This window comes from Triticum dicoccoides, chromosome 1A (genome assembly GCF_002162155.2).
Source record: "Triticum dicoccoides isolate Atlit2015 ecotype Zavitan chromosome 1A, WEW_v2.0, whole genome shotgun sequence".
Classification (NCBI taxonomy): domain Eukaryota; kingdom Viridiplantae; phylum Streptophyta; class Magnoliopsida; order Poales; family Poaceae; genus Triticum; species Triticum dicoccoides.
The window spans coordinates 178397600-178469688 of record NC_041380.1 but is presented as its reverse complement, the minus strand read 5'-3'; positions in this window follow the sequence as shown (position 1 = coordinate 178469688).

The window sequence follows — 72089 nt, the reverse complement described above, 5'->3', positions numbered from 1 at the left end:
GCAAAGATGCTTTTATCTCTAAGTATTTTCCTCCCGCTAAGATCATCTCTCTTACAAACGATATTATGAATTTTAAGCAACTTGATCATGAACATGTTGCACAAGCTTGGGAGAGAATGAAATTAATGATACGTAATTGCCCTACTCATGGTTTGAATTTGTGGATGATTATACAAAAAATTTATGCCGGATTGAATTTTGCTTCTAAAAATCTTTTAGATTTGGCCGCGGGAGGCACTTTTATGGAAATCACTTTAGGAGAAGCTACTAAACTCCTAGATAATATTATGGTTAATTATTCTCAATGGCATACTGAAAGATCTACTAATAAAAGGTGCATGCGATAGAAGAAATTAATGTTTTGAGTGGAAAGATGGATGAACTTATGAAATTATTTGCTAGTAAGAGTGTTTCTTCTGATCCTAATGATAAGCCCCTGTCTACTTTGATTGAGAATAATAATGAATCTATGGAAGTGAATTTTGTTTGTAGGAATAATTTTGGTAATAACGCGTATAGAGGAAATTTTAATCCTAGGCCTTATTCTAGTAATCCCTCTAACAATTATGGTAATTCCTACAACAATTCTTATGGAAATTATAATAAGATGCCCTCTGATTTTGAATCTAATATTAAATAATTTATTACTTCACAAAATAATTTCAATGCCATGATTGAAGAAAAATTGCTTAAAATTGATGATTTTGCTTGGAACGTTGATAGAATTGCTCTTGATGTTGATTCTTTGAAACTTAGATCTATTCCACCTAAGCATGATATCAATGAGTCTCTCAAAGCCATGAGAATTTTCATTGATGAGTGCAAAGAAAGAACCGCTAGGATGCGTGCTAAGAAAGATGCCTTTATAAGAGCATGTTCTTCTAGTTCCTATGAAAATAAAGATGAAGATCTAAAAGTTATTGATGTGTCCCTATTAAATCTTTGTTTTGCAATATGAATCTTGATAATGATGGGACTGAATATGATTCACCTTTACCTAGAAGGTGTTCCAAGAATTCGGAGTTTTTAGATCTTGATGCTAAAATTGATAAAAGTGGGATTGAAGAAATTAAAACCCTAGATGTTGCTAAACCCACTATTTTGGATTTCAAGGAATTTAATTATGAGAATTTCACTTTGATTGATTGTATTTCCTTGTTGCAATCTGTGCTAAATTCTCCTCGTGCTTATAGTCAAAATAAAGTGTTTACTGAACATATCGTTGATGCCTTGATGCAATCTTATGAAGAAAAACTTGAATTAGAAGTTTCTATCCCAAGAAAACTTTATGATGCGTGGGAACCAACTATTAAAATGAAAATTAAAGATCATTAATGCTGTGCTTTATGTAATTTGGGTGCTAGTGTTTCCACGATTCCAAAGACTTTGTGTGATTTGTTAGGTTTCCATGATTTTGATGGTTGCTATCTAAACTTGCACCTTGCGGATTCCACTATTAAGAAACCTATGGGAAGAATTAATGATGTTCTTACTATTGCAAATAAGAATTATGTTCCCGTAGATTTTATTGTTCTTGACATAGATTGCAATCCTTCATGTCCTATTATTCTTGGTAGGCCTTTCCTTAGAACGATTGGTGCAATTATTGATATGAAGGAAGGAAATATTAGATTCCAATTTCCATTAAGGAAAGGCATGGAACACTTTCCTAGAAAGAAAATTAAATTACCTTATGAATTTATTATGAGAGCCACTTATGGATTGCCTACCAAAGATGGCAATACTTAGATCTATCCTTGCTTGTTATGCCTAGCTAGGGGCGTTAAACGATAGCGCTTGTTGGGAGGCAACCCAATTTTATTTTTATTCCTTGATTTTTTTTCTCCTTTTAGTAATAAATAATTTATCTAGCCTCTATTTTTGGTTGTGTTTTTTGTGTTTAATTAGTATTTGTGCCAAGTAGAACCGTTGGGAAGACTTGGGAAAGTCTTGTTAAACTTGCTGTAAAAAATAGAAACTTTAGCGCTCACGAGAACTGCTACCATTTTTATTTGGAAAGTGCTATTTAGTTAATTCATTTTTCAGATGATTAATAGATAAATTCCTCATGTCCCGAAATTTATTTTAGAATTTTTAGGGTTCCAGATCTTGCGCTAGCTACAGATTACTATAGAGAGAAGATGGAATACAGTAGGTTTAACAACAATATAAATAAAGAATGAGTTCATTACAGTACCTTGAAGTGGTCTTTTGTTTTCTTTCGCTAATGGAGCTCACGAGATTTTCTACTTTGAGTTTTGTGTTGTGAAGTTTTCAAGTTTTGGGTAAAGATTTGATGGATTATGGAACAAGGAGTGGCAAGAGCCTAAGCTTGAGGATGCCCATGGAACCCCCAAGATAATCTAAGGAGACCTAAAAGCCAAAGCTTGGGGATGCCCCGGAAGGCATCCCCTCTTTCGTCTACTTTTATCGGTAACTTTACTTGGAGCTATATTTTTATTCACCACATGATATGTGTTTTGCTTGGAGCGTCTTGTATGATTTGAGTCTTTGATTTTTAGTTTACCACAATCATCCTTGCTGTACACACCTTTTGAGAGAGCCATACATGATTTAGAATTTTTTAGAATATTCTATGTGCTTCGCTTATATCTTTTGAGTTATATAGTTTTGCTCTAGTACTTCACTTATATCTTTTAGAGCACAGTGGTGGCTTTGTTTTATAGAAACTATTGATCTCTCATGCTTCACTTAGATTATTTTGGGAGTCTTAAATAGCATGGTAATTTGCTTAAAATCCTAATATTCTAGGTATTCAAGATTAGTAAAAAAATTCTTATGAGTGTTTTGAATACTAAGAGAAGTTTGATGCTTGATGATTGTTTTGAGATATGGAGGTAATAATATCAAAGTCGTGCTAGTTGAGTAGTTGTGAAATTGAGAAATGCTTGTGTTTAAGTTTGCAAGTCCGGTAGCATGCACGTATGGTAAATGTTATGTAACAAATTTGAAACATGAGGTGTTATTTGATTGTCTTCCTTATGAGTGGCGGTCGGGGACGAGCGATGGTCTTTTCCTACCAATCAATCCCCCTAGGAGCATGCGCGTAGTGACGAGGTTTTTGATGACTTGTAGATTTTTGCAATAAGTATGTGAGTTCTTTATGACTAATGTTGAGTCCATGGATTATACACACTCTGACCCTTCCATCCTTGCTAGCCTATTCGGTACTGTGCATTGCCCTTTCTCACATTGAGAGTTGGTGCAAACTTCGCCGGTGCATCCAAACCCCGAGATATGATACGCTCTTTCACACATAAACCTCCTTATATCTTCCTCAAAACAGCCACCATACCTACCTATTATGGCATTTCCATAGCCATTTCGAGATATATTGCCATGCAAGTTTCCACCATTCCATTTATCATGACACATTCATCATTGTCATATTGCTTAGCATGATCATGTAGTTGAGTATTTGTGGTAAAGCCACCGTTCATAATTCTTTCATACATGTCACTCTTGGTCCATTGCATATCCTGGTACACCGCCAGAGGCATTCATATAGAGTCATATTTTGTTCTAGCATTGAGTTGTAATAATTGAGTTGTAAATAAATAGAAGTGTGATGATCATCATTTTGTAGAGCATTATCCCAAGTGAGGAATTATTAAAAAAAGAGAAAGGCCATATAAAAAAGGGAAAGGCCAAATAAAAAATATATGAGAGAAAAAGAGAGAAGGGACAATGTTACTATCCTTTGTGATAGAGGCAAAGGTGTCCCGTCTTTCGATGAGATGGTGGATTTCGCTTTGGTGGAAGTCGACTTTGACGATCCGACTACGAACGTGCGAGGACGTCGCGCCTTAGCAATCGCTAAACCAACTCCGAGAGGTTATTGACCACGCCGGAGCACGATCAACCTGACCACGAGGGTCTGTTTCCTGCGAGCAAACGAAGAACAAGCAAGAAACTGAGATTGCAATCTGGATATTGCGAATATAAGATGAAAGCTTTATTGATCAAGGTGGGGTTCTGTGACGCCTTTGTCTGGTCGTTGAACACAAACGAAGTACGCGAAGTTGCAGCTATGGCAAACTTTTAATCTAAACAAAACCCAAAGTCTAAACGATGCCCTAAGGGCTGTATATATGGAGGAAGAGGGGGGAATTTCGTGGCCCTTGGTGGAGGGGTCCGAAATCAACCCTATCTCTTGTTTCCCCACACATACGGACTCTAAAAATAGCCTATACTTATGTATTTCGAAATTACATGGGCCTGGCCCAATAATAAGGTGACGCAGCACCTAAAATAGCCTCGGGACGAAATTTATGAAGTGGCATCTTGTATATTTCGTCCAAGGCTTCATGCACCCATTATGGTGGCTTTCAAAGTCCTGAAATCATCACTTGTAACTCCGTTCTTGTTTCCCTTGCGCATGCCATCATCTCCATGCTTGTTCTTGCTCCAATGTTCATCCTTCTCCAAGCTAGGCCCTTCATTTGTAAGCAAAACAAATGTATCCAATTTAGGCAGCATCATATTCTCATGAACATTAGAATCATTACAAAGAAACGAAAGTACCTAGTAATTTAGTTGGCGTGCACGAGCTCTAGTAATTGGTCCAGTATGTATAGCAGCAGGGCCTGTGGGTGTAACAATTGTATTGATGTCCTCATCATCCTCCCCTTCTTGAAATGAAGTCGTCCTCGACGAAAGTTCATCTTCCTCACCCAAATAAGGCTTCAAATCTGCAATGTTAAAAGTGGGACTAACCCCAAAATCTGCAGGCAGCTCAAGTTTCTATGCATTATCATTTATTTTCTCTAACACCTTAAAGGGACCATCAGCACGTGGCATTAGCTTTGATTTGCGCAAATCAGGAAATCTATCCTTACGCAAATGTAACCAAACAAGATCTCCAGGTGCAAACACAACATGTTTTCTACCCTTATCTCCAGCAAGTTTATATTTAGCATTCATACGCTCAATGTTTTCCTTAGTTAACTCATGCATTTTTAAAATCAATTCAGCACGTTGTTTAGCATCAAAATTAACCTTCTCCGAAGATGGAAGAGGCAACAAATCAATAGGTGCACGAGGTAGGAAACCATACACAACTTCAAAAGGGCACATCTTAGTAGTAGAATGCAATGAACGATTATAAGCAAATTCAATATGAGGCAAGCATTCCTCCCACATTTCCTTATTATTCTTCAAAACAGCCCTAAGCATAGTAGACAACGTTCTATTGACTACTTCAGTTTGTCCATCAGTTTGGGGGTGACAAGTAGTACTAAAAAGCAGTTTAGTCCCCAACTTAGCCCATAAACATCTCCAAAAGTGGCTAAGAAATTTAGTATCACGATCTGAAACAATAGTATTTGGCACACCATGCAAGCGAATAATTTCACGAAAGAACAAATCAGCAACATTAACAGCATCATCGCTTTTATGACATGGTATAAAGTGTGCCATTTTCGAGAATCTATCCACGACAACAAATATGTTATCCCTCCCCTTCTTTGTTCGAGGTAAACCTAAAACAAAGTCCGTAGATATATCCTCCCAAGGAACACTAGGTACAGGCAAAGGCATATATAAACCATGAGGATTGAGTCGTGACTTAGCTTTTTGACATGTAGTGCAGCGAGCAATAAAACGCTCAACATCCCGTCTCATCTTTGGCCAAAAGAAATGTGTAGCAAGTACGTCCTCCGTCTTCTTCACGCCAAAGTGTCCCATTAATCCTCCTCCATGCGCCTCCTGCAACAACAAAAGACGAACGGAGCTAGCTGGAATGCATAGCTTGTTAGCACGAAACACAAATCCATCGTTAACAACAAACTTGTTCCACATTCTTCCTTCTTTACAATTCTGCATTACATCTTTAAAATCAGCATCATGCACATATTGATCTTTGATGTTCTCCAAACCAAATATTTTGAAGTCAAGTTGTGAAAGCATAGTATAGCGACGAGACAATGCATCAGCAATAACATTATCTTTTCCCTTCTTGTGTTTAATGACATAAGGGAAAGTCTCAATAAATTCAACCCATTTAGCATGTCTACGATTCAGTTTAGCTTGACAATATGTTTCAAAGATTCATGATCAGAATGTATAACAAATTCTTTGGGCCATAAATAATGTTGCCATGTTTCTAAAGTCCGAACAAGAGCATATAATTCTTTATCATAAGTAGAATAATTCAGACTAGGCCCACTCAATTTTTCAGAAAAGTATGCAACAGGTTTGCCATCTTGTAATAACACACCTCCTAATCCAATTCCACTAGCATCACATTCAAGCTCAAAAGTCTTATTAAAATCAGGAAGTTGGAGTAAAGGAGCATGTGTCAACTTATCTTTCAATACCGTGAAGGCTTCTTCCTGTGCGGTACCCCAAAGAAAAGGCACATCTTTCTTTGTAAGCTCATTGAGAGGTGCAGCAATGGTGCTAAAATCTCTCACAAAACGCCTATAGAATCCAGCGAGGCCAAGAAAACTCCTCACTTGTGTGACCGTTTTGGGCTGCGGCCAACTCTCAATAGCTTCAATCTTGGCTTTATCAACTTCAATTCCCTGTGGAGTAACAACATAGCCAAGAAAAGATACTCGGTCGGTGCAAAAGGTGCACTTCCCAAGGTTACCGAACAAACGTGCATCACGTAGAGCAATAAAAACAGCACGTAAATGTTACAAATGTTCTTCCAAAGATCTGCTATAAATCAATATGTCATCAAAGTAAACTACCACAAATCGTCCAATGAAAGCACGTAAAACTTCGTTCATTAATCTCATGAAAGTACTAGGTGCATTAGTTAACCCAAAAGGCATGACTAACCACTCATATAATCCAAACTTAGTTTTAAATGCTGTTTTCCATTCATCTCCCAATTTCATACGAATTTGATGGTAGCCACTACGCAAATCAACTTTGGAGAATATTGTAGAGCCACTCAATTCATCAAGCATATCATCTAGCCTAGGAATAGGATGACGATAACGAATAGTAATATTATTAATGCCTCTACAATCAACACACATACGTGATATACCATCCTTTTTCGGCACTAGAATAATAGGAACAGCACAAGGACTAAGGGATTCGCGTATATAACCTTTGTCGAGAAGCTCTTGTACTTGGCGCATAATCTCCTTCGTCTCCTCTGGATTGGTACGGTATGGTGCACGGTTTGGCAGTGAAGCACCGGGAATTAAGTCAATCTGATGCTCAATCCCTCGAATAGGCGGTAATCCCGGTGGCACGTCTTGTGGAAAGACGTCAGCGAACTCCTGCAAAATGTTAGTGACAGCAGGAGGCAAAGAGGAAGGCACGTCCTCGAATGAAAATAATGCCTCTTTGCACACAAAAGCATAGCAAACAGATTTGCTGAAATCTAGCTCATCAATATCAGATTTGGTGGCAAATAAACATGCACTTTTCAATTTAATTTCAGAAGCAACACTAGATGGTTTATTATTAGGCTTCATTTGTTGCTTAAATTCTTTTGCCACAATCTGATTTTCACTCTTATTCGTCTCCTGTTTTGCTTTATTAGCCCTATTAATATCATCTTTCAAAATGGAATCAGGAGTCATAGGAAGCAAAGTAATATTTTTATCCTTATGAACAAGAGTATAGTGATTGTTTCTACCATGGTGTACAGAATTTTTATCAAATTGCCATGGTCTACCAAGTAATAAGGAACATGCTTGCATAGGTACCACATCACAATCAACATAATCAGCATATGTAGAGATACTAAAATGCACACGAACAGTACGTGTTACCTTAACCTTGCCGCTGTTGTTGAACCATTGGATGTAGTAAGGATGTGGATGTGGTCTTGTGGTGAGAGAAAGCTTCTCCACCATCTCCATGCTAGCCAAGTTGTTGCAGCTCCCTCCGTCTATTATGACGCGCACAGAACGTTCCTTCACAACTTGATAGAGGCGAGGGTCCCGATCTTTCGATGAGATGATAACTATCGATTTGGTGGAGACGACTTTGACGATCCGACTACAAACGTGCACGACGTTGCGCCTTAGCAATCGCTAAACCAACTCCGAGAGGTTATTGACCACGCCGGAGCACAGTCAACCTGACCACGAAGGTCTATTCCTGCAAGCAATCGAAGAACAAGCAAGAATATGATAAAAGCAATCTGAATATTGCGAGTATATATGAAGTATTGATAAAGGTGGGGATCCGTAAGCGGTCTTGGTCTGGTCGTTGGACACAAACGAAGTACACGAAGTTGCAATGGCTAACTTTTAACTAAACAAATCCCAAGGAAAAGCTACTAGATGGATCTACTTATATAGGAGCAAGGGGTGGCGGCCAAGGAGGTGGGAGGACGTCCCAAGGCAGCCTAAAACTAAATCTAGGTCGTACAAGGCCAATGGGCCCAAGTGGAGGTGATGTAACACCTTTGGACTTGTAGTTTGACTCGGATTCTGCTGCAGCATCAGATTGTTTCGTCCACAACTCAACGCTCCGGACGAATTTGAAGGTGATTCCAATTGGGTTGGAAAGTGCATGAAATCTAGTTTCCAACAAAAAAAGAATCACCCAATTCGGAGTCCGTATGAAAAACTTGTGTGCGTTTTGAGTCAGGTATGTCTGTGCAGTCCGAATCTGAATCCAGAACGTGAGAGACTTTGACTCTATCTTCTCTTGGGCCAAAAGTGACGTGAGAGAACTTTTTGGACAGCAAATAAACATCTCTTTCTTCCTTATCTTCATATGTGGATTGTACAAATGTCCCATACACCTACAATTAGACAAAACACAAAAGTGTGTGAAGTATTTTTGTTCTGGATAACACAAATAGATTATTGAATAGTTTGCACTAGAAATCACCTGACAAATATGCATATATGCAATATTTTTGGTCATATCCAAGGTAGTCATGTCCTCATCATCCTCCCCTTCTTGAAAATAAAGCCGTTCTCGGCGTTGCTTAATCTGAAATGTGGCTAACAAAAGAGACAAGGTGTACATGTTGTATATGTATATGTCATCCATTTTTACTTCCCTTGATTTTTGCATATATGACACATGAATAGATGAGTAACTTGCACAAGAAGTAGAAGGCATGAAAATATTGCAACTCAGTTTGCACATATAAGTGAAGCTCTTATTCATTTAAAAAAATTGACAATGTTCATCATTAAACCATCCCAACATTGGTGAATAAACCTTACTTGCATCAAATTTACATGCTACAACATGCTTAAATAAGCAAACATGCAATAAGTCATTCAACACAGAATCATCACCAAGATTAAAGGTCATATCAAAATGATTAAACATTGGTTCTTTTGCATCAATAGTTAATTCAATGGGTGCACTCAAAATTGTTGGTATTTCAGTTGTTTGATCACATGGCAAAGTCAAATTATCAACGTAGTCCTCTAAAATAGGTGGTGTGATCAAAGTAGTGGGTAGCTCATCAGATGGTGCATTCAAATTGACAAGGCATTCATCATTCTCATGTAGAGATGGAAGATCAGTACATTTGTCATTACCTCTTATGATCAACTGAGATGATGTAGCCACTCTCGGGGGCGATGTGTCACATGGTGGAGGTGATGTAGTCCTGACAACAACGGATGTGGTTGTCATAGTATGCCTAGTAGTTGAAGGAAAAATCATATCAACTCTTGGAATGTGCACCGTGCGCTTGTTCTCCTCATGGCCAACACGTCGTTTTATTTCCTGTTCAGCTTTGCAAGCAAGATGAAACAAATGGTCCATAGGATAACACTCTTCATGAATTAGTATCTCTTGAATATCACGGTTTAATCCTCCCCAAAATCTATCCATAAAATCATCTTCACTTTCTTCTAAAGAGGAATGCAACAAGGTAGTTTGTAAATCATCATAATATTTTGTTACAGTTTCACTACCTTGTTTTAAGTGTTGCAACTTCTTAATCATGTCACGAGTATAATAAGCAGGGACGAAAGTATGTCGCATGGCAAGTTCCAAATCATCCCAAGTAGTAGGTATATAATCAGGGTGTAACCGACAATATTCACTCCACCAAACCAAAGCATAACCAGTGAAAGAACCAACCGCAACCTTAACCTTTTTATGTTCATTGAAATTATGGGAAGCAAATATATTTTTTATGTCGAACTCCCATTCAATATATAAAGCAGGTTTAAAACGGCCATTAAATGGTGGTATAGATACATTAACCTGATCATGTGCATTTGGATGTTTGTGCACCTCTCGTGACGGTTGTGGTATTTGCGAAGGTGGTGGCACGTCTCTTGCGATCGACAAAGCCCATGAATTGACTCTGGATCCTGTCATGATTAGTAGAACAAGAAACAAAACCCAAAAATAATGTTCCTATAACTACTAGGATGTGGTGGTAAAACGCTCACAGTAAAGCAAATATCAATGTCTTACAAGTTCTTACCATGCAGCAGGCGGTGATCGGCAACCAGCGGTGTCAAGTAACTCCGAATATTGAGTAAAGCGATTGCCAGGGGAGCGTATGTATACACGGTGTAGAAATATGTGGAGCTGGGTTGGCTATATATGGTAGCAAAAGATTAGCAATAATCAATTCAAAGATGCAATGTTGAATAAACGCTCAACGACGGTACTGTGCTGGTCCTAGGCTAGACCGGACTAGAGACGCGAGCCTAGAACACTAATGAGGTCATGGCGTAGCACAACTAGCATCAATGAAGGATACTAAGTAGCTCTTGACAGCAAGATATAAGTGAAGATCACAACGGCAGTGAAGATAATGATGAAAAACAACTGCCAAGCAGGATATACAACAACTCTCTCTCCAACTTTCCTCTTGAAAAGTTTGAGACAATTTTCTGATAAATTCTTTCAAAGAATGCTACTAACTCAAGCTTTCCAATGCAAAAAGAATCACTCAATTCCGAGTTGATATGAGGAGTCAAAGAATTCTAAAACTGGCCTGAAAAATTGGAACAAGTTGTGTTCACGAACTTCGGAGGGCAAAAAGACCTATTTAGAAGCCGATTTTGAGATGTCAAATATTGAACTAGCTTCTGCAACTATTTAGATGCGGCTCGTCGCTATCTTTAATTTGAGTACTCACGGAGCCAAAACTGACTTCGTATGTGATAGAGGCAAAGGTGTCCCGTCTTTCGATGAGATGGTGGATTTCGCTTTGGTGGAAGTCGACTTTGACGATACGACTACGAACGTGCGAGGACGTCGCGCCTTAGCAATCGCTAAACCAACTCCGAGAGGTTATTGACCACGCCGGAGCACGATCAACCTGACCACGAGGGTCTGTTTCCTGCGAGCAAACGAAGAACAAGCAAGAAACTAAGATTGCAATCTGGATATTGCGAATATAAGATGAAAGCTTTATTGATCAAGGTGGGGTTCTGTGACGCCTTTGTCTGGTCGTTGAACACAAACGAAGTACGCGAAGTTGCAGCTATGGCGAACTTTTAATCTAAACAAAACCCAAAGTCTAAACGATGCCCTAAGGGCTGTATATATGGAGGAAGAGGGGGGAATTTCGTGGCCCTTGGTGGAGGAGTCCGAAATCAACCCTATCTCTTGTTTCCCCACACATACGGACTCTAAAAATAGCCTATACTTACGTATTTCGAAATTACATGGGCCTGGCCCAATAATAAGGTGACGCAGCACCTAAAATAGCCTCGGGACGAAATTTATGAAGTGGCATCTTGTATATTTCATCCAAGGCTTCATGCACCCATTATGGTGGCTTCAAAGTCCTGAAATCATCACTTGTAACTCCGTTCTTGTTCCCCTTGCGCATGCCATCATCTCCATGCTTGTTCTTGCTCCAATGTTCATCCTTCTCCAAGCTAGGCCCTTCATTTGTAAGCAAAACAAATGTATCCAATTTAGGCAGCATCATATTCTCATGAACATTAGAATCATTACCAAGAAACGAAAGTACCTGGTAATTTAGTTGGCGTGCACGAGCTCTAGTAATTGGTCCAGTATGTATAGCAGCAGGGGCTGTGGGTGTAACAATTGTATTGGTGTCCTCATCAACTTTCTTCTAAAGAGGAATGCAACAAGGTAGTTTGTAAATCATCATAATATTTTGTTACAGTTTCACTACCTTGTTTTAAGTGTTGCAACTTCTTAATCATGTCACGAGTATAATAAGCAGGGACGAAAGTATGTCGCATGGTAAGTTTCAAATCATCCCAAGTAGTAGGTATATAATCAGGGTGTAACCGACAATATTCACTCCACCAAACCAAAGCATAACCAGTGAAAGAACCAACCGCAACCTTAACCTTTTTATGTTCATCGAAATTATGGGAAGCAAATATATTTTTTATGTCGAACTCCCATTCAATATATAAAGCAGGTTTAAAACGGCCATTAAATGGTGGTATAGATACATTAACCTGATCATGTGCATTTGGATGTTTGTGCACCTCTCGTGACGGTTGTGGTATTTGCAAAGGTGGTGGCACGTCTCCCGCGATCGACAAAGCCCATGAATTGACTCTGGATCCTGTCATGATTAGTAGAACAAGAAACAAAACCCAAAAATAATGTTCCTATAACTACTAGGATGTGGTGGTAAAACGCTCACAGTAAAGCAAATATCAATTTCTTACAAGTTCTTACCATGCAGCAGGCGGTGATCGGCAACCAGCGGTGTCAAGTAACTCCGAATATTGAGTAAAGCGATTGCCAGGGGAGCGTACGTATACACGGTGTAGAAATATGTGGAGCTGGGTTGGCTATATATGGTAGCAAAAGATTAGCAATAATCAATTCAAAGATGCAATGTTGAATAAACGCTCAACGACGGTACTGTGCTGGTCCTAGGCTAGACCGGACTAGAGACGCGAGCCTAGAACACTAATGAGGTCACGGCGTAGCACAACTAGCATCAATGAAGGATACTAACTAGCTCTTGACAGCAAGATATAAGTGAAGATCACAACAGCAGTGAAGATAATGAGGTGAAACAACAGCCAAGCAGGATATATCAACAACTTTGTCTCCAACTTTCCTCTGAAAAAGTTTGTGCCGATTTTTTTGTTTTTTTTTCTTCTCTCTTTTTTTTCCTCACACTTTTTTTTCTTTCTCTCCTTTTTTTTTCTCTGACTTTTTTTTCCTTTTTTTCTCTCTTTTTTTTCTCTCTTTTTTTCTCCCTCTTTCCAAAACAAACTAGATAAGATGCAGATTGGATCAAGTGAAGATGTGAACGATCTCAACTATTATTATGACAATGAATGGTGGGTAGCACGTGGTGGAAATTGATGGATGGGTGGTGGACAGCGGAAGAGATAATGATGCAGAAGTGGCAACAACAACAACAACAACAACAACAACAACAACAACAACAACAACGACTACCTCCACGTCGCGAAGCAGACCTCCGCCGAGCAAGCCGTGTTCCTCTTGCGTTTGGCCAAACTGTTGGTGCTGCTGTTGATACTTCTGTGGCTCCTGCTGCTGATGCGGAGGAGGATGATTATGTGGGAGACTATGAGGATGAGGTTGATCAAGATCAACACTACGTGCAGCCACCTGTACCACCACCAGCAGGTCGACCTCAGGTATATATTCGTAATGGTAGGCCTGCACCACCTCCTCAGGTACGAGATGATGTCCATATTCCTAAACTGAAATTGAATATTCCACCATTTGAGGGTAGATATGTTCCTGATATATATCTTACTTGGGAGTTAGAAACTGAACAACGATTTACATGTTTACAATATCCTGAGGAGAGACGAGTTGCTGCTGCTGTTTGTGCTTTCACTAGTTTTGCATGTGTATGGTGGTCTGAACATTGTAGATTGTATCCTATTCCAACTACTTGGGCTGCTTTGAAAACTGCTATGCGTACGCATTGGGTTCCACCATATTATCAACGTGAATTGCTTCAAAAATATCAGCGTTTAAGACAAGGAAAAAATTCTGTAGAAGAATATTATCAGGAATTACAAACTGGCATGATTAGATGTGGTATTGTTGAGGAGAATGAAGCTATGCTTGCACGTTTTCTGGGTGGATTAAATAGAGAGATTCAGACCATTCTAGACTATAAGGAGTATACTAATATCACTCGTTTATTCCATCTTGCTTGTAAAGCTGAACGTGAAGTGCAGGATCGACAAGCATTGGGGCGAACTAACTTTTCTGCAGGCCGATCTTCATCATGGACACTACGTGCATCTTCTACTTCAACTGCACCAGCACCTCCATCCGGTGCCACCTCCAGCCGTGATACAAGAAAACAGGCACAACCACCATTATCTGCCAAGAGCGCACCTGCGGGGCCTGCACAGCGTTCTTCTTCTTCCATGGCATCAACAGGGCACACAAGTGATATTATTTGTCGTCGTTGTAAGGGAGGAGGTCATTATGCGAGAGAATGCAAATCTCCGCGTGTGATGATTGCTACCGCGGATGGTGGATATGAGTCCGCTAGTGACTATGATGAGGAGACTTTGGCTCTTATTACACGTGAAGAACATGGTGGAGATGATTCTGATCATGAGACGCAATACATGGCTCCTGAAGACGCTGACAGGTATGAATGTTTAGTTGCTCAACGTGTTTTGAGTGTGCAGGTCACACAAGCTGAGCAAAATCAGAGGCACAATTTGTTCCATACCAAGGGAGTTGTGAAGGAACGTTCCGTGCGCGTCATAATAGACGGAGGGAGCTGCAACAACTTGGCTAGCATGGAGATGGTGGAGAAGCTTTCTCTCACCACAAGACCACATCCACATCCTTACTACATCCAATGGTTCAACAACAGCGGCAAGGTTAAGGTAACACGTACTGTTCGTGTGCATTTTAGTATCTCTACATATGCTGATTATGTTGATTGTGATGTGGTACCTATGCAAGCATGTTCCTTATTACTTGGTAGACCATGGCAATTTGATAAAAATTCTGTACACCATGGTAGAAACAATCACTATACTCTTGTTCATAAGGATAAAAACATTACTTTGCTTCCTATGACTCCTGATTCCATTTTGAAAGATGATATTAATAGAGCTAATAAAGCAAAACAGGAGACGAATAAGAGTGAAAATCAGATTGTGGCAAAAGAATTTGAGCAACAAATGAAGCCTAACAATAAACCATCTAGTGTTGCTTCTGAAATTAAATTGAAAAGTGCATGTTTATTTGCCACCAAATCTGATATTGATGAGCTAGATTTCGGCAAATCTGTTTGCTATGCTTTTGTGTGCAAAGAGGCATTATTTTCATTCGAGGACGTGCCTTCCTCTTTGCCTCCTGCTGTCACTAACATTTTGCAGGAGTTCGCTGACGTCTTTCCACAAGACGTGCCACCGGGATTACCGCCTATTCGAGGGATTGAGCATCAGATTGACTTAATTCCCGGTGCTTGACTGCCAAACCGTGCACCATACCGTACCAATCCAGAGGAGACGAAGGAGATTATGCGCCAAGTACAAGAGCTTCTCGACAAAGGTTATATACGCGAATCCCTTAGTCCTTGTGCTGTTCCTATTATTCTAGTGCCGAAAAAGGATGGTACATCACGTATGTGTGTTGATTGTAGAGGCATTAATAATATTACTATTCGTTATCGTCATCCTATTCCTAGGCTAGATGATATGCTTGATGAATTGAGTGGTTCTACAATATTCTCCAAAGTTGATTTGCGTAGTGGCTACCACCAAATTCGTATGAAATTGGGAGATGAATGGAAAACAACATTTAAAACTAAGTTTGGATTATATGAGTGGTTAGTCATGCCTTTTGGGTTAACTAATGCACCTAGTACTTTCATGAGATTAATGAATGAAGTTTTACGTGCTTTCATTGGACGATTTGTGGTAGTTTACTTTGATGACATACTGATTTATAGCACATCTTTGGAAGAACATTTGGAACATTTATGTGCTGTTTTTATTGCTCTACGTGATGCACGTTTGTTTGGTAACCTTGGGAAGTGCACCTTTTGCACCGACCGAGTATCTTTTCTTGGCTATGTTGTTACTCCACAGGGAATTGAAGTTGACAAAGCCAAGATTGAAGCTATTGAGAGTTGGCCGCAGCCCAAAACGGTCACACAAGTGAGGAGTTTTCTTTGCCTCGCTGGATTCTATAGGCGTTTTGTGAGAGATTTCAGCACCATTGCTGCACCTCTCAACGAGCTTACAAAGAAGGATGTGCCTTTTCTTTGGGGTACCGCACAGGAAGAAGCCTTCACGGTATTGAAAGATAAGTTGACACATGCTCCTTTACTCCAACTTCCTGATTTTAATAAGACTTTTGAGCTTGAATGTGATGCTAGTGGAATTGGATTAGGAGGTGTGTTATTACAAGATGGCAAACCTGTTGCATACTTTTCTGAAAAATTGAGTGGGCCTAGTCTGAATTATTCTACTTATGATAAAGAATTATATGCTCTTGTTCGGACTTTAGAAACATGGCAACATTATTTATGGCCCAAAGAGTTTGTTATACATTCTGATCATGAATCTTTGAAACATATTAAAAGTCAAGCTAAACTGAATCGTAGACATGCTAAATGGGTTGAATTCATTGAGACTTTCCCTTATGTCACTAAACACAAGAAGGGAAAAGAAAATGTTATTGCTGATGCATTGTCTCGTCGCTATACTATGCTTTCACAACTTGACTTCAAAATATTTGGTTTGGAGACCATCAAAGATCAATATGTGCATGATGCTGATTTTAAAGATGTAATGCAGAATTGTAAAGAAGGAAGAATGTGGAACAAGTTTGTCGTTAACGATGGATTTGTGTTTCGTGCTAACAAGCTATGCATTCCAGCTAGCTCCGTTCGTCTTTTGTTGTTGCAGGAGGCGCATGGAGGAGGATTAATGGGACACTTTGGCGTGAAGAAGACGGAGGATGTACTTGCTACACATTTCTTTTGGCCAAAGATGAGACGGGATGTTGAGCGTTTTATTGCTCGATGCACTACATGTCAAAAAGCTAAGTCACGACTCAATCCTCATGGTTTATATATGCCTTTGCCTGTACCTAGTGTTCCTTGGGAGGATATATCTATGGACTTTGTTTTAGGTTTACCTCGAACAAAGAAGGGGAGGGATAGCATATTTGTTGTCGTGGATAAATTCTCGAAAATGGCACACTTTACACCATGTCATAAAAGCGATGATGCTGTTAATGTTGCTGATTTGTTCTTTCGTGAAATTATTCGCTTGCATGGTGTGCCAAATACTATTGTTTCAGATCGTGATACTAAATTTCTTAGCCACTTTTGGAGATGTTTGTGGGCTAAGTTGGGGACTAAACTGCTTTTTAGTACTACTTGTCACCCCCAAACTGATGGACAAACTGAAGTAGTCAATAGAACGTTGTCTACTATGCTTAGGGCTGTTTTGAAGAATAATAAGAAAATGTGGGAGGAATGCTTGCCTCATATTGAATTTGCTTATAATCGTTCATTGCATTCTACTACTAAGATGTGCCCTTTTGAAGTTGTGTATGGTTTCCTACCTCGTGCACCTATTGATTTGTTGCCTCTTCCATCTTCGGAGAAGGTTAATTTTGATGCTAAACAACGTGCTGAATTGATTTTAAAAATGCATGAGTTAACTAAGGAAAACATTGAGCGTATGAATGCTAAATATAAACTTGCTGGAGATAAGGGTAGAAAACATGTTGTGTTTGCACCTGGAGATCTTGTTTGGTTACATTTGCGTAAGGATAGATTTCCTGATTTGCGCAAATCAAAGCTAATGCCACGTGCTGATGGTCCCTTTAAGGTGTTAGAGAAAATAAATGATAATGCATATAAACTTGAGCTGCCTGCAGATTTTGGGGTCAGTCCCACTTTTAACATTGCAGATTTGAAGCCTTATTTGGGTGAGGAAGATGGACTTCCGTCGAGGACGACTTCATTTCAAGAAGGGGAGGATGATGAGGACATCAATACAATTGTTACACCCACAGCCCCTGCTGCTATACATACTGGACCAATTACTAGAGCTCGTGCACGCCAACTAAATTACCAGGTACTTTCGTTTCTTGGTAATGATTCTAATGTTCATGAGAATATGATGCTGCCTAAATTGGATACATTTGTTTTGCTTACAAATGAAGGGCCTAGCTTGGAGAAGGATGAACATTGGAGCAAGAACAAGCATGGAGATGATGGCATGCGCAAGGGGAACAAGAACGGAGTTACAAGTGATGATTTCAGGACTTTGAAGCCACTATAATGGGTGCATGAAGCCTTGGACGAAATATACAAGATGCCACTTCATAAATTTCGTCCCGAGGCTATTTTAGGTGCTGCGTCACCTTATTATTGGGCCCGGCCCATGTAATTTCGAAATACATAAGTATAGGCTATTTTTAGAGTCCGTATGTGTGGGGAAACAAGAGATAGGGTTGATTTCGGACCCCTCCACCAAGGGCCACGAAATCCACCCCCTCTTCCTCCATATATACAGCCCTTAGGGCATCGTTTAGACCTTGGGTTTTGTTTAGATTAAAAGTTCGCCATAGCTGCAACTTCGCGTACTTCGTTTGTGTTCAACGACCAGACAAAGGCGTCACAGAACCCCACCTTGATCAATAAAGCTTTCATCTTATATTCGCAATATCCAGATTGCAATCTCAGTTTCTTGCTTGTTCTTCGTTTGCTCGCAGGAAACAGACCCTCGTGGTCAGGTTGATCGTGCTCCGGCGTGGTCAATAACCTCTCGGAGTTGGTTTAGCGATTGCTAAGGCGCGACGTCCTCGCACGTTCGTAGTCGGATCGCAAAGTCGACTTCCACCAAAGCGAAATCCACCATCTCATCGAAAGACGGGACACCTTTGCCTCTATCAAGTGGTATCAGATTTCCAGGTTGCTCGGTGAGATTTTACAGTTTTTCGTAGTTTAGATCGAGTCTGTTCTTCATACCTATAGTCCACGAAAAAGCCAAACCAACTACGAACATGGAGGTGGTGGAAGTCGACTTTGACGATCCGACTACGAACGTGCGAGGACGTCGCGCCTTAGCAATCGCCAAACCAACTCCGAGAGGTTATTGACCACGCCGGAGCATGATCAACCTGACCACGAGGGTTTGTTTCCTGCGAGCAAACGAAGAACAAGCAAGAAACTGAGATTGCAATCTGGATATTTGCGAATATAAGATGAAAGCTTTATGGATCAAGGTGGGGTTCTGTGACGCCTTTGTCTGGTCGTTGAACACAAACGTAGTACGCGAAGTTGCAGCTATGGCGAACTTTTAATCTAAACAAAACCCAAAGTCTAAACGGTGCCCTAAGGGCTGTATATATGGAGGAAGAGAGGGGGAATTTCGTGGCCCTTGGTGGAGGGGTCCGAAATCAACCCTATCTCTTGTTTCCCCACACATACGGACTCTAAAAATAGCCTATACTTATGTATTTCGAACTTACATGGGCCTGGCCCAATAAAAAGTTGACGCAGCACCTATAATAGCCTCGGGACGAAATTTATGAAGTGGCATCTTGTATATTTCGTCCAAGGCTTCATGCACCCATTATGGTGGCTTCAAAGTCCTGAAATCATCACTTGTAACTCCGTTCTTGTTCCCCTTGCGCATGGCATGATCTCCATGCTTGTTCTTGCTCCAATGTTCATCCTTCTCCAAGCTAGGCCCTTCATTTGTAAGCAAAACAAATGTATCCAATTTAGGCAGCATCATATTCTCATGAACATTAGAATCATTACCAAGAAACGAAAGTACCTGATAATTTAATTGGCGTGCGCGAGCTCTAGTAATTGGTCCCGTATATGTAGCAGTAGGGGCTGTGGGTGTAACAATTGTATTGATGTCCTCATCATCCTCCCCTTCTTGAAATGAAGTCGTCCTCGACGGAAACTCATCTTCCTCACCCAAATAAGGCTTCAAATCTGCAATGTTGAAAGTGAGACTAACCCCAAAATCTGCAGGCAACTCAAGTTTATATGCATTATCATTTATTTTCTCTAACACCTTAAAGGGACCATCAACACGTGGCATTAGCTTTGATTTGCGCAAATCAGGAAATCTATCCTTACGCAAATGTAACCAAACAAGATCTCCAGGTGCAAACACAACATGTTTTCTACCCTTATCTCCAGCAAGTTTATATTTAGCATTCATACGCTCAATGTTTTCCTTAGTTAACTCATGCATTTTTAAAATCAATTCAGCACGTTGTTTAGCATCAAAATTAACCTTCTCCGAAGATGGAAGAGGCAACAAATCAATAGGTGCACGAGGTAGGAAACCATACACAACTTCAAAAGGGCACATCTTAGTAGTAGAATGCAATGAACGATTATAAGCAAATTCAATATGAGGCAAGCATTCCTCCCACATTTTCTTATTATTCTTCAAAACAGCCCTAAGCATAGTAGACTATTGACTACTTCAGTTTGTCCATCAGTTTGGGTCTATTTCACTTCAGTGGCGCACCCACGGAGCAACGGCCAGGCGGAGAGGGCAAATGCTGAAGTACTGCGAGGCCTGAGAACAAATACTTTTGATAGGCTGCACAAGTGTGGAAGGTGTTGGATTGATGAGTTGCCGGCGGTTCTTTGGTCGATCAGAACGACGCCAAATCGAGCCACCGACCATACACCCTTTGCCCAGGTATACGGGCAGAAGCAGTTCTCCCCATGGAACTCACATACGGGTCACCTCAAGTTCTCTCTTATGATGAGCTCGAGCAAGAGCAGTTGTGGCAAGATGACGCGATGCTCCTTGAGGAAGATCGTCTTCGGGCGGCTATGTGAGATGCACGCTACCAGCAAGCCTTGCGCTGCTACCATAGCTGCAAGGTTCATGCCCGAAGTTTTGAGGAAGGCGACCTTGTTCTTCGGCACGTTCAGTCGGCCAAGAATTCCAACAAGTTGATGCCGAAGTGGGAAGGCCCTTATCGGGTAATAGGAGTCACCAGGCCTGGCGCAGTCTGCTTGGAGGCCGAAGATGGCATTCCAGTGAGTAACTCCTGGAACCTCGAACATCTTCATAAGTTTTACCCATGAGGCACGGTTGCCGGGCCTCCCAACAAAGCACCTTTTGTACAAGCCTTGCCGGCAAGGCATGTAACCCTTTGTACAAAGCCAGGCGCAGACCCTGAGCATAAATAAATGAAGCGCTGGCGCCCTAAGTTTTAGCACGCATGCTAGGTTGAGTCTCTCTCTTTATTAGGGTTGATAGTGCTCAGCGGCAACTAACCCCTAGCATAGAGGTCGAGTGTGTGTCTTTCTGTTCTTTCTAGTCCTTTCACAGGCGTTTCTGCCAAACCATTTAAGAGCAGGGAGATGGACTGACATCCTCGACCCCGGCAAGCCATTCCCTAGGGCTGCAGATTCAAGTATCCGACCATGGAAAGCCAAGGTTGCTAGGGGCTGCAGATCCTGATGAGGATATCAATACCATTGTTACACCCACAGCCCCTACTGTTACATATACGGGACCAATTACTAGAGCTCGCGCACGCCAATTAAATTATCATGTACTTTCGTTTCTTGGTAATGATTCTAATGTTCATGAGAATATGATGCTGCCTAAATTGGATACATTTGTTTTGCTTACAAATGAAGGGCCTAGCTTGGAGAAGGATGAACAGTGGAGCAAGAACAAGCATGGAGATGATGGCATGCGCAAGGGGAACAAGAACGGAGTTACAAGTGATGATTTCAGGACTTTGAAGCCACCATAGTGGGTGCATGAAGCCTTGGATGAAATATACAAGATGCCACTTCATAAATTTTGTCCCGAGGCTATTATAGGTGCTGCGTCACCTTTTTATTGGGCCAGGCCCATGTAATTTCGAAATACATAAGTATAGGCTATTTTTAGAGTCCGTATGTGTGGGGAAACAAGAGATAGGGTTGATTTCGGACCCCTCCACCAAGGGCCACGAAATTCCCCCTCTCTTCCTCCATATATACAGCCCTTATAATAGAGGCGAGGGTCCCGATCTTTCGATGAGATGATAACTATCGATTTGGTGGAGACGACTTTGACGATCCGACTATAAACGTGCACGACGTTGCGCCTTAGCAGTCGCTAAACCAATCTCCTGAGGTTACTGACGATGCTGGAAGCACGGTCAGCCTGACCACGAAGGTCTATTCCTGCAAGCAATCGAAGAACGAGCAAGAATATGATAAAGCAATCTGAATATTGCAAATAAATATGAAGTATTGATAATGGTGGGGATCCGGAAGCGGTCTTGGTCTGGTCGTTGGACACAAACGAAGTATACGAAGTTGCAATGGCTAACTTTTAACTAAACAAATCCCAAGGAAAAGCTACTAGATGGATCTATTTATATAGGAGCAAGGGGTGGCGGCCAAGGAGGTGGGAGGACGTCCCAAGGCAGCCTAAAACTAAATCTAGGTCGTACAAGGCCAATGGGCCCAAGTGGAGGTGATGTAACACCTTTGGACTTGTAGTTTGACTCGGATTCTGCTGCAGCATCAGATTGTTTCGGCCACAACTCAACGCTCCGGACGAATTTGAAGGTGATTCCAATTGGGTTGGAAAGTGCACGAAATCTAGTTTCCAACAAAAAAAGAATCACCCAATTCGGAGTCCGTATGAAAAACTTGTGTGCGTTTTGAGTCAGGTATGTCTGTGCAGTCCGAATCTGAATCCAGAACATGAGAGACTTGGACTCTATCTTCTCTTGGGCCAAAAGTGACGTGAGAGAACTTTTTGGACAGCAAATAAACATCTCTTCCTTCCTTATCTTCATATGTGGATTGTACAAATGTCCCATACACCTGCAATTAGACAAAACACAAAAGTGTGTGAATATTTTTGTTCTGGATAACATAAATAGATTATTGAATAGTTTGCACTAGAAATCACCTGACAAATATGCATATATGCAATATTTTTGGTCATATCCAAGGTAGTCATGTCCTCATCATCCTCCCCTTCTTGAAAATAAAGCCGTCCTTGGCGTTGCTTAATCTGAAATGTGGCTAACAAAAGAGACAAGGTGTACATGTTGTATATGTATATGTCATCCATTTTTACTTCCCTTGATTTTTGCATATATGACACATGAATAGATGAGTAACTTGCATAGTTCTTTAAATCTAAAGCCAAAAAATTAGCACAAGAAGTAGAAGGCATGAAAATATTGCAACTCAGTTTGCACATATAAGTGAAGCTCTTATTCATTTCAAAAGATTGACAATGTTCATCATTAAACCATCCCAACATTGGTGAATAAACCTTACTTGCATCAAATTTACATGCTACAACATGCTTAAATAAGCAGACAAGCAATAAGTCATTCAACACAGAATCATCACCAAGATTAGAGGTCATATCAAAATGATTAAACATTGGTTCTTTTGCATCAATAGTTAATTCAATGGGTGCACTCAAAATTGTTGGTATTTCAGTTGTTTGATCACATGGCAAAGTCAAATTATCAACGTAGTCCTCTAAAATAGGTGGTGTGATCAAAGTAGTGGGTAGCTCATCAGATGGTGCATTCAAATTGACAAGGCATTCATCATTCTCATGTAGAGATGGAAGATCAGTACCTTTGTCATTACCTCTTATGATCAACTCAGATGATGTAGCCACTCTCGGGGGCGATGTGTCACATGGTGGAGGTGATGTAGTCCTGACAACAATGGATGTGGTTGTCATAGTATGCCTAGTAGTTGAAGGAACAATCATATCAACTCTTGGAATGTGCACTGTGCGCTTGTTCTCCTCGTGGCCAACACGTCATTTTATTTCCTGTCCAGCTTTGCAACCAAGATGAAACAAATGGTCCATAGGATAACACTCTTCATGAATTAGTATCTCTTGAATATCACGGTTTAATCCTCCCCTAAATCTATCCATAAAATCATCTTCACTTTCTTCTAAAGAGGAATGCAACAAGGTAGTTTGTAAATCATCATAATATTTTGTTACAGTTTCACTATCTTGTTTTAAGTGTTGCAACTTCTTAATCATGTCACGAGTATAATAAGCAGGGACGAAAGTATGTCGCATGGCAAGTTTCAAATCATCCCAAGTAGTAGGTATATAATCAGGGTGTAACCGACAATATTCACTCCACCAAACCAAAGCATAACCAGTGAAAGAACCAACCGCAACCTTAACCTTTTTATGTTCATCGAAATTATGGGAAGCAAATATATTTTTTATGTCGAACTCCCATTCAATATATAAAGCAGGTTTAAAACGGCCATTAAATGGTGGTATAGATACATTAACCTGATCATGTGCATTTGGATGTTTGTGCACCTCTCGTGACGGTTGTGGTATTTGCAAAGGTGGTGGCACGTCTCCCGCGATCGACGAAGCCCATGAATTGACTCTGGATCCTGTCATGATTAGTAGAACAAGAAACAAAACCCAAAAATAATGTTCCTATAACTACTAGGATGTGGTGGTAAAACGCTCACAGTAAAGCAAATATCAATGTCTTACACGTTCTTACCATGCAGCAGGCGGTGATCGGCAACTAGCGGTGTCAAGTAACTCCGAATATTGAGTAAAGCGATTGCCAGGGGAGCGTACGTATACACGGTGTAGAAATATGTGGAGCTGGGTTGGTTATATATGGTAGCAAAAGATTAGCAATAATCAATTCAAAGATGCAATGTTGAATAAACGCTCAACGACGGTACTGTGCTGGTCCTAGGCTAGACCGAACTAGAGACGCGAGCCTAGAACACTAATGAGGTCACGTCGTAGCACAACCAGCATCAATGAAGGATACAAAGTAGCTCTGGACAGCAAGATATAAGTGAAGATCACAATTGCAGTAAAGATAATGATATGAAACAATAGCCAAGCTGTTTTACTGAACAGTGCACAAAACAGATTCCAATCCGAATTCAGGTACGAGATTGATTCTAGATAGATCCAATTTTTTTTCTTCTCTCTTTTTTTTCTCACGCTTTTTTTTTCTTTTTCTTCTCCCTCTTTTTCTTTTTTTTTCTTTCCTTTTTTCTCTCTTTTTTCTCTCTATCTTCTTTTTCTCCCTCTTTCCAAGACAAACTAGATAAGATGCAGATTCGATCAGGCGAAGATGTGAGTGACCTCAACTATGATTATGACAATAAACAGTGCGTAGCACGTGGTGAAAATTGGTGGATTGGATGGTGGAGAACGGATGGGATAATGATGCAGCGGCTGCGTGACTAATGTGAACAGAACTCGAAACTCTAAAGGAACTAGACACTAAGACCAGCAACTCGACACGACGATGCAACCGATAATTCAACTATGCAAGCAATGAAAAGAAAATTGCAAAGGCTCAGACTGGCTTGGACCAAGGATGAATAGATCTAACTCTTTTTTGTGGCTTTTTCTTGGACAATAGTTAAGAAAATAAATCTAATCTAGGAAAACTGGAAATTCTCACCGAGCAACCTGAAAACTGATACCACTTAATAGAGGCGAGGGTCCCGATCTTTCGATGAGATGATAACTATCGATTTGGTGGAGACGACTTTGACGATCCGACTATAAACGTGCACGACGTTGCGCCTTAGCAATCGCTAAACCAATCTCCTGAGGTTACTGACGATGCTGGAAGCACGGTCAGCCTGACCACGAAGGTCTATTCCTGCAAGCAATCGAAGAACGAGCAAGAATATGATAAAGCAATCTGAATATTGCAAATAAATATGAAGTATTGATAATGGTGGGGATCCGGAAGCGGTCTTGGTCTGGTCGTTGGACACAAACGAAGTACACGAAGTTGCAATGGCTAACTTTTAACTAAACAAATCCCAAGGAAAAGCTACTAGATGGATCTATTTATATAGGAGCAAGGGGTGGCGGCCAAGGAGGTGGGAGGACGTCCCAAGGCAGCCTAAAACTAAATCTAGGCCGTACAAGGCCAATGGGCCCAAGTGGAGGTGATGTAACACCTTTGGACTTGTAGTTTGACTCGGATTCTGCTGCAGCATCAGATTGTTTCGGCCACAACTCAACGCTCCGGACGAATTTGAAGGTGATTCCAATTGGGTTGGAAAGTGCACGAAATCTAGTTTCCAACAAAAAAAGAATCACCCAATTCGGAGTCCGTATGAAAAACTTGTGTGCGTTTTGAGTCAGGTATGTCTGTGCAGTCCGAATCTGAATCCAGAACATGAGAGACTTGGACTCTATCTTCTCTTGGGCCAAAAGTGACGTGAGAGAACTTTTTGGACAGCAAATAAACATCTCTTCCTTCCTTATCTTCATATGTGGATTGTACAAATGTCCCATACACCTGCAATTAGACAAAACACAAAAGTGTGTGAAGTATTTTTGTTCTGGATAACATAAATAGATTATTGAATAGTTTGCACTAGAAATCACCTGACAAATATGCATATATGCAATATTTTTGGTCATATCCAAGGTAGTCATGTCCTCATCACCTTAGGGCACCGTTTAGACTTTGGGTTTTGTTTAGATTAAAAGTTTGCCATAGCTGCAACTTCGCGTACTTCGTTTGTGTTCAACGACCAGACAAAGGCGTCACAGAACCCCACCTTGATCAATAAAACTTTCATCTTATATTCGCAATATCCAGATTGCAATCTTAGTTTCTTGCTTGTTCTTCGTTTGCTCGCAGGAAACAGACCCTCGTGGTCAGGTTGATCGTGCTCCGGCGTGGTCAATAACCTCTCGGAGTTGGTTTAGCGATTGCTAAGGCGCGACGTCCTCGCACGTTCGTAGTCGGATCGTCAAAGTCGACTTCCACCAAAGCAATATACATAATCTCATCGAAAGACGGGACACCTTTGCCTCTATCAAGTGGTATCAGATTTCCAGGTTGCTCGGTGAGATTTTACAGTTTTTCGTAGTTTAGATCGAGTCTGTTCTTCATACCTACAGTCCACGAAAAAGCCACAAAAAAAAATTAGGGTTAGTTCATCATATCCGAACCAATCTGAGCCTTTGCATAATCTTTTTAGGGTTTTGCTTTGCTGAATTTGCGGTTGCATCGTCGGTCTAGTTGCTGGTCTTAGAGTCTAGTCTTTTAGAGTTTCGAGTTCTGGTCATAAGTTGTCACGCCGCCGCCGCACCATCATCATCGCCCCTGCCATCTACCACCACCGCTCCGAATCCGTATCCATATACCACCACCAATCTGTATCCATATACCACCACCGATCCATATCCATATACTACCACCGCTACCACCACCGCTGCCATATACCACCACCATATATCCACCATCAATCCGAGTTCCTTGCATATTAGGTTTGTTTTCGAGATCCATCTAGTTTCCGATTCGTGTTTCCTTGCCGGAGTAGGTTTCAGAAAAAAAAAGAGTCTGGAAACCACGCTCCGTTTAGGCCCAAAATTTTTCGAAAACGCATTTTTCGAAAAAATTTCTGGCTATCCAATTTTTAGGTGTTTCTGAGTGTTTTGAGACAGGTGCCATTATAGGAAGTTTTTTTTTGACCCGTTTCCAGTTTTTGGGTCCGGGCAGTCGAAAAAAAAAATTGGTCGAAAAAATTTCGTGCCCATCCTGTCAGTTTGACCTGGGAAGAGTTTTGAGACACTCGCCATTATAGTGATTTTTCGCAAAAAAAAAGCAGCGCAAAAAAAGCAGCGAAAAGAAAAATCCAGAGTGTGCTTTTCCCTTGTTTACGAGCTGCGCCGTGATTTTGTTGGTGTTCTAGGCTCGCGTCTCTAGCACAGTCTAGCCTAGGACCAGCACCGTACCGTCGTTGAGCGTTTATTCAACTTTGCATCTCTGAATTGATTATTGCTGACCCTTTTTGCTACCATATTATAAGCCTTCCCAGCTCCACATACATCTACGTCGTGCGTTTGACTCTCCCTAGTAATCGCTCTATCCAAGCTTTGAGAGTTTTTGACTACAACGGTTGCCGATCACCGCCTGCTGCTGGGTAAGAACTGGTAAGAATTTGAGATTTGCTTGACGGATTTGTGACACCCACCACCACCTCTTGTTAGTAGTCTGTAGGATCATATTCTTGTGTGTTTCTATTGCTGCTAACCATGCCAGGATCACAAGCCGACGAGACTGACTGGGAGAACATGACGAATAAGGATTTGCATGATAAATTTCAGCAAATGATGAGTGGACAGGTGCAAGATGTGCTAAACAGATTTGAAGAGGCCATGGAGAAGATAGATGGCATGGAGAAGACGTTCGAAACAAAGCTCGATAACAAGTTTAATGAATTGCTCGCGCGTCTTCCACCACCACCACCCGCTGCACCTAACGCACCTCTCCAACAACAACAACAACGACTACCTCCACGTCGCGAAACAGACCTTCGCCGAGCGAGCCGTGTTCCTCTTGCGATTGGCCAAACTGTTGGTGGTGCTGTTGATACTTCTGTGGCTCCTGCTGCTGATGCGGAGGAGGATGATTATGTGGGAGATTATGAGGATGAGGTTGATCAAAATCAGCACTACGTGCAGCTACCTGCACCACCACCACCAGGTCGACCTCAGGTATATATTCGTAATGGTAGGCCTGCACCACCACCTCAGGTATGAGATGATGTCCATATTCCTAAACTGAAATTGAATATTCCACCATTTGAGGGTAGATATGTTCCTGATATATATCTTACTTGGGAGTTAGAAACTGAACAACGATTTACATGTTTACAATATCCTAAGGAGAGACGAGTTGCTGCTGCTGTTTGTGCTTTCACTAATTTTGCATGTGTATGGTGGTCTGAACATTGTAGATTATATCCTATTCCAACTACTTGGGCTGCTTTGAAAACTGCTATGCGTACTCGTTGGGTTCCACCATATTATCAACGTGAATTGCTTCAAAAATTACAGCGCTTAAGACAAGGAAAAAATTCTGTAGAAGAATATTAGCAGGAATTACAAACTGGCATGATTAGATGTGGTATTGTTGAGGAGAATGAAGCTATGCTTGCACGTTTTCTGGGTGGATTAAATAGACAGATTCAGACCATTCTAGACTATAAGGAGTATACTAATATCACTCGTTTATTCCATCTTGCTTGTAAAGCTGAACGTGAAGTGCAGGATCGACAAGCATTGGCGCGAACTAACTTTTCTACAGGCCGACCTTCATCATGGACACCGCATGCATCTTCTACTTCAACTGCACCAGCACCTCAATCATGTGCCTCCTCCAGTCGTGATACAAGAAAACAGGCACAACCACCATTATCTGCCAAGAGCGCACCTGCTGGGCCTGCATAGAGTTCTTCTTCTTCCATGGCATCAACAGGGCACACAAGTGATATTATTTGTCGCCGTTGTAAGGGAGGAGGTCATTATGCGAGAGAATGCAAATCTCCGCGTGTGATGATTGCTACCGCGGATGGTGGATATGAGTCCGCTAGTGACTATGATGAGGAGACTTTGGCTCTTATTACACGTGAAGAACATGGTGGAGATGATTCTGATCATGAGACGCAATACATGGCTCATGAAGACGCTGATAGGTATGAATGTTTAGTTGCTCAACGTGTTTTGAGTGTGCAGGTCACACAAGTTGAGAAAAATCAGAGGCACAATTTGTTCCATACCAAGGGAGTTGTGAAAGAACGTTCTGTGCGCGTCATCATAGATGGAGGGAGCTGCAACAACTTGGCTAGCATGGAGATGGTGGAGAAGCTTTCTCTCACCACAAGACCACATCCACATCCTTACTACATCCAATGGTTCAACAACAGCGGCAAGGTTAAGGTAACACGCTGTTCGTGTGCATTTTAGTATATCTACATATGCTGATTATGTTGATTGTGATGTGGTACCTATGCAAGCATGTTCCTTATTACTTGGTAGACCATGGCAATTTGATAAAAATTCTGTACACCATGGTAGAAACAATCAGTATACTCTTGTTCATAAGGATAAAAATATTACTTTGCTTCCTATGACTCCTGATTCTATTTTGAAAGATGATATTAATAGAGCTAATAAGGCAAAACAAGAGAAGAATAAGAGTGAAAATCAGATTGTGGCAAAAGAATTTGAGCAACAAATGAAGCCTAATAATAAACCATCTAGTGTTGCTTCTGAAATTAAATTGAAAAGTGCATGTTTATTTGCCACCAAATCTGATATTGATGAGCTAGATTTCAGCAAATCTGTTTGCTATGCTTTTGTGTGCAAAGAGGCATTATTTTCATTCGAGGACGTGCCTTCCTCTTTGCCTCCTGCTATCACTAACATTTTGCAGGAGTTCGCCGACGTCTTTCCACAAGACGTGCCACCGGAATTACCACCTATTCGAGGGATTGAGCATCAGATCGACTTAATTCCCGGTGCTTCACTGCCAAACCGTGCGCCATACCGTACCAATCCAGAGGAGACGAAGGAGATTATGCGTAAAGTACAAGAGCTTCTCGACAAAGGTTATATACGCGAATCCCTTAGTCCTTGTGCTGTTCCTATTATTCTAGTGCCGAAAAAGGATGGTACATCGCGTATGTGTGTTGATTGTAGAGGCATTAATAATATTACTATTCGTTATCGTCATCCTATTCCTAGGCTAGATGATATGCTTGATGAATTGAGTGGCTCTACAATATTCTCCAAAGTTGATTTGCGTAGTGGATACCATCAAATTCGTATGAAATTGGGGGATGAATGGAAAACAGCATTTAAACTAAGTTTCGATTATATGAGTGGTTAGTCATGCCTTTTGGGTTAACTAATGCGCCTAGTACTTTCATGAGACTAATGAACGAAGTTTTACGTGCTTTCATTGGACGATTTGTGGTAGTCTATTTTGATGATATACTGATTTATAGCAGATCTTTGGAAGAACATTTGGAACATTTACGTGCTGTTTTTATTGCTCTATGTGATGCACGTTTGTTTGGTAACCTTGGGAAGTGCACCTTTTCCACCGACCGAGTATCTTTTCTTGGCTATGTTGTTACTCCACAGGGAATTGAAGTTGATAAAGCCAAGATTGAAGCTATTGAGAGTTGGCCGCAGCCCAAAACGGTCACACAAGTGAGGAGTTTTCTTGGCCTCGCTGGATTCTATAGGCGTTTTGTGAGAGATTTCAGCACCATTGCTGCACCTCTCAATGAGCTTACAAAGAAAGATGTGCCTTTTCTTTGGGGTACCGCACAGGAAGAAGCCTTCTCGGTATTGAAAGATAAGTTGACACATGCTCCTTTACTCGAACTTCCTGATTTTAATAAGACTTTTGAGCTTGAATGTCATGCTCGTGGAATTGAATTCGGAGGTGTGTTATTACAAGATGGCAAACCTGTTGCATACTTTTCTGAAAAATTGAGTGGGCCTAGTCTGAATTATTCTACTTATGATAAAGAATTATATGCTCTTGTTCGGACTTTAGAAACATGGCAACATTATTTATGGCCCAAAGAATTTGTTATACATTCTGATCATGAATCTTTGAAACATATTAAAAGTCATGCTAAACTGAATCGTAGACATGCTAAATGGGTTGAATTCATTGAGACTTTCCCTTATGTCATTAAACACAAGAAGGGAAAAGGAAATGTTATTGCTGATGCATTGTCTCGTCGCTATACTATGCTTTCACAACTTGACTTCAAAATATTTGGTTTGGAGACCATCAAAGATCAATATGTGCATGATGCTGATTTTAAAGATGTAATGCAGAATTGTAAAGAAGGAAGAATGTGGAACAAGTTTGTCGTTAACGATGGATTTGTGTTTCGTGCTAACAAGCTATGCATTCCAGCTAGCTCCGTTCGTCTTTTGTTGTTGCAGGAGGCGCATGGAGGAGGATTAATGGGACACTTTGGCGTGAAGAAGACGGAGGACGTACTTGCTACACATTTCTTTTGGCCAAAGATGAGACGGGATGTTGAGCGTTTTATTGCTCGATGCACTACATGTCAAAAAGCTAAGTCACGACTCAATCCTCATGGTTTATATATGCCTTTGCCTGTACCTAGTGTTCCTTGGGAGGATATATCTATGGACTTTGTTTTAGGTTTACCTCGAACAAATGATAAAGGCAAAGGTGTCCCGTCTTTCGATGAGATGATGGATACCGCTTTGGTGGAAGTCGACTTTGACGATCCGACTACGAACGTGCGAGGACGTCGCGCCTTAGCAATCGCTAAACCAACTCCGAGAGGTTATTGACCACGCCGGAGCACGATCAACCTGACCACGAGGGTCTGTTTCCTGCGAGCAAACGAAGAACAAGCAAGAAACTGAGATTGCAATCTGGATATTGCGAATATAAGATGAAAGCTTTATTGATCAAGGTGGGGTTCTGTGACGCCTTTGTCTGGTCGTTGAACACAAACGAAGTACGCGAAGTTGCAGCTATGGCGAACTTTTAATCTAAACAAAACCCAAGGTCTAAACGATGCCCTAAGGGCTGTATATATGGAGGAAGAGGGGGTGGATTTCGTGGCCCTTGGTGGAGGGGTCCGAAATCAACCCTATCTCTTGTTTCCCCACACATACGGACTCTAAAAATAGCCTATACTTATGTATTTCGAAATTACATGGGCCTGGCCCAATAATAAGGTGACGCAGCACCTAAAATAACCTCGGGACGAAATTTATGAAGTGGCATCTTGTATATTTCGTCCAAGGCTTCATGCACCCATTATGGTGGCTTCAAAGTCCTGAAATCATCACTTGTAACTCCGTTCTTGTTTCCCTTGCGCATGCCATCATCTCCATGCTTGTTCTTGCTCCAATGTTCATCCTTCTCCAAGCTAGGCCCTTCATTTGTAAGCAAAACAAATGTATCCAATTTAGGCAGCATCATATTCTCATGAACATTAGAATCATTACCAAGAAACGAAAGTACCTGGTAATTTAGTTGGCGTGCACGAGCTCTAGTAATTGGTCCAGTATGTATAGCAGCAGGGGCTGTGGGTGTAACAATTGTATTGATGTCCTCATCAGAAACATGGCAACATTATTTATGGCCCAAAGAGTTTGTTATACATTCTGATCATGAATCTTTGAAACATATTAAAAGTCAAGCTAAACAGAATCGTAGACATGCTAAATGGGTTGAATTCATTGAGACTTTCCCTTATGTCATTAAACACAAGAAGGGAAAAGAAAATGTTATTGCTGATGCATTGTCTCGTCGCTATACTATGCTTTCACAACTTGACTTCAAAATATTTGGTTTGGAGACCATCAAAGATCAATATGTGCATGATGCTGATTTTAAAGATGTAATGCAGAATTGTAAAGAAGGAAGAATGTGGAACAAGTTTGTCGTTAACGATGGATTTGTGTTTCGTGCTAACAAGCTATGCATTCCAGCTAGCTCCGTTCGTCTTTTGTTGTTGCAGGAGGCGCATGGAGGAGGATTAATGGGACACTTTGGCGTGAAGAAGACGGAGGACGTACTTGATACACATTTCTTTTGGCCAAAGATGAGACGGGATGTTGAGCGTTTTATTGCTCGATGCACTACATGTCAAAAAGCTAAGTCACGACTCAATCCTCATGGTTTATATATGCCTTTGCCTGTACCTAGTGTTCCTTGGGAGGATATATCTATGGACTTTGTTTTAGGTTTACCTCGAACAAAGAAGGGGAGGGATAGCATATTTGTTGTCGTGGATAGATTCTCGAAAATGGCACACTTTATACCATGTCATAAAAGCGATGATGCTGTTAATGTTGCTGATTTGTTCTTTCGTGAAATTATTCGCTTGCATGGTGTGCCAAATACTATTGTTTCAGATCGTGATACTAAATTTCTTAGCCACTTTTGGAGATGTTTATGGGCTAAGTTGGGGACTGAACTGCTTTTTAGTACTACTTGTCACCCACAAACTGATGGACAAACTGAAGTAGTCAATAGAATGTTGTCTACTATGCTTAGGGCTGTTTTGAAGAATAATAAGAAAATGTGGGAGGAATGCTTGCCTCATATTGAATTTGCTTATAATCGTTCATTGCATTCTACTACTAAGATGTGCCCTTTTGAAGTTGTGTATGGTTTCCTACCTCGTGCACCTATTGATTTGTTGCCTCTTCCATCTTCGGAGAAGGTTAATTTTGATGCTAAACAACGTGCTGAATTGATTTTAAAAATGCATGAGCTAACTAAGGAAAACATTGAGCGCATGAATGCTAAATATAAACTTGCTGGAGATAAGGGTAGAAAACATGTTGTGTTTGCACCTGGAGATCTTGTTTGGTTACATTTGCGTAAGGATAGATTTCCTGATTTGCGCAAATCAAAGCTAATGCCACGTGTTGATGGTCCCTTTAAGGTGTTAGAGAAAATAAAAGATAATGCATATAAACTTGAGCTGCCTGCAGATTTTGGGGTTAGTCCCACTTTTAACATTGCAGATTTGAAGCCTTATTTGGGTGAAGAAGATGAGGTTCCGTCGAGGACGACTTCATTTCAAGAAGGGGAGGATGATGAGGACATCAATACCATTGTTACACCCACAGCCCCTACTGCTACATATACGGGACCAATTACTAGAGCTCGCGCACGCCAATTAAATTATCAGGTACTTTCGTTTCTTGGTAATGATTCTAATGTTCATGAGAATATGATGCTGCCTAAATTGGATACATTTGTTTTGCTTACAAATGAAGGGCCTAGCTTGGAGAAGGATGAACAGTGGAGCAAGAACAAGCATGGAGATGATGGCATGCGCAAGGGGAACAAGAACGGAGTTACAAGTGATGATTTCAGGACTTTGAAGCCACCATAATGGGTGCATGAAGCCTTGGACGAAATATACAAGATGCCACTTCATAAATTTCGTCCCGAGGCTATTATAGGTGCTGCGTCACCTTTTTATTGGGCCAGGCCCATGTAATTTCGAAATACATAAGTATAGGCTATTTTTAGAGTCCGTATGTGTGCGGAAACAAGAGATAGGGTTGATTTCGGACCCCTCCACCAAGGGCCACGAAATTCCCCCTCTCTTCCTCCATATATACAGCCCTTAGGGCACCGTTTAGACTTTGGGTTTTGTTTAGATTAAAAGTTCGCCATAGCTGCAACTTCGCGTACTTCGTTTGTGTTCAACGACCAGACAAAGGCGTCACAGAACCCCACCTTGATCAATAAAGCTTTCATCTTATATTCGCAATATCCAGATTGCAATCTTAGTTTCTTGCTTGTTCTTTGTTTGCTCGCAGGAAACAGACCCTCGTGGTCAGGTTGATCGTGCTCCGGCGTGGTCAATAACCTCTCGGAGTTGGTTTAGCGATTGCTAAGGCGCGACGTCCTCGCACGTTCGTAGTCGGATCGTCAAAGTCGACTTCCACCAAAGCGATATCCATCATCTCATCAAAAGACGGGACACCTTTGCCTCTATCAGATCCAGATAAATCTTTTATCTCATGTTATGCATTTCCGTATGGGACATGGATGCATGAGACTTCGTTTGTTCCCGGGCCACCGGGCTCCCCCTTTCCTATGCCCAAGAACTCTTCTTTCGGTCGGAGCTTGGTTGTAGTTGCGGTGACAAGGAAACAAACGAAGGGCCTAATCCTACTTCACCCTTGCCTCCGCCAAGAGCGTGAGTATGGTCGAGCTATGAAGTGGGAGGACGGCAAGGTCGGCTGCCGGGCAATAGTGCTTATGTAACACCCCGGATGTAACTTTCCCAATTTGTACTCCAACTCTTACCGTTTCCGGCATTAAGTTATATTTATTTTCCTCGGGTTCAGGTCTTTGTCTCCGTGTGTTGTTGTCATTGACATGCATCTCTTATCATGTCATCATGTGCATTGCATTTCCATATGTGTTCGTCTCAGGAATTCGAGCATTTTCCCCATTGTCCGTTTTGCATTCCGGCGTTTCGTTCTCCTCCGGTGGTCATTTCTAGCTTTCTTTCGTGTGTGGGGATTAAACATTTCCGAATTGGACCAAGACTTGCCAAGCGGCCTCGGTTTACTACCGGTAGACCGCCTGTCAAGTTTCGTATCATTTGGACTTCGTTTGATACTCCAACGGTTAACCGAGGGACCGAAAAGGCCTCGTCTGTGTTGCAGCCCAACACCCCTCCAATTTGGCCCAAAACCCACCTAAGCCTTCTCCATCATCTAGATCGTTCGATCACGATTGCGTGGCCGAAAACCGCACCTCATTTGGACTCTCCTAGCTCCCTCTACCTCTATTTAAAGAACCCCTCTGTTTTCGGATCTCCTTCCTCCCCGAAACCCTAAAAAAAACCTCGCGCGCCGCCGGACATTGTCCGCCCGGGACGGACACTCCACACCGCCGCCCTCGCACCAGTGGTGTTCCGCCATGTGGCACTCGCCGCCGCCTCCCACCGCCGGGCCCGGGAAGGCCAAGGCCGGCCCCCGAGGGCCCGTTCCCCGCGCCGCCACCCGTCTCTTCCAGCCTCGCTGCGCACCAGCCCCGCCGCCCACTCCGGCGCACCGCCGCCATCGCCAACCCCGCCGCCTAGCTGCACCTGCCGGGCCGATGCCGCCAAGCCGCCGTCGCCGCCCGCCGCCCGGCGCCTCCTCCTCATCGCCCCGCCGCGCCCGGTGACGGATCCGGCCACCCGCCGCCGGATCTCGCCGGCCCCGGCCACCTCAGCCTCGCCGGAGCTACAGTACCTCGCCGGCCGCCCTCGATCCGCGTGCAAATCTCAGATCTGAAATTTTCGGGTTGACTTTTCCCTCAGAAACCCTAGCTCATGTTGCATACTTTGACCTGCCGTAACTTTGCATCCGTAGCTCCGATTCATGCATATAGCATATCAAAATGTTCATCTCAGAGAGTAAATCATTTCATTCCATTGCATCATTTTCATTTGAGTTCATCTTGATGCCCGAAATGTTGTTAGAAGAGGGCTACTTGAGATAACTGTCAGATCTGCTAATCCGTTTAGGTTTTTGTCATTTTTGCCATGATTAATGTGTGCATGTTATGCCCTGATGCTCTACATGTGTTTTGTTAAGGGTTTTGTCATCTTTCCAGAGGTGCAACCCATGTATTTTTGTGATGTGTGTGGTGACTAGTGCAAGCTTGCAAAGTGGTGCACATGCTAATTCTGTTTTCAGGGACTTAGCAATTCCACAAAGTCCTTGATCTGTTTAGCTCATGTTGCCATATGTTCATGTTGTTTCCTAGTGATACGTGCCTCTTTTGAGGATGATCATTAAGGGTGTTTTGTTAATATTGTAGTTCTCTATCCATCCATGTCTTTGTTTGTAATTATGGAGCACCCTAGCTTGAGTCAATCGAGCTCTACTTTTGCTACTTCGTGAATCTGGGCAGATTGTCAACTTGTTTGCAATTTTGCCGGTGATGTTGTAGTTGATCCGTGCATGCTATGCTATTGTTATTGCCATGTCTAGCTTGCATTTTGTGCCTTATTGATGGTTGTATGCTTGTCTTGCCATGACTTGCTCTGTAGCGAGTGCATCGAGCTTGTAAACATGCCTACTTGGGATATGTTTCAGCATGTGCCAGTTTTCACTAAGTCTGTGATCTGGTTATGTTTTTGCTATGTTCACATGCTTGCAATTGTATTTTCTGATCCCTTTTGGCTCAAGGTCACTAAGGGACTTTTGTTAAGATCTTTGAGTAGCTCCATGCCATGGTTTACTTTGCAATGTTCAGATCCTGTAGAATGTAGTTTTGTTGCTCCGAAGAGTGCTACCTGATCTGAAATTCCAGACAAGTGTTAATTTCACCAAGTCTGAGATCTGTTTGCCATATGTATTTTTGCCATGCTTGTTTGAACCTGTTAATGGATGAATTGGCCATAGCTCAGTGCTAGACTTTTGTTAAGCATATTGTATGCATCCCTGCCATGTATTTTGTTGTCATGTTTGGTGATGAGGACATGACTACCTTGGATATGACCAAAAATATTGCATATATGCATATTTGTCAGGTGATTTCTAGTGCAAACTATTCAATAATCTATTTATGTTATCCAGAACAAAAATACTTCACACACTTCTGTGTTTTGTCTAATTGCAGGTGTATGGGACATTTGTACAATCCACATATGAAGATAAGGAAGAAAGAGATATTTATTTGCTGTCCAAAAAGTTCTCTCACGTCACTTTTGGCCCAAGAGAAGATAGAGTCCAAGTCTCTCACGTTCTGGATTCAGATTCGGACTGCACAGACATACCTGACTCAAAACGCACACAAGTTTTTCATACGGACTCCGAATTGGGTGATTCTTTTTTCGTTGGAAACTAGATTTCGTGCACTTTCCAACCCAATTGGAATCACCTTAAAATTCGTCCGGAGCGTTGAGTTGTGGACGAAACAATCTGATGCTGCAGCAGAATCCGAGTCAAACTACAAGTCCAAAGGTGTTACATCACCTCCACTTGGGCCCATTGGCCTTGTACGACCTAGATTTAGTTTTAGGCTGCCTTGGGACGTCCTCCCACCTCCTTGGCCGCCACCCCTTGCTCCTATATAAGTAGATCCATCTAGTAGCTTTTCCTTGGGATTTGTTTAGTTAAAAGTTAGCCATTGCAACTTCGTGTACTTCGTTTGTGTCCAACGACCAGACCAAGACCGCTTCCGGATCCCCACCATTATCAATACTTCATATATATTCGCAATATTCAGATTGCTTTATCATATTCTTGCTCGTTCTTCGATTGCTTGCAGGAATAGACTTTCGTGGTCAGGTTGATCGTGCTCCAGCGTGGTCAATAACCTCTCGGAGTTGGTTTAGCGATTGCTAAGGCGCAACGTCGTGCACGTTTGTAGTCGGATCGTCAAAGTCGTCTCCACCAAATCGATAGTTATCATCTCATCGAAAGATCGGGACACCTCGCCTCTATCAAGTGGTATCAGTTTTCAGGTTGCTCGGTGAGAATTTCCAGTTTTCCTAGATTAGATTTATTTTCTTACCTATTGTCCAAGAAAAAGCCACAAAAAAGAGTTAGATCTATTCATCCTTGGTCCAAGCCAGTCTGAGCCTTTGCAATTTTCTTTTCATTGCTTGCATAGTTGAATTATCGGTTGCATCGTCGTGTCGAGTTGCTGGTCTTAGTGTCTAGTTCATTTAGAGTTTCGAGTTCTGTTCACATTAGTCACGCCACCGCTGCATCATTATCTCTTCCGCTGTCCACCACCCATCCATCAATTTCCACCACGTGCTACCCACCATTCATTGTCATAATAATAGTTGAGATCGTTCACATCTTCACTTGATCCAATCTGCATCTTATCTAGTTTGTTTTGGAAAGAGGGAGAAAAAAAGAGAGAAAAAAAAGAGAGAAAAAAAGGAAAAAAAAGTCAGAGAAAAAAAAGGAGAGAAAGAAAAAAAAAGTGTGAGGAAAAAAAAGAGAGAAGAAAAAAAAACAAAAAAATCGGCACAAACTTTTTCAGAGGAAAGTTGGAGACAAAGTTGTTGATATATCCTGCTTGGCTGTTGTTTCACCTCATTATCTTCACTGCTGTTGTGATCTTCACTTATATCTTGCTGTCAAGAGCTACTTAGTATCCTTCATTGATGCTAGTTGTGCTACGCCGTGACCTCATTAGTGTTCTAGGCTCGCGTCTCTAGTCCGGTCTAGCCTAGGACCAGCACAGTACCGTCATTGAGCGTTTATTCAACATTGCATCTTTGAATTGATTATTGCTAATCTTTTGCTACCATATATAGCCAACCCAGCTCCACATATTTCTACACCGTGTATACGTACGCTCCCCTGGCAATCGCTTTACTCAATATTCGGAGTTACTTGACACCGCTAGTTGCCGATCACCGCCTGCTGCATGGTAAGAACTTGTAAGACATTGATATTTGCTTTACTGTGAGCGTTTTACCACCACATCCTAGTAGTTATAGGAACATTATTTTTGGGTTTTGTTTCTTGTTCTACTAATCATGACAGGATCCAGAGTCAATTCATGGGCTTTGTCGATCGCGGGAGACGTGCCACCACCTTTGCAAATACCACAACCGTCACGAGAGGTGCACAAACATCCAAATGCACATGATCAGGTTAATGTATCTATACCACCATTTAATGGCCGTTTTAAACCTGCTTTATATATTGAATGGGAGTTTGACATAAAAAATATATTTGCTTCCCATAATTTCAATGAACATAAAAAGGTTAAGGTTGCGGTTGGTTCTTTCACTGGTTATGCTTTGGTTTGGTGGAGTGAAATTTATCGGTTACACCCTGATTATATACCTACTACTTGGGATGATTTGAAACTTGCCATGCGACATACTTTCGTCCCTGCTTATTATACTCGTGACATGATTAAGAAGTTGCAACACTTAAAACAAGGTAGTGAAACTGTAACAAAATATTATGATGATTTACAAACTACCTTGTTGCATTCCTCTTTAGAAGAAAGTGAAGATGATTTTATGGATAGATTTTGGGGAGGATTAAACCGTGATATTCAAGAGATACTAATTCATGAAGAGTGTTATCCTATGGACCATTTGTTTCATCTTGCTTGCAAAGCTGAACAGGAAATAAAACGACGTGTTGGCCACGAGGAGAACAAGCGCACGGTGCACATTCCAAGAGTTGATATGATTGTTCCTTCAACTACTAGGCATACTATGACAACCACATCCGTTGTTGTCAGGACTACATCACCTCCACCATGTGACACATCGCCCCCGAGAGTGGCTACATCATCTGAGTTGATCATAAGAGGTAATGACAAAGGTACTGATCTTCCATCTCTACATGAGAATGATGAATGCCTTGTCAATTTGAATGCACCATCTGATGAGCTACCCACTACTTTGATCACACCACCTATTTTAGAGGACTATGTTGATAATTTGAGTTTGCCATGTGATCAAACAACTAAAATACCAACAATTTTGAGTGCACCCATTGAATTAACTATTGATGCAAAAGAACCAATGTTTAATCATTTTGATATGACCTCTAATCTTGGTGATGATTCTGTGTTGAATGACTTATTGCATGTTTGCTTATTTAAGCATGTTGTAGCATGTAAATTTGATGCAAGTAAGGTTTATTCACCAATGTTGGGATGGTTTAATGATGAACATTGTCAATCTTTTGAAATGAATAAGAGCTTCACTTATATGTGCAAACTGAGTTGCAATATTTTCATGCCTTCTACTTCTTGTGCTAATTTTTTGGCTTTAGATTTTATGAACTATGCAAGTTACTCATCTATTCATGTGTCATATATGCAAAAATCAAGGGAAGTAAAAATGGATGACATATACATATACAACATGTATACCTTGTCTCTTTTGTTAGCCACATTTCAGATTAAGCAACGCCGAGGACGGCTTTATTTTTAAGAAGGGGAGGATGATGAGGACATGACTACCTTGGATATGACCAAAAATATTTCATATATGCATATTTGTCAGGTGATTTCTAGTGCAAACTATTCAATAATCTATTTATGTTATCCAGAACAAAAATACTTCACACACTTCTGTGTTTTGTCTAATTGCAGGTGTATGGGACATTTGTACAATCCACATATGAAGATAAGGAAGAAAGAGATGTTTATTTGCTGTTCAAAAAGTTCTCTCACGTCACTTTTGGCCCAAGAGAAGATAGAGTCCAAGTCTCTCACGTTCTGGATTCAGATTCGGACTGCACAGACATAGCTGACTCAAAACGCACACAAGTTTTTCATACGGACTCCGAATTGGGTGATTCTTTTTTTGTTGGAAACTAGATTTCGTGCACTTTCCAACCCAATTGGAATCACCTTAAAATTCGTCCGGAGCGTTGAGTTGTGGACGAAACAATCTGATGCTGCAGCAGAATCCGAGTCAAACTACAAGTCCAAAGGTGTTACATCACCTCCACTTGGGCCCATTGGCCTTGTACGACCTAGATTTAGTTTTAGGCTGCCTTGGGACGTCCTCCCACCTCCTTGGCCGCCACCCCTTGCTCCTATATAAGTAGATCCATCTAGTAGCTTTTCCTTGGGATTTGTTTAGTTAAAAGTTAGCCATTGCAACTTCGTGTACTTCGTTTGTGTCCAACGACCAGACCAAGACCGCTTCCGGATCCCCACCATTATCAATACTTCATATATATTCGCAATATTCAGATTGCTTTATCATATTCTTGCTCGTTCTTCGATTGCTTGCAGGAATAGACTTTCGTGGTCAGGTTGATCGTGCTCCAGCGTGGTCAATAACCTTTCGGAGTTGGTTTAGCGATTGCTAAGGCGCAACGTCGTGCACGTTTGTAGTCGGATCGTCAAAGTCATCTTCACCAAATCGATAGTTATCATCTCATCGAAAGATCGGGACACCCCGCCTCTATCATTTGGGTGTTGTATCATGTTCATTTCATTGCATATTGATGCCTACTTGCTGTAAATCGCAGACTGGTGTCATTTTTGAATTGCTTGCCATTTCCAAATCGTAACTCCGATTCCGGCATTCTTTATATCGTTTTCAAGCGATTTCATCTCATCTTTCTAGTGGCACACTTGGTTTTCCAAGTTGAGACCAGGTTCATGCATTTCCTGTCATATCTTGCATTTCGCATCCCGCATCGCATCCCGCTTAGCATACCATCTTTGCATTGCGTTGTTTGAGTTTGCACGTGGTTGATTGTATCGTTGTTGCTTGTTTGTCTTGTTTGGGTAGAGCCGGGAGACGAGTTCGCTAACGAGGAGCCTGTTGAGTTTGCTTTCGAGGATCCAGTCAACTCTGACAACTGTGCAGGCAAGATGATCATACCCTCGAAATCACTACTATCTTTGTTATGCTAGTTTGCTCGCCCTTTTGCTATGCCAATGCTATGATGCCTACCACTTGTTTTCAAGCCTCCCAAATTGCCATGTCAAACCTCTAACCCACCATGTCCTAGCAAACCGTTGATTGGCTATGTTACCGCTTTGCTCAGCCCCTCTTATAGCGTTGCTAGTTGAAGGTGAAGATTGGAGGCCTTTCCTTGTTGGAACATTTATTTACTTGTTGGGATACCATTATATTATCTTGTTATCTTAATGCATCTATATACTTGGTAAAGGGTGGAAGGCTCGGCCTCTCGCCTAGTGTTTTGTTCCACTCTTGCCGCCCTAGTTTCCGTCATATCGGTGTTATGTTCCCGGATTTTGCGTTCCTTGTGCGGTTGGGTTATAATGGGAACCCCTTGATAGTTCGCCTTGATTAAAGCTTTTCCAGCAATGCTCAACCTTGGTTTTAACATTTGCCACCTATCCTCTTTTTCCCTTGGGTTCTGCAGACTCAAGGGTCATCATTATTTTAACCCCCCCGGGCCAGTGCTCCTCTGAGTGTTGGTCCAACCTAGAGCCCCTTGCAGCGCCACCTTGGGGAAACTCGAGGGCTGGTTTTAGTTGTACGGATTGCTTATCCGATTGTGCCCTGAGAAAGAGATATGTGCAGCTCCTATCGGGATTTGTCGGCACATTCGGGCGGTGTTGCTGGTCTTGTTTTAACCTGTCGAAGTGTCTTGAATTACTGAGATACCGAGCCTGATCAGAATGTCTTGGGAGGAGGTCTATTCCTTCGTTGACCATGAGAGTTTGTCATGGGCTAAGTTGGGACTCCCCTGCAGGGATTGAACTTTCGAAAGCCGTGCCCGCGGTTATGGGCAGATGGGAATTTGTTAATGTCCGGTTGTAGATAACTTGAACCTTAACTTAATTAAAATGAATCAACTGAGTGTGTTACCGTGATGGCCTCTTCTCGGCGGAGTCCAGGAAGTGGACACGGTGTTGGAGTAATGTTTGCGCAGGTTGCTCTCTAGTTTCTCGCTCGCGCTTTGCCACCTCTTCCCGCTCTCTTTTGCGTATAAGTTAGCCACCATATTTGCTAGTCGCGTGCTACAGCTCCACATATTTACCTTGCCATACCTATAAGCTTAAATAGTCTTGATCGCGAGGGTGCGAGATTGCTGAGCCCCTGTGGCTCACAGATTACTATTACACCAGATGTAGGGCCTGATGATTCCGCTCCAGGAGACGCGTATGAGCTCAAGTGGGAGTTCGACGAAGACTCTCAACGTTACTATGTTTCCTTTCCTGATGATCAGTAGTGGTGCCCAGTTGGGGGTGATTGGGACCATGTCGCATGTTGGGTTCTCTTTTATTTTGGCGCCGTAGTCGGGCCATGAGTGTTTGGATGATGTAATGTTATTTATGTACTTGATTGACGTGGTGAGTGTAAGCCAACTATGTTATCTCCCCTTTATTATTCATATTACATGGGATGTTGTGAAGATTGCCTAACTTGCGATATATGCGTTCAATGCGATTATGCCTCTAAGTCGTGCCTCGACACGTGGGAGATATAGTCGCATCGAGGGTGTTACAAGTTGGTAATCAGAGCCTTCCCCGACCTTAGGAGCCCCATTGCTAGATCGTTTTTAGCGGCCGAGTTGTGTCTAGAAAAATGTTTTGAGTCATTTAGGAATTATATATCGGAGAGTTTAAGAATTCTTTTTACTTCCCAGTCTCCTCATCGCTCTGGTAAGGCATCATGACGTAGAGTTTTGACTCTTCTCTTCTCAAATTTCACTAATTTTTTTTTAGGATCACGCGGGTATCTTGGAATCATTCCGATGGTTTTATGATGAGAACATTGTCTTGGTGCCTCCTGTCAGGGGTTTAGTGGAAGTGTCCCGGGGAGTTGAGCTCTGAGGTGTTGTCATCATAATTTTATCGTTGCAATTCTGAAATACCTGAGTATAGTACGCCGACATCGAAAATCTCTTTTATGTAGTTCGTTGGTGAGATAACCTCGACGCCACCCAGTACTGGGGCGGGAGTTCAGGAGTATCGCCATAACTTGTATAACGGATGCTTTTCGAAGGTTGAGGTAGATGGTTTCCGAAGATTTCTTGGTTATGTGTTGAAGGATGGATACAGCTGGATGTAGGATTTGCTAGTTTGGGTGAGATATTATGCTTCCCCTGTATCCCCAACTCCTGATTGCATAACCGGAAAGGTTCGGGAGTTTCATAGGTGGGAATTCTAGTAGCTCTAGTTCTTCTTCCACGGATATTGGTTTGAGATTGGGATTTCTTAATGATTATTCGTTCTGGATCCGTACCTTGTTGATTTATTTCTCTACCTTAATTCTACGTGGCTTCTCAATTTATTGATATGTGACCATTTCAAGAGGAATGCATTCATTCATTTTGTTCGGATGTGAAGACTATATGTTGCAATTTTCATTCCGTTGGATTCAGCTTCAATATTTGTTTATCATTGTGCTAATGGTGGTCAACCTCTTCAGGATGGGTCCTCCAACGCGCATGACTCCGAATCCTGATCCGCCACCACCTCCATCTCCTCTGGAGGCATGGCAAGCTGTGATGGCCGCAACCAATGCAAACACACAGTTGATCATGCAAATTCTTCAAGAGCGCAATCAAGGCAACCAAGGGAATCAAGGCAGCAATCAGAATCACTTTGCTTCACTCAACCAGTTCCTTGCTAACGGGCCAAAGACTTTTAGCAATTGTGTTGAGGCAACCGATGCTGACGATTGGCTAGTGGATCAGTGTAAGCATTTCGAGTGCAGTAACGTCAGGCCTGAGGACTTTGTCAAGTTCGCTTCCTTCCAACTCAAAGATCAAGCTGCAGAATGGTTCCAGCAGTATAAGGACTCCAGAGGTGGACGTGTTATCACTTGGGATGATTTCCGTCGAGATTTCCGAGCTCATCATATTCCTCAGAGCGTGGTTGAAAGCAAGCGTGAGGAATTCCGCAACCTGAAGCAAGGCTCTTTGTCTGTCTATGACTACAACAAGTTGTTCCAGAAGCTCGCCCGCTTTGCCAAGCAGGACGTACCTGATGAGAAGAGCATGATATACCAGTTCAGGGGTGGTCTCAGAGAAGAAATTTAGCTCGCTCTTGTCCTCTTTGAGCCTTTGAGATACGATGAGTTCTACAACATGGAACTGAAGCAAGAGGCTGCTCAGTTGAGGTGTGATGCTTCCAAGAAGCGAGTCAGAGATGCTACTCCTTCTTCCTCTACTCAAGTGGCCAAGCAGCAGAAGTATTAGCTTCCTCCTCCTCCGTTCCGTCAGCCGTATCAGCAGAAGAGCAAAGGTGGCAGTGGTTCTTCCCACCCACCCAACCCTGGCTTTCAGAACAAGACTTCGTCTCAAGCTCCAAGATCAAGTGCTCCGTATCACCGTCCGCTTTCAGAGGTCACGTGCAACAAGTGCCAATAGAAGGGTCACTATGCCAACAAGTGTTTCAACCAGAGGCGTCTTCCTCCTCCTCCTCCTGTCAGATCGGCAAGTACAGCTGTGGTCAAGCATAACCCCAAGCACGCCAAGGTCAATTTGATGAATGCAGCTCAGGCAGAGGACTCGTCAGATGTGATCATGGGTAACCTTCCTGTTAATGATATTCCTGCAAAAGTTCTTTTTGACACTGGTGCATTGCATTGTTTCATCTCGAGACCTTTTGCATCTAAGCATGATTTTGTTACTCAAGTGTTGCCGAAACCGTTGGCTATTGTCTCTCCAGCCCATCAAATGACATCTCGAGTATGCGTTCCGGATGTTACTATCACTTTGGGTGACTATAAGTTCTTGTCCTCTCCAAATGTTCTTGGTGACTCGGATATTGATCTTATTCTTGGAATGGATTGGCTTTCTAAGCACAAGGCTCAGCTTGATTGTGCAGCCAGGCAGATTCAATTGACTCATTCTTCTGAGGATGTAATTGTCTTTGCCGCTCGGGATAATACCATCCGTCTGTTTTCTCTCAATGAGAAGGGTGAATTGGATGCTATTTCGCAAATTCCAGTCATTTGCGAATATCAAGACGTCTTTCCAGAAGAGCTTCCAGGAATGCCTCCGCACCGGCCAGTTGAATTCGTTATTGATCTTGAGCCTGACACGGAACCTGTGTGCAAATGTCCTTACAAGCTTGGACCTGAAGAGTTGAAGGAGCTGAAGAAGCAACTCGATATTCAAGAGAAAATGGGTCTCATCCGGCCTAGTTCTTCTCCGTGGGGTTGTGGTGTTCTTTTTGTGAAGAAGAAGGATGGAACGGACTGACTTTGTGTTGATTACCGTCTAGTGAACAAGAAGACCATCAAGAACAAATACCCACTTCCCAACATCAACGAGCTATTCGAACAACTCAAAGGTGCTCAAGTATTCTCCAAGCTTTATCTCCGTATGGGTTATCATCAGATTCGAATCCGTGAGCAAGATATCCCCAAGACGGCTTTCAGGACAAGCTTTGGTTCATATGAATACACTGTCATGTCTTTTGGCCTCGTCAACGCTCCTCTGACGTTCTCTCGCATGATGAACTTCATCTTCAATGCCTACACCAATGACTTCGTTTTGGTCTATCTCGACGACATTCTGGTTTTCTCGAAGAACAAGGAAGATCATGCCAAGCACTTGCGTTTGGTTCTTGATAAACTCAGGGAACACAAGTTCTACACCAAGTTCTCCAAGTGTGAATTTTGGCTTGATGAGGTTCTTTATCTTGGTCATATCATCTCTGCCAAGGGCATTGCCGTGAATCCTGAGAAGGTGTCTACAATTGTGAATTGGGAACCTCCTCAGAACGTGAAGCAACTCCGTAGCTTCCTCGGTCTCGCAAGCTATTGCCGAAGATTCGTTGAGAACTTTTGTAAGATCGCGAAGCCTCTCTCTAATCTTCTCCAGAAGCACGTCAAGTACGTTTGGTCTCCGGAGTGTGACATTGCTTTCAACACTTTGAAAGAGAAACTGATCACTGCTCCAGTTCTGACTCCGCCTGATGAATCCAAGCCGTACGAGATCTTTTGTGATGCCTCTCTCCAAGGCCTTGGCGCAGTTTTGATGCAACAGAAGAAAGTTGTTGCTTATACCTCTCGCCAGTTGAAGCCTAATGAGAAGAACTACCCCACTCATGATCTCGAGTTGGCGGCAGTTGTGCATGCTCTTTTGACTTGGAGACATCTTCTATTGGGAAGAAAAGTGGACATTTTCACTGATCACAAGAGTCTCAAGTACATCTTCACTCAGCCTAATCTCAACCTCAGGCAGACTTGATGGGTCGAAATGATTCAAGAGTATAATCCGAGTATTGAGTATACTCCAGGCAAGGCTAATGTGATTGCTGACGCATTAAGCAGGAAAGCTTACTGCAACAGTCTGATTCTCAAGCCTTATCAACCCGAGCTTTGTGAAGCTTTCCGCAAACTTAATCTGCAAGTTGCTCCTCAAGGTTTCCTCGCCAACCTTCTAGTCTCTCCTACCTTGGAAGACCAGATTCACCAAGCCCAGCTCCTTGATGCTATGGTGAAAATGGTGAAGATTGGGATTGCCAAGGGTCAACCCAAGTACAAGTGCTATCGCCTTGATGACAAGGACACTCTCTTCTTCGAGGATCGTATTGTGGTACCCAAAGGTGACCTCCTTAAAGTGATCTTGAACGAGGCTCACAATTCTCTCCTTTCCATCCACCCTGGGAGCACGAAGATGTATCAGGACCTTAAGCAGGCTTATTGGTGGACTCGAATGAAGCGCGAGATTGCTCAATTCGTGAATGAATGTGATGTCTGCAGAAGAGTGAAGGTAGAACACCAAAGGCCAGCAGGTCTCCTCCAACCTCTTGCCATTCCAGAATGGAAATTTGACCACATTGAAATGGACTTCGTGACTGGGTTTCCAAAGTCCAAGCTTGGCAATGATGCTATATTCGTTGTCATCGATAAACTCACCAAAGTGGCTCATTTTCTGCCTACCAAAGAGTCGATCACTGCAGCTCAATTGGCGGAACTCTATACCTCTCGTATTGTTTCTCTGCACGGAATTCCACAAGTGATCTCTTCAGACCGTGGCAACATCTTTACCTCGAAGTTTTGGGATTCTTTTCAGAAGGCCATGGGCACCAACATCCGCTTCAGCACAGCTTTCCATCCTCAAACTAGCGGTCAAGTCGAGCGTGTCAACCAGATTCTTGAAGATATGCTCAGGGCTTGTGTGATCTCCTTCAGCATGAAGTGGGAGGATTGTCTTCCTTATGCTGAATTCTCCTACAACAACAGTTTTCAAGCAAGTTCGGGCAAGGCCCCATTTGAAATTCTGTATGGCAGGAAGTGTCGTACCCCTCTCAACTGGTTTGAAATCGGTGAACGTCAGCTTCTGGGTAATGACTTAATCACAGAGGCAGAGGAAATGTGCAAAGTCATTCGTGATAACCTAAAAGCAGCCCAATCCCGCCAGAAGAGCTACTATGATAGTAAGCACCATGATTTGGCTTTCAAAATCGGAGATCATGTTTACCTCCGTGTCTCTCCTATGAAAGGTACTCGTCGCTTCGGTATCAAAGGGAAGCTTGCCCCTAGATACGTGGGACCTTTCAAGATTGTCAGCAAGAGAGGCGACCTCGCCTATCAACTCGAGCTTTCTTCAAACTTTGCAAATGTTCATGACGTGTTCCATGTCTCTCAGCTTCGAAAGTGCTTCAAGACTCCTGACCACACTGTCAACTTCGAGGACATTGAGCTCCAAGAAGATCTCTCTTATCGTGAGCACCCAGTTGCTATTCTTGAAGAGACTGAACGCAAGACTCGCAACAAGTCAATCAAATTTCTCAAAGTCAAGTGGTCACACCATTCCGACCATGAAGCTACCTGGGAACGCGAGGATCACCTCCGTTCTGAGTACCCGGCGTTCTTTCAGTCCTAGATCTCGGGACGAGATCCTTTCGTAGTGGTGGAGTGTTGTAACACCCCGGATGTAACTTTCCCAATTTGTACTCCAACTCTTGCCGTTTCCGGCATTAAGTTATATTTATTTTCCTCGGGTTCGAGTCTTTGTCTCCATGTGTTGTTGTCGTTGACATGCATCTCTTATCATGTCATCATGTGCATTGCATTTGCATACGTGTTTGTCTTAGGCATTCGAGCATTTTCCCCGTTGTCCGTTTTGCATTCCGGCGTTTCGTTCTCCTCCGGTGGTCATTTCTAGCTTTCTTTCGTGTGTGGGGATTAAACATTTCCGGATTGGACCGAGACTTGCCAAGCGGCCTTGGTTTACTACCGGTAGACCGCCTGTCAAGTTTCGTATCATTTGGACTTCGTTTGATACTCCAACGGTTAACCGAGGGACCGAAAAGGCCTCGTGTGTGTTGCAGCCCAACACCCCTCCAATTTGGTGATGAGGACATCAATACCATTGTTACACCCACAGCCCCTACTATTACATATACTGGACCAATTACTAGAGCTCGCGCACGCCAATTAAATTACCAGGTACTTCCGTTTCTTGGTAATGATTCTAATGTTCATGAGATTATGATGCTGCCTAAATTGGATACATTTGTTTTGCTTACAAATGAAGGGCCTAGCTTGGAGAAGGATGAACATTGGAGCAAGAACACGCATGGAGTTGATGGCATGCGCAAGGGGATCAAGAACGGAGTTACAAGTGATGATTTCCGGACTTTGAAGCCGCCATAAGGAGTGCATGAAGCCTTGGACGATGCCACTTCATAATATTCGTCCATAGGCTATTCTAGGTGCTGCGTCACCTTATTAATGGGCCAGGCCCATGTAATTTCGAAATACTTAAGTATAGGCTATTTTTAGAGTCCGTATGTGTGGGGAAACAAGAGTTAGGGTTGGTTTCGGACCCCACCCTCAAGGGCCACGAAATTCCCCCTCTTCCTCCATATATACAGCCTTAGGGCGTCGTTTAGACTTTGGGTTTTGTTTAGATTAAAAGTTCGCCATAGCTGCAACTTCGCGTACTTCGTTTGTGTCCAATGACCAGACCAAGACGTCACAGAACCCCACCTTGATCAATAAAGCTTTCATCTTATATTCGCAATATCCCGATTGCAATCTCAGTTTCTTGCTTGTTCTTCGTTTGCTCGCAGGAAACAGACCCTCGTGGTCAGGTTGATCGTGCTCCGGCGTGGTCAATAACCCTCGGAAGTTGGTTTAGCGATTGCTAAGGCGCGACGCCTCGCACGTTCGTAGTCGGATCGTCAAGGTCGACTCCCACAGAAAACGATAACCACCATCTCATCGAAACATCGGGACACCTTAGCCTCTATCAAGTGGTATCAGATTTCCAGGTTGCTCGGTGAGATTTTACAGTTTTTCATAGATTAGATCGAGTCTGTTCTTCATACCTACAGTCCACGAAAAAGCCAGAAAAAAAATATTTAGGGTTAGTTCATCATATCCGAACCAATCTGAACCTTTGCATAATCTTTTTAGGGTTTTTGCTTTGTTGAATTTGCGGTTGCATCGTCGTGTCAAGTTGCTGGTCTTAGAGTCTAGTCTTTTAGAGTTTCGAGTTCTGGTCATAAGTTGTCACGCCGCCGCCGCACCATCATCATCGCCCATCTACCACTTTTGCTTATCCGCCACCGCTCTGAATCCATATCCATATACCACCACCAATCCATATCCATATACCACTACCAATCTGTATCCATATACCACCCCGCTATCATATACCACCACCGCTGCCATATACCACAACCATATATCCACCACCAATCCGAGTTCTTCTCATATTAGGTTTGTTCTTGAGATCAGTCTAAATTCTGATTTGTGTTTCCTTGCCTGCGTAGGTCTCGGGAAAAAAAAGTCTGGAGACCCCCGGGCAGTTTTTAGGCCAAAATTTTCATGGGCAAATTTTTTTCCCTATCCTTTTTTAGGCTTTTCTGAGTCTTTTGAGCCACGTGCCATCATAGTGATTTTTTGTCGCACTTTTTCGTCGTCGTTGCCCTGATTTCCGAAAAAAAGTGAAAAAAAAAAATTCGTGCCCATCCTATCAGTTTGACGAGGGAAGAGTTTTGAGACACTCGCCATTATAGTGATTTTTCGCAAAAAAAAGAGGAGCGCAAAAAAAAGAGCGAAAAAAAAGAGTTCCAGAGTGTGCTTTTCCCTTATTTACGTGCAGCGCCGTGATTTTGTTAGTGTTCTAGGCTCGCGTCTCTAGCACGGTCTAGCCTAGGACCAGCACAGTACCGTCGTTGAGCGTTTATTCAACTTTGCATCTCTGAATTGATTATTGCTGACCCTTTTTGCTACCATACTAGAAGCCTTCCCAGCTCCACATACATCTACGTCGTGCGTTTGACTCTCCCTGGCAATCGCTCTATCCAAGCTTTTGAGAAGTTTTCACTACAACGGTTGCCGATCACCGCCTGCTGCTGGGTAAGAACTGGTAAGAATTTGAGATTTGCTTGACGGATTTGTGACACCCGCCACCACCACCACTTGTTAGTAGTCTGTAGGATCATATTCTTGTGTGTTTCTATTGCTGCTAACCATGCCAGGATCACAAGCCGACGAGACTGACTGGGAGAACTTGACGAACAAGGAGCTTCATGATACGTTTCAGCAAATGATGAGTGGACAGGTGCACGATGTGATAAACAGATTTGAAGAGGCCATGGAGAAGATAGATGGCATGGAGAAGACGTTTGAAACAAAGCTCGATAACAAGTTTGCTGAATTGCTTTCGCGTTTTCCACCACCACCACCGGCTGCTCCTGCCGCACCTCTGCAACAACAGCAACAACATCGACTACCTCCACGTCGGGAAACAGCCCTCCGCCGAGCGAACCGTGTCCCTCTTCAGTCGGGCCAAACTGCTGGTGCTGCTGTTGATACTTCTGTGGCTCCTACTGCTGATGTGGAGGAGGATGATTATGTGGGAGATTATGAGGATGAGGTTGATCAAAATCAGAACTACGTGCCACCACCAGCACAGTGATATAGGCAAAGGTGTCCCGTCTTTCGATGAGATGATGGATATCGCTTTGTTGGAAGTCGACTTTGACGATCCGACTACGAACGTGCGAGGATGTCGCGCCTTAGCAATCGCTAAACCAACTCCGAGAGGTTATTGACCACGCCGGAGCACGATCAACCTGACCACGAGGGTCTGTTTCCTGCGAGCAAACGAAGAACAAGCAAGAAACTGAGATTGCAATCTGGATATTGCGAATATAAGATGAAAGCTTTATTGATCAAGGTGGGGTTCTGTGACGCCTTTGTCTGGTCGTTGAACACAAACGAAGTACGCGAAGTTGCAGCTATGGCGAACTTTTAATCTAAACAAAACCCAAAGTCTAAACGATGCCCTAAGGGCTGTATATATGGAGGAAGAGGGGGGGGATTTCGTGGCCCTTGGTGGAGGGGTCCGAAATCAACCCTATCTCTTGTTTCCCTACACATAGGACTCTAAAAATAGCCTATACTTATGTATTTCGAAATTACATGGGCCTGTGATAGAGGCGAGGGTGTCCCGATCTTTCGATGAGATGATAACTATCGATTTGGTGGAGACGACTTTGACGATCCGACTACAAACGTGCACGACATTGCGCCTTAGCAATCGCTAAACCAACTCCGGGAGGTTATTGACCACGCTGGAGCATGATCAACCTGACCACGAAGGTCTATTCCTGCAAGCAATCGAAGAACAAGCAAGAATATGATAAAAGCAATCTGAATATTGCGAGTATATATGAAGTATTGATAGATAAAGGTGGGGATCCGTAAGCGGTCTTGGTCTGGTCGTTGGACACAAACGAAGTACACGAAGTTGCAATGGCTAACTTTTAACTAAACAAATCCCAAGGAAAAGCTACTAGATGGATCTACTTATATAGGAGCAAGGGGTGGCGGCCAAGGAGGTGGGAGGACGTCCCAAGGCAGCCTAAAACTAAATCTAGGTCGTACAAGGCCAATAGGCCCAAGTGGAGGTGATGTAACACCTTTGGACTTGTAGTTTGACTCGGATTCTGCTGCAGCATCAGATTGTTTCGTCCACAACTCAACGCTCCGGACGAATTTGAAGGTGATTCCAATTGGGTTGGAAAGTGCACGAAATCTAGTTTTCAATGCAAAAAGAATCACCCAATTCGGAGTCCGTATGAAAAACTTGTGTGCGTTTTGAGTCAGGTATGTCTGTGCAGTCCGAATCTGAATCCAGAACGTGAGAGACTTGGACTCTATCTTCTCTTGGGCCAAAAGTGACGTGAGAGAACTTTTTGGACAGCAAATAAACATCTCTTTCTTCCTTATCTTCATATGTGGATTGTACAAATGTCCCATAAACCTGCAATTAGACAAAACACAAAAGTGTGTGAAGTATTTTTGTTCTGGATAACATAAATAGATTATTGAATAGTTTGCATTAGAAATCACCTGACAAATATGCATATATGCAATATTTTTGGTCATATCCAAGGTAGTGATGTCCTCATCATCCTCCCCTTCTTGAAAATAAAGCCGTCCTCGGTGTTGCTTAATCTGAAATGTGGCTAACAAAAGAGAAAAGGTGTACATGTTGTATATGTATATGTCATCCATTTTTACTTCCCTTGATTTTTGCATATATGACACATGAATAGATGAGTAACTTGCATAGCTCATAAAATCTAAAGCCAAAAAATTAGCACAAGAAGTAGAAGGCATGAAAATATTGCAACTCAGTTTGCACATATAAGTGAAGCTCTTATTCATTTCAAAAGATTGACAATGTTCATCATTAAACCATCCCAACATTGGTGAATAAACCTTACTTGCATCAAATTTACATGCTACAACATGCTTAAATAAGCAAACATGCAATAAGTCATTCAACACGGAATCATCACCAAGATTAGAGGTCATATCAAAATGATTAAACATTGGTTCTTTTGCATCAATAGTTAATTCAATGGGTGCACTTAAAATTGTTGGTATTTCAGTTGTTTGATCACATGGCAAAGTCAAATTATCAACGTAGTCCTCTAAAATAGGTGGTGTGATCAAAGTAGTGGGTAGCTCATCAGATGGTGCATTCAAATTGACAAGGCATTCATCATTCTCATGTAGAGATGGAAGATCAGTACCTTTGTCGTTACCTCTTATGATCAACTCAGATGATGTAGCCACTCTCGGGGGCGATGTGTCACATGGTGGAGGTGATGTAGTCCTGACAACAACGGATGTGGTTGTCATAGTATGCCTAGTAGTTGAAGGAACAATCATATCAACTCTTGGAATGTGCACCGTGCGCTTGTTCTCCTTGTGGCCAATACGTCGTTTTATTTCCTGTTCAGCTTTGCAAGCAAGATGAAACAAATGGTCCATAGGATAACACTCTTCAGGAATTAGTATCTCTTGAATATCACGGTTTAATCCTCCCCAAAATCTATCCATAAAATCATCTTCACTTTCTTCTAAAGAGGAATGCAACAAGGTAGTTTGTAAATCATCATAATATTTTGTTACAGTTTTACTACCTTGTTTTAAGTGTTGCAACTTCTTAATCATGTCACGAGTATAATAAGCAGGGACGAAACTATGTCGCATGGCAAGTTTCAAATCATCCCAAGTAGTAGGTATATAATCAGGGTGTAACCGACAATATTCACTCCACCAAACCAAAGCATAACCAGTGAAAGAACCAACCGCAACCTTAACCTTTTTATGTTCATCGAAATTATGGGAAGCAAATATATTTTTTATGTCAAACTCCCATTCAATATATAAAGCAGGTTTAAAACGGCCATTAAATGGTGGTATAGATACATTAACCTGATCATGTGCATTTGGATGTTTGTGCACCTCTCGTGACGGTTGTGGTATTTGCAAAGGTGGTGGCACGTCTCCCGCGATCGACAAAGCCCATGAATTGACTCTGGATCCTGTCATGATTAGTAGAACAAGAAACAAAATCCAAAAATAATGTTCCTATAACTACTAGGATGTGGTGGTAAAACGCTCACAGTAAAGCAAATATCAATGTCTTACAAGTTCTTACCATGCAGCAGGCGGTGATCGGCAACCTGCGGTGTCAAGTAACTCCGAATATTGAGTAAAGCGATTGCCAGGGGAGCGTACGTATACACGGTGTAGAAATATGTGGAGCTGAGTTGGCTATATATGGTAGCAAAAAATTAGCAATAATCAATTCAGAGATGCAATATTGAATAAACGCTCAACGACGGTACTGTGCTAGTCCTAGGCTAGACCGGACTAGAGACGCGAGCCTAGAACACTAATGAGGTCACAGCGTAGCACAACTAGAATCAATCAAGGATACTAAGTAGCTCTGGACAGCAAGATATAAGTGAAGATCACAACGGCAGTGAAGGTAATGATGAAAAACAACTGCCAAGCAGGATATACAACAACTCTCTCCAACTTTCCTCTTGAAAAGTTTGAACCAATTTTCTGATAAATTCTTTCAAAGAATGCTACTAACTCAAGCTTTCCAATGCAAAAAGAATCACTCAAGTCCGAGTTGATATGAGGAGTCAAAGAATTCTAAAACTGGCCTGAAAAATTGGAACAAGCTGTGTTCACGAACTTCAGAGGGCAAAAAGACCTATTTAGAAGCCGATTTTGAGGTGTCAAATATTGAACAAGCTTCTGCAACTATTTAGATGCGGCTCGTCGCTAGCTTCAATTTGAGTACTCACGGAGCCAAAACGGACTTCGTATGAGGAAGATACACCTGTTTTACTGAACAGTGCGCAAAACAGATTCCAATCCGAATTCAGGTACGAGATTGATTCTAGATAGATCCGATTTTTTTTCTTCTCTCTTTTTTTTTCTCACGCTTTTTTTTTCTTTTTCTTCTCTCTCTTTTTCTTTTTTTTTCCTCTCTTTTTTTCCTCTATCTTTTTTTTCTCCCTCTTTCCAAGACAAACTAGATAAGATGCAGATTGGATCAGGCGAAGATGTGAATGACCTCAACTATGATTATGACAATGAACAGTGCGTAGCACGTGGTGAAAATTAATGGATGGAATGGTGGACAGCGGAAGGGATAATGATGCAGCGGCGGCGTGACTAATGTGAACAGAACTCGAAACTCTAAAAGAACTAGACACTAAGACCAGCAACTAACACGACGATGCAACCGATAATTCAACTATGCAAGCAATGAATAGAAAATTGCAAAGGCTCAGACTGGCTTGGACCAAGGATGAATAGATCTAACTCTTTTTTGTGGCTTTTTCTTGGACAATAGGTAAGAAAATAAATCTAATCTAGGAAAACTGGAAATTCTCACCGAGCAACCTGAAAACTGATACCACTTGATAGAGGCGAGGGTCCCGATCTTTCGATGAGATGATAACTATCGATTTGGTGGAGACGACTTTGACGATCCGACTACAAACATGCACGACGTTGCGCCTTAGCAATCGCTAAACCAACTCCGGGAGGTTATTGACCACGCTGGAGCATGATCAACCTGACCACGAAGGTCTATTCCTGCAAGCAATCGAAGAACAAGCAAGAATATGATAAAAGCAATCTGAATATTGCGAGTATATATGAAGTATTGATAGATAAAGGTGGGGATCCGTAAGCGGTCTTGGTCTGGTCGTTGGACACAAACGAAGTACACGAAGTTGCAATGGCTAACTTTTAACTAAACAAATCCCAAGGAAAAGCTACTAGATGGATCTACTTATATAGGAGCAAGGGGTGGCGGCCAAGGAGGTGGGAGGACGTCCCAAGGCAGCCTAAAACTAAATCTAGGTCGTACAAGGCCAATAGGCCCAAGTGGAGGTGATGTAACACCTTTGAACTTGTAGTTTGACTCGGATTCTGCTGCAGCATCAGATTGTTTCGTCCACAACTCAACGCTCCGGACGAATTTGAAGGTGATTCCAATTGGGTTGGAAAGTGCACGAAATCTAGCTTCCAATGCAAAAAGAATCACCCAATTCGGAGTCCGTATGAAAAATTTGTGTGCGTTTTGAGTCAGGTATGTCTGTGCAGTCCGAATCTGAATCCAGAACGTGAGAGACTTGGACTCTATCTTCTCTTGGGCCAAAAGTGACGTGAGAGAACTTTTTGGACAGCAAATAAACATCTCTTTCTTCCTTATCTTCATATGTGGATTGTACAAATGTCCCATAAACCTGCAATTAGACAAAACACAAAAGTGTGTGAAGTATTTTTGTTCTGGATAACATAAATAGATTATTGAATAGTTTGCATTAGAAATCACCTGACAAATATGCATATATGCAATATTTTTGGTCATATCCAAGGTAGTCATGTCCTCATCAGCCTGGCCCAATAATAAGGTGACGCAGCACCTAAAATAGCCTCGGGACGAAATTTATGAAGTGGCATCTTGTATATTTCGTCCAAGGCTTCATGCACCCATTATGGTGGCTTCATAGTCCTGAAATCATCACTTGTAACTCCGTTCTTGTTCCCCTTGCGCATGCCATCATCTCCATGCTTGTTCTTGCTCCAATGTTCATCCTTCTCCAAGCTAGGCCCTTCATTTGTAAGCAAAACAAATGTATCCAATTTAGGCAGCATCATATTCTCATGAACATTAGAATCATTACCAAGAAACGAAAGTACCTGGTAATATAGTTGGCGTGCATGAGCTCTAGTAATTGGTCCAGTATGTATAGCAGCAGGGGCTGTGGGTGTAACAATTGTATTGATGTCCTCATCATCCTCCCCTTCTTGAAATGAAGTCGTCCTCGACGGAAGTTCATCTTCCTCACCCAAATAAGGCTTCAAATCTGCAATGTTAAAAGTGGGACTAACCCCAAAATCTGCAGGCAGCTCAAGTTTATATGCATTATCATTTATTTTCTCTAACACCTTAAAGGGACCATCAGCACGTGGCATTAACTTTGATTTGCGCAAATCAGGAAATCTATCCTTACGCAAATGTAACCAAACAAGATCTCCAGGTGCAAACACAACATGTTTTCTACCCTTATCTCCAGCAAGTTTATATTTAGCATTCATGCGCTCAATGTTTTCCTTAGTTAACTCATGCATTTTTAAAATCAATTCAGCACGTTGTTTAGCATCAAAATTAACCTTCTCCGAAGATGGAAGAGGCAACAAATCAATAGGCGCACGAGGTAGGAAACCATACACAACTTCAAAAGGGCACATCTTAGTAGTAGAATGCAATGAACGATTATAAGCAAATTCAATATGAGGCAAGCATTCCTCCCACATTTTCTTATTATTCTTCAAAACAGCCCTAAGCATAGTAGACAACGTTCTATTGACTACTTCAGTTTGTCCATCAGTTTGGGGGTGACAAGTAGTACTAAAAAGCAGTTTAGTCCCCAACTTAGCCCATAAACATCTCCAAAAGTGGCTAAGAAATTTAGTATCACGATCTGAAACAATAGTATTTGGCACACCATGCAAGCGAATAATTTCACGAAAGAACAAATCAGCAACATTAACAGCATCATCGCTTTTATGACATGGTATAAAGTGTGCCATTTTCGAGAATCTATCCACGACAACAAATATGCTATCCCTCCCCTTCTTTGTTCGAGGTAAACCTAAAACAAAGTCCATAGATATATCCTGATAGAGGCAAAGGTGTCCCGTCTTTCGATGAGATGATGGATATCGCTTTGGTGGAAGTCGACTTTGACGATCCGACTACGAACGTGCGAGGACGTCGCGCCTTAGCAATCGCTAAACCAACTCCGAGAGGTTATTGACCACGCCGGAGCACGATCAACCTGACCACGAGGGTCTGTTTCCTGCGGGCAAACGAAGAACAAGCAAGAAACTGAGATTGCAATCTAGATATTGCGAATATAAGATGAAAGCTTTATTGATCAAGGTGGGGTTCTGTGACGCCTTTGTCTGGTCGTTGAACACAAACGAAGTACGCGAAGTTGCAGCTATGGCGAACTTTTAATCTAAACAAAACCCAAAGTCTAAACGATGCCCTAAGGGCTGTATATATGGAGGAAGAGGGGGGGAATTTCGTGGCCCTTGGTGGAGGGGTCCGAAATCAACCCTATCTCTTGTTTCCCCACACATACGGACTCTAAAAATAGCCTATACTTATGTATTTCGAAATTACATGGGCCTGGCCCAATAATAAGGTGACGCAGCACCTAAAATATCCTCGGGACGAAATTTATGAAGTGGCATCTTGTATATTTCGTCCAAGGCTTCATGCACCCATTATGGTGGCTTCAAAGTCCTGAAATCATCACTTGTAACTCCGTTCTTGTTCCCCTTGCGCATGCCATCATCTCCATGCTTGTTCTTGCTCCAATGTTCATCCTTCTCCAAGCTAGGCCCTTCATTTGTAAGCAAAACAAATGTATCCAATTTAGGCAGCATCATATTCTCATGAACATTAGAATCATTACCAAGAAACGAAAGTACCTGGTAATTTAGTTGGCGTGCACGAGCTCTAGTAATTGGTCCAGTATGTATAGCAGCAGGGGCTGTGGGTGTAACAATTGTATTGATGTCCTCATCAGATAGCATATTTGTTGTCGTGGATAGATTCTCGAAAATGGCACACTTTATACCATGTCATAAAAGCGATGATGCTGTTAATGTTGCTGATTTGTTCTTTCGTGAAATTATTCGCTTGCATGGTGTGCCAAATACTATTGTTTCAGATCGTGATACTAAATTTCTTAGCCACTTTTGGAGATGTTTATGGGCTAAGTTGGGGACTAAACTGCTTTTTAGTACTACTTGTCACCCCCAAACTGATGGACAAACTGAAGTAGTCAATAGAACGTTGTCTACTATGCTTAGGGCTGTTTTGAAGAATAATAAGAAAATGTGGGAGGAATGCTTGCCTCATATTGAATTTGCTTATAATCGTTCATTGCATTCTACTACTAAGATGTGCCCTTTTGAAGTTGTGTATGGTTTCCTACCTCGTGCGCCTATTGATTTGTTGCCTCTTCCATCTTCGGAGAAGGTTAATTTTGATGCTAAACAACGTGCTGAATTGATTTTAAAAATGCATGAGTTAACTAAGGAAAACATTGAGCGCATGAATGCTAAATATAAACTTGCTGGAGATAAGGGTAGAAAACATGTTGTGTTTGCACCTGGAGATCTTGTTTGGTTACATTTGCGTAAGGATAGATTTCCTGATTTGCGCAAATCAAAGTTAATGCCACGTGCTGATGGTCCCTTTAAGGTGTTAGAGAAAATAAATGATAATGCATATAAACTTGAGCTGCCTGCAGATTTTGGGGTTAGTCCCACTTTTAACATTGCAGATTTGAAGCCTTATTTGGGTGAGGAAGATGAACTTCCGTCGAGGACGACTTCATTTCAAGAAGGGGACGATGATGAGGACATCAATACAATTGTTACACCCACAGCCCCTGCTGCTATACATACTGGACCAATTACTAGAGCTCGTGCACGCCAACTAAATTACCAGGTACTTTCGTTTCTTGGTAATGATTCTAATGTTCATGAGAATATGATGCTGCCTAAATTGGATACATTTGTTTTGCTTACAAATGAAGGGCCTAGCTTGGAGAAGGATGAACATTGGAACAAGAACGGAGTTACAAGTGATGATTTCAGGACTTTGAAGCCACCATAATGGGTGCATGAAGCCTTGGACGAAATATACAAGATGCCAGGCCCATGTAATTTCGAAATACATAAGTATAGGCTATTTTTAGAGTCCGTATGTGTGGGGAAACAAGAGATAGGGTTGATTTCGGACCCCTCCAGCAAGGGCCACGAAATTCCCCCCTCTTCCTCCATATATACAGCCCTTAGGGCATCGTTTAGACTTTGGGTTTTGTTTAGATTAAAAGTTCGCCATAGCTGCAACTTCGCGTACTTCGTTTGTGTTCAACGACCAGACAAAGGCGTCACAGAACCCCACCTTGATCAATAAAGCTTTCATCTTATATTCGCAATATCCAGATTGCAATCTTAGTTTCTTGCTTGTTCTTCGTTTGCTTGCAGGAAACAGACCCTCGTGGTCAGGTTGATCGTGCTCCGGCGTGGTCAATAACCTCTCGGAGTTGGTTTAGCGATTGCTAAGGCGCGACGTCCTCGCACGTTCGTAGTCGGATCGTCAAAGTCGACTTCCACCAAAGCGAAATCCACCATCTCATCGAAAGACGGGACACCTTTGCCTCTATCAGTACCCCAAAGAAAAGGCACATCTTTCTTTGTAAGCTCATTGAGAGGTGCAACAATGGTGCTGAAATCTCTCACAAAACGCCTATAGAATCCAGCGAGGCCAAGAAAACTCCTCACTTGTGTGACCGTTTTGGGCTGCGGCCAACTCTCAATAGCTTCAATCTTGGCTTTATCAACTTCAATTCCCTGTGGAGTAACAACATAGCCAAGAAAAGATACTCGGTCGGTGCAAAAGGTGCACTTCCCAAGGTTACCAAACAAACGTGCATCACGTAGAGCAATAAAAACAGCACGTAAATGTTCCAAATGTTCTTCCAAAGATCTTCTATAAATCAATATGTCATCAAAGTAAACTACCACAAATCGTCCAATGAAAGCACGTAAAACTTCGTTCATTAATCTCATGAAAGTACTAGGTGCATTAGTTAACCCAAAAGGCATGACTAACCACTCATATAATCCAAACTTAGTTTTGAATGCTGTTTTCCATTCATCTCCCAATTTCATACGAATTTGATGGTATCCACTACGTAAATCAACTTTGGAGAATATTGTAGAGCCACTCAATTCATCAAGCATATCATCTAGCCTAGGAATAGGATGACGATAACGAATAGTAATATTATTAATGCCTCTACAATCAACACACATACGTGATGTACCATCCTTTTTCGGCACTAGAATAATAGGAACAGCACAAGGACTAAGGGATTCGCGTATATAACCTTTGTCGAGAAGCTCTTGTACTTGACGCATAATCTCCTTCGTCTCCTCTGGATTGGTACAGTATGGTGCACGGTTTGGCATTGAAGCACCGGGAATTAAGTCAATCTGATGCTCAATCCCTCGAATAGGCGGTAATCCCGGTGGCACGTCTTGTGGAAAGACGTCCGCGAACTCCTGCAAAATGTTAGTGACAGCAGGAGGCAAAGAGGAAGGCACGTCCTAGAATGAACATAATGCCTCTTTGCACACAAAAGCATAGCAAACAGATTTGCTGAAATCTAGCTCATCAATATCAGATTTGGTGGCAAATAAACATGCACTTTTCAATTTAATTTCAGAAGCAACACTAGATGGTTTATTATTAGGCTTCATTTGTTGCTCAAATTCTTTTGCCACAATCTGATTTTCACTCTTATTCGTCTCCTGTTTTGCTTTATTAGCTCTATTAATATCATCTTTCAAAATGGAATCAGGAGTCATAGGAAGCAAAGTAATATTTTTATCCTTATGAACAAGAGTATAGTGATTGTTTCTACCATGGTGTACAGAATTTTTATCAAATTGCAATGGTCTACCAAGTAATAAGGAACATGCTTGCATAGGTACCACATCACAATCAACATAATCAGCATATGTAGATATACTAAAATGCACACGAACAGTACGTGTTACCTTAACCTTGCCGCTGTTGTTGAACCGTTGCATGTAGTAAGGATGTGGATGTGGTCTTGTGGTGAGAGAAAGCTTCTCGACCATCTCCATGCTAGCCAAGTTGTTGCAGCTCCCTCCGTCTATGATGACGCGCACAGAACGTTCCTTCACAACTCCCTTGGTATGGAACAAATTGTGCCTCTGATTTTGCTCAGCTTGTGTGATCTGCACACTCAAAACACGTTGAGCAACTAAACATTCATACCTGTCAGCGTCTTCAGGAGCCATGTATTGCGTCTCATTATCAGAATCATCTCCACCATGTTCTTCACGTGTAATAAGAGCCAAAGTCTCCTCATCATAGTCACTAGCGGACTCATATCCACCATCCGCGGTAGCAATCATCACACGCGGAGATTTGCATTCTCTCGCATAATGACCTCCTCCCTTACAACGACGACAAATAATATCACTTGTGTGCCCTGTTGATGCTATGGAAGAAGAAGAACGCTGTGTAGGCCCCGCAGGTGCGCTCTTGGCAGATAATGGTGGTTGTGCCTGTTTTCTTGTATCACGGCTGGAGGTGGCACCTGATGGAGGTGCTGGTGCAGTTGAAGTAGAAGATGCACGTGGTGTCCATGATGAAGGTCGGCCTGCAGAAAAGTTAGTTCGCCCCAATGCTTGTCGATCCTGCACTTCACGTTCAGCTTTACAAGCAAGATGGAATAAACGTGTGATATTAGTATACTCCTTATAGTCTAGAATGGTCTGAATCTCTCTATTTAATCCACCCAGAAAACGTGCAAGCATAGCTTCATTCTCCTCAACAATACCACATCTAATCATGCCAGTTTGTAATTCCTGATAATATTCTTCTACAGAATTTTTTCCTTGTCTTAAACGCTGCAATTTTTGAAGCAATTCACGTTGATAATATGGTGGAACCCAACGCGTACGCATAGCAGTTTTCAAAGCAGCCCAAGTAGTTGGAATAGGATATAATCTATAATGTTCAGACCACCATACACATGCAAAACTAGTGAAAGCACAAACAGCAGCAGCAACTCGTCTCTCCTCAGGATATTGTAAACATGTAAATAGTTGTTCAGTTTCTAACTCCCAAGTAAGATATATATTAGGAACATATCTACCCTCAAATGGTGGAATATTCAATTTCAGTTTAGGAATATGGACATCATCTCGTACCTGAGGTGGTGGTGCAGGCCTACCATTACGAATATATACCTGAGGTCGACCTGCTGGTGGTGGTGCTGGTGGCTGCTCGTAGATCTGATTTTGATCAACCTCATCCTCATAATCGCCCGCATACTCATCATCCTCCTGGGTACCAGCAACAGCAGTAGCAGGAGCCACAGAAGTATCAACAGCAGCACCAACAGTTTGGCCAAACGCAAGAGGAACACGGCTCGCTCGGCGAAGGTCTATTTCGCGACGTGGAGGTAGTCGTTGTTGTTGTTGTTGGAGAGGTGCGTTAGGTGCAGCGGGTGGTGGTGGTGGAAGACGCGCGAGCAATTCATTAAATCTATTATCGAGCTTTGTTTCGAACGTCTTCTCAAGGCCAGTGATCTTCTCCATGGCCTCTTCAAAATTGTTCAGCACATCTTGCACCCGTTCAGTCATCATTTGCTGAAACTTATCATGAAGCTCCTTGTTCGATAAATTCTCCCAGTCAATCTCGTCGGCTTGTGATCCTGGCATGGTCAGCAGCAATAGAAACACACAAGAATATGATCCTACAGACTACGAACAAGTGGTGGTGGTGGGTGTCACAAATCCGTCAAGCAAAACTCAAATTCTTACCAGTTCTTACCCAGCAACAGGCGGTGATCGGCAACCGTTGTGGTCAAAACTCTCAAAGCTTGGATAGAGCGATTACCAGGGAGAGTCAAACGCACGACGTAGATGTATGTGGAGCTGGGAAGGCTTATACTATGGTAGCAAAAAGGGTCAGCAATAATCAATTCAGAGATGCAAAGTTGAATAAACGCTCAACGACGGTACTGTGCTGGTCCTAGGCTAGACTGTGCTAGAGACGCGAGCCTAGAACACCAACAAAATCACGGCGCGGCACGTAAACAAGGGAAAAGCACACTCTGAATTTTTTTTTCGCTCTTTTTTTTTGCGCTCTTTTTTTTTGCGCTGCTTTTTTTTGCGCAAAATCACTATAATGGCGAGTGTCTCAAAACTCTTCCTAGCTCAAACTGACAGGATGGGCACGAAATTTTTCGACCAAATTTTTTTTTTTCGACTGCCCGGACCCAAAAACTGGAAACGGGTCAAAAAAACTTCCTATAATGGCACCTGTCTCAAAACACTCAGAAACACCTAAAAATAGGATAGCCAGAAATTTTTTCGAAAAATGCGTTTTCGTAAAATTTTGGGCCTAAACGGAGCGTGGCTACCCGACTTTTTTTTTCCGAAACCTACTCCGGCAAGGAAACACGAATCGGAAACTAGATGGATCCCGAAAACAAACCTAATAAGCAAGGAAATCGGATTGGTGGTGGATATATGGTGGTGGTATATGGCAGCGGTGGTGGTAGCGGTGGCAGTATATGGATATGGATCGGTGGTGGTATATGGGCACGGATTGGTGGTGGTATATGGATACGGATTCGGAGCGGTGGTGGTAGATGGCAGGGGCGATGATGATGGTGCGGCGGCGGTGTGACAACTTATGACCAGAACTCGAAACTCTAAAAGACTAGACTCTAAGACAAGCAACTAGACCGACGATGCAACCGCAAATTCAACAAAGCAAAACCCTAAAAAGATTATGCAAAGGCTCAGATTGGTTCGGATATGATGAACTAACCCTAATTTTTTTTGTGTGGCTTTTTCGTGGACTGTAGGTATGAAGAACAGACTCGATCTAAACTACGAAAAACTGTAAAATCTCACCGAGCAACCTGGAAATCTGATACCACTTGATAGAGGCGAGGGTGTCCCGATCTTTCGATGAGATGATAACTATCGATTTGGTGGAGACGACTTTGACGATCCGACTACGAATGTGCGAGGACGTCGCGCCTTAGCAATCGCTAAACCAACTCCGAGAGGTTATTGACCACGCCGGAGCACGATCAACCTGACCACGAGGGTCTGTTTCCTGCGAGCAAACGAAGAACAAGCAAGAAACTGAGATTGCAATCTTGATATTGCGAATATAAGATGAAAGCTTTATTGATCAAGGTGGGGTTCTGTGACGCCTTTGTCTGGTCGTTGAACACAAACGAAGTACGCGAAGTTGCAGCTATGGCGAACTTTTAATCTAAACAAAACCCAAAGTCTAAACGATGCCCTAAGGGTTGTATATATGGAGGAAGAGGGGGGAATTCCGTGGCCCTTGGTGGAGGGGTCTGAAATCAACCCTATCTCTTGTTTCCCCACACATACGGACTCTAAAAATAGCCTATACTTATGTATTTCCAAATTACATGGGCCTGGCCCAATAATAAGGTGACGCAGCACCTAAAATAGCCTCGGGACGAAATTTATGAAGTGGCATCTTGTATATTTCGTCCAAGGCTTCATGCACCCATTATGGTGGCTTCAAAGTCCTGAAATCATCACTTGTAACTCCGTTCTTGTTCCCCTTGCGCATGCCATCATCTCCATGCTTGTTCTTGCTCCAATGTTCATCCTTCTCCAAGCTAGGCCCTTCATTTGTAAGCAAAACAAATGTATCCAATTTAGGCAGCATCATATTCTCATGAACATTAGAATCATTACCAAGAATCGAAAGTACCTGGTAATTTAGTTGGCGTGCACGAGCTCTAGTAATTGGTCCAGTATGTATAGCAGCAGGGGCTGTGGGTGTAACAATTGTATTGATGTCCTCATCACACAGCAACCACCAGGTCGTCCACATGCAAATAATGGCAATGGTAGGGCTCACTGATAGAGGCTAAGGTGTCCCGATGTTTCGATGAGATGGTGGCTATCGTTTTCTGTGGGAGTCGACCTTGACGATCCGACTACGAACGTGCGAGACGTCGCACCTTAGCAATCGCTAAACCAACTTCCGAGGGTTATTGAACACGTCGGAGCATGATCAACCTGACCACGAGGGTCTGTTTCCTGCGAGCAAACGAAGAACAAGCAAGAAACTGAGATTGCAATCGGAATATTGCGAATATAAGATGAAAACTTTATTGATCAAGGTGGGGTTCTGTGACGTCTTGGTCTGGTCGTTGGACACAAACGAAGTACGCAAAGTTGCAGCTATGGCGAACTTTTAATCTAAACAAAACCCGAAGTCTAAACGACGCCCTAAGGGCTGTATATATGGAGGAAGAGGGGGGAATTTCGTGGCCCTTGAGGGCGGGGTCCGAAACCAACCCTAACTCTTGTTTCCCCACACATACGGACTCTAAAAATAGCCTATACTTAAGTATTTCGAAATTACATGGGCCTAGCCCATTAATAAGGTGACGCAGCACCTAGAATAGCCTATGGACGAATATTATGAAGTGGCATTTTGTATATTTCGTCAAAGGCTTCATGCACTCCTTATGGTGGCTTCAAAGTCCTGAAATCATCACTAGTAACTCCGTTCTTGATCCCCTTGCGCATGCCATCAACTCCACGCGTGTTCTTGCTCCAATGTTCATCCTTCTCCAAGCTAGGCCCTTCATTTGTAAGCAAAACAAATGTATCCAATTTAGGCAGCATCATAATCTCATGAACATTAGAATCATTACCAAGAAACGAAAGTACCTGGTAATTTAATTGGCGTGCGCGAGCTCTAGTAATTGGTCCAGTATATGTAACAGTAGGGGTTGTGGGTGTAACAATGGTATTGATGTCCACATCATCCTCCCCTTCTTGAAATGAAGTCGTCCTCGACGGAAGCGCATCTTCCTCACCCAAATAAGGCTTCAAATCTGCAATGTTAAAAGTGGGACTAACCCCAAAATCTACAGGTAGCTCAAGTTTATATGCATTATCATTTATTTTCTCTAACACCTTAAAAGGACCATCAGCACGTGGCATTAGCTTTGATTTGCGCAGATTAGGAAATCTATCTTTACGCAAATGTAACCAAACAAGATCTCCAGGCGCAAACACAACATGTTTTCTACCCTTATCTCCAGCATGTTTATATTTAGCATTCATACGCTCAATGTTTTCCTTAGTTAACTCATGCATTTTTAAAATCAATTCAGAACATTCTTTAGCATCAAAATTAACCTTCTCTTAATATGGAAGAGGCAACAAATCAATAGGTGCACGAGGTAGGAAACCATACACAATTTCAAAAGGGCACATCTTAGTAGTAGAATGCAATGAACGATTATAAGCAAATTCAATATGAGGCAAGCATTCTTCCCATATTTTCTTGTTATTCTTCAAAACAGCCCTAAGCATAGTAGACAATGTTCTATTGACTACTTCAGTTTGTCCATCAGTTTGGGGGTGACAAGTAGTACTAAAAAGCAGCTTAGTCCCCAACTTAGCCTATAAACATCTCCAAAAGTGGCTAAGAAATTTAGTATCACGATCTGAAACAATAGTATTTGGCACACCATGTAAGCGAATAATTTCACGAAAGAACAAATCAGCAACATTAACAGCATCATCGCTTTTATGACATGGTATAAAGTGTGCCATTTTCGAGAACCTATCCACGACAACAAATATGCTATCCCTCCCCTTCTTTGTTCGAGGTAAACCTAAAACAAAGTCCATAGATATATCCTCCCAAGGAACACTAGGTACAGGCAAAGGCATATATAAACCATGAGGATTGAGTCGTGACTTAGCTCTTTGACATGTAGTGCAGCGAGCAACAAAACGCTCAACATCCCGTCTCATCTTTGGCCAAAAGAAATGTGTAGCAAGTATATCCTCTGTCTTCTTGACGCTAAAGTGTCCCATTAATCCTCCTCCATGCGCCTCCTGCAACAACAAAAGACGAACGGAGCTAGCTGGAATGCATAGCTTGTTAGCACGAAACACATATCCATCGTTAATGATAGAGGCGGGGTGTCCCGATCTTTCGATGAGATGATAACTAACGATTTGGTGGAGACGACTTTGACGATCCGACTACAAACGTGCACGACGTTGCGCCTTAGCAATCGCTAAACCAACTCCGAGAGGTTATTGACCACGCCGGAGCACAATCAACCTGACCACGAAGGTCTATTCCTGCAAGCAATCGAAGAACAAGCAAGAATATGATAAAAGCAATCTGAATATTGCGAGTATATATGAAGTATTGATAAAGGTGGGGATCCGGAAGCGGTCTTGGTCTGGTCGTTGGACACAAACGAAGTACACGAAGTTGCAATGGCTAACTTTTAACTAAACAAATCCTCCCCAAAATCTATCCATAAAATCATCTTCACTTTCTTCTAAAGAGGAATGCAACAAGGTAGTTTGTAAATCGTCATAATATTTTGTTACAGTTTCACTACCTTGTTTTAAGTGTTGCAACTTCTTAATCATGTCACGAGTATAATAAGCAGGGACGAAAGTATGTCGCATGGCAAGTTTCAAATCATCCCAAGTAGTAGGTATATAATCAGGGTGTAACCGACAATATTCACTCCACCAAACCAAAGTATAACCAGTGAAAGAACCAACCGCAACCTTAACCTTTTTATGTTCATTGAAATTATGGGAAGCAAATATATTTTTTATGTCGAACTCCCATTCAATATATAAAGCAGGTTTAAAACGGCCATTAAATGGTGGTATAGATACATTAACCTGATCATGTGCATTTGGATGTTTGTGCACCTCTCGTGACGGTTGTGGTATTTGCAAAGGTGGTGGCACGTCTCCCGCGATCGACAAAGCCCATGAATTGACTCTGGATCCTGTCATGATTAGTAGAACAAGAAACAAAACCCAAAAATAATGTTCCTATAACTACTAGGATGTGGTGGTAAAACGCTCACAGTAAAGCAAATATCAATGTCTTACAAGTTCTTACCATGCAGCAAGCGGTGATCGGCAACCAGCGGTGTCAAGTAACTCCGAATATTGAGTAAAGCGATTACCAGGGGAGCATACGTATACACGGTGTAGAAATATGTGGAGCTGGGTTGGCTATATATGGTAGCAAAAGATTAGCAATAATCAATTCAAAGATGCAATGTTGAATAAACGCTCAACGACGGTACTGTGCTGGTCCTAGGCTAGACCGGACTAGAGACGCGAGCCTAGAACACTAATGAGGTCACGGCGTAGCACAACTAGCATCAATGAAGGATACTAAGTAGCTCTTGACAGCAAGATATAAGTGAAGATCACAACGGCAGTGAAGATAATGATGAAAAACAACTTCCAAGCAGGATATACAACAACTCTCTCTCCAACTTTCCTCTTGAAAAGTTTGAGACAATTTTCTGATAAATTCTTTCAAAGAATGCTACTAACTCAAGCTTTCCAATGCAAAAAGAATCACTCAATTCCGAGTTGATATGAGGAGTCAAAGAATTCTAAAACTGGCCTGAAAAATTGGAACAAGCTGTGTTCACGAACTTCAGAGGGCAAAAAGACCTATTTAGAAGCCGATTTTGAGGTGTCAAATATTGAATTAGCTTCTGCAACTATTTAGATGCGGCTCGTCTCTAGCTTCAATTTGAGTACTCACGGAGCCAAAACGGACTTCGTATGAGGAAGATACACCTGTTTTACTGAACAGTGTGCAAAACAGATTCCAATCCGAATTCAGGTACGAGATTGATTCTAGATAGATTCGATTTTTTTGTTTTTTTTTCTCCTCTCTTTTTTGTTGGGGAGGATTAAACCGTGATATTCAAGAGATACTAATTCATGAAGAGTGTTATCCTATGGACCATTTGTTTCATCTTGCTTGCAAAGCTGAACAGGAAATAAAACGACGTGTTGGCCACGAGGAGAACAAGCGCACGGTGCACATTCCAAGAGTTGATATGATTGTTCCTTCAACTACTAGGCATACTATGACAACCACATCCGTTGTTGTCAGGACTACATCACCTCCACCATGTGACACATCACCCCCGAGAGTGGCTACATCATCTGAGTTGATCATAAGAGGTAATGACAAAGGTACTGATCTTCCATCTCTACATGAGAATGATGAATGCCTTGCCAATTTGAATGCACCATCTGATGAGCTACCCACTACTTTGATCACACCACCTATTTTAGAGGACTACGTTGATAATTTGACTTTGCCATGTGATCAAACAACTGAAATACCAACAATTTTGAGTGCACCCATTGAATTAACTATTGATGCAAAAGAACCAATGTATAATCATTTTGATATGACCTCTAATCTTGGTGATGATTCTGTGTTGAATGACTTATTGCATGTTTGCCTATTTAAGCATGTTGTAGCATGTAAATTTTATGCAAGTAAGGTTTATTCACCAATGTTGGGATGGTTTAATGATGAACATTTTCAATCTTTTGAAATAAATAAGAGCTTCACTTATATGTGCAAACTGAGTTGCAATATTTTCATGCCTTCTACTTCTTGTGCTAATTTTTTGGCTTTAGATTTTATGAACTATGCAAGTTACTCATCTATTCATGTGTCATATATGCAAAAATCAAGGGAAGTAAAAATGGATGACATATACATACAACATGTACACCTTGTCTCTTTTGTTAGCCACATTTCAGATTAAGCAACGCCGAGGACGGCTTTATTTTCAAGAAGGGGAGGATGATGAGGACATGACTACCTTGGATATGACCAAAAATATTGCATATATGCATATTTTTCAGGTGATTTCTAGTGCAAACTATTCAATAATCTATTTATGTTATCCAGAACAAAAATACTTCACACACTTTTGTGTTTTGTCTAATTGCAGGTGTATGGGACATTTGTACAATCCACATATGAAGATAAGGAAGAAAGAGATGTTTATTTGCTGTCCAAAAAGTTCTCTCACGTCACTTTTGGCCCAAGAGAAGATAGAGTCCAAGTCTCCCACGTTCTGGATTCAGATTCGGACTGCACAGACAT